The 72089-nt window shown below is 29.8% G+C and overlaps 2 protein-coding genes across 8 annotated transcripts in view; one reads left to right on the plus strand and one right to left on the minus strand.

Moving 5' to 3' along the window:
* LOC118044186 (serine/threonine-protein kinase EDR1) overlaps positions 1–4522 on the plus strand; it is a 20150-nt gene extending 15628 nt beyond the window's left edge. For all 5 annotated transcript variants that reach the window (XM_073407760.1, XM_073407761.1, XM_035052390.2 and 2 more), the window contains 6 exons: positions 813–936; positions 1029–1048; positions 2594–2750; positions 3371–3659; positions 3873–3945; positions 4224–4522. In XM_073407760.1, the coding sequence (XP_073263861.1) occupies positions 813–936; positions 1029–1048; positions 2594–2750; positions 3371–3659; positions 3873–3945; positions 4224–4309 (749 nt within the window). In that variant the 3' untranslated portion in view covers positions 4310–4522. The remainder of the gene's footprint in view (positions 1–812; positions 937–1028; positions 1049–2593; positions 2751–3370; positions 3660–3872; positions 3946–4223) is intronic.
* Positions 4523–8878: 4356 nt separating this feature from the next.
* LOC118044185 (protein LIGHT-DEPENDENT SHORT HYPOCOTYLS 10) lies at positions 8879–19227 on the minus strand. Of its 3 annotated transcripts, none has more exons than XM_035052388.2 (2): positions 18511–19227; positions 8879–9065 (listed from the first exon to the last, which is right to left on the minus strand). In XM_035052388.2, exon 1 carries the CDS (start codon positions 19052–19054, stop codon positions 18542–18544), a length of 513 nt encoding a protein of 170 aa, XP_034908279.1. In that variant the 5' UTR covers positions 19055–19227; the 3' UTR covers positions 8879–9065; positions 18511–18541. The 3 variants fall into 3 exon arrangements, with proteins under 3 accessions (XP_034908279.1, XP_034908278.1, XP_034908276.1); XM_035052387.2 differs by having other exon boundaries at positions 8879–9035; positions 18511–19226; XM_035052385.2 differs by having other exon boundaries at positions 8879–9035; positions 18506–19226.
* Positions 19228–72089: the final 52862 nt, after the last annotated feature.

Below are 72089 nucleotides of genomic sequence, written 5' to 3' on the forward strand. Positions count from 1 at the left end.
TGTTTTCATATAAGAGGAAAGGAACAGGCACACATTTCATGAACTTGAAATTTTAATTTCTCACTTTAAAATACTTCCAAGTATTTTGATGGTTTCACAATCCTTGGGTTGTCTCGTTTTAGTTCTATCATGTAGCCCTTCCTGGGATTTCTTTTTTTCTCGGATAGATTTCTGTGGTTGAACTTGTTTTGCTACCTATGCTAATGACATGAGAATCTTGTATTTTGTACTCGTTTTATTTTTTCGTTGATAAATTGAAATATAATGTTTTGATTGTTGATGTTTTCCCATTATGATGCAATGATCTACAGGTTTTGAGTTTATTGTCTCTCCTTTAAACTGTCATAAATAGATGGCCAGTGACCTTGGTTGCAGTTTCACTGGATGAACCCTCATCAACCACCATTCAGATGACCCCAACCCACACTAAACTCCCTAGATGGCCGGAGAAAATAGTGAGAAAATAAAATAAAAAAGAGCTATCATCTAAATTGATATGAACAACAGATAAGATTTGTTGCTTAGCTGAATAAACTGCTGTGAAGAAAGTTTGAATGTCGCCTATCTTAAAATTTGAACATATCTGATGGAAGGAATGATGCGCAAACCTTAGCTTTCCATCAATGCAGTTCTTAGAGCCTTATCCTTCCCAACTCCCTCTCATCCTCTCCTCTCTTCCTGCACTATAGTCTAAATTGATAATCAAAGCAGCATCTTGTATATGGAAACAAAATTAATATTCTGTTTTTGTGGGGTAAAGTCATTTATATATAAAATGCTTTATTGATTTTAGCTGTCTTGATTGTATATAGGGTTTTTTGGGGAGGTATTTCGTGGCGTATGGAATGGTACCGATGTCGCAATCAAGGTCTTTCTAGAGCAAGATCTAACTGCTGAAAACATGGAGGACTTCTGCAATGAGATATCAATTCTTAGGTCTTTCCTTATTCACATGTGGGTTGCTTTACTTTTATCCTATCAATTTTTCTGACTTTATCCTATGATTTTTTGCATATGATTTCTTCCAGCCGTCTTCGACATCCTAATGGTATTCCTCTTACCTGCTAACTGCTTAAGTTGTATCTTTATATTTCACTTATCTAAGATTTCTGGAAGTGATGTCTGCATGTATAACTTGGAATTGTGAATTTAACAAGATCTACCGCCTCAGAAAAAATAGGAGGGATCTTCTTGTTACTGTTTTCTGGTTATATACTGCCTCAGAAAAAAATAGGATGGATCCTCTTGTTACTGTTTTCTGGTTGACTGGCAAGTTTCTTACCTATTTTTCTGATGGAGAATGAACGGAATATTTTCAAGATACTTGTGATAGGAAACTTAGAGATTACTTAATTGGAAAATCTAGGTATATTGGGCTATTGTAATATTTAGACTTATTTGAGGATTTTATATGGGTAAATTACAAAAATAGCCTTGACAAGTTACCTCCTTCACAATGTTACCCTTACTAATATGGGCAATTAATTTTGTTCTTAGCATTACTTAATGTTTGCAGTCTCACCCTTCCATCCAGTCTTTACTAAAGACACAGATTTTGGATTTTAATTATTTGTTTTCTACTTAGTTTAGAACTTTTAATTTAATTAAGAATTTCTATTTAGGAATCTCAACACGAGATGTATTCTATTAATTAGGTAAGTTTTGATTAGGAATCCTTTTCTATAAAAGATTTTAGTACTACTCGCCCTACCTTGGCTTTTTTTGTGACCTCATAGCTGCTGGTTTTGCCCTTTTTGGATTTTCCATTTTGATGTAGCACTGGTTTGATTGGAAGTTGAATATGGTTTTTGTTCAAACATAGTTGGTCATTTGAAATTCAGTATGTTCATTGCCTTGCTTTTAGTTTGGTGTCTGTGTGAAAAGAAGTGAAATTTCTGTCTAAACCTATTGAGTGAAAATTATGGGAGATTGATATATGACAAAAAAAGAGATGTAACTTTGGTATCAGAGCCTAAGCTCGATCCACACTCGTAACATTAATTTTTTAATCACCAAATCACCCTAAATTCATAACAGGTCCAGGAATTTGACTTTCATAACTCCGTTGAGCTTTTTGGTTGGATTTGAGACCCGGCAAATTAAATGGAACAAACACTCAATGAGCAACTTCAAGCTGTGGAATGCTGAATTGAAGTGATGTTGAGTTTTTCCCGAGAAGAGGAGAATGTTGGAGAATGAATGGAACATATATAAGAATTTTCTTTCTAGTAAAGTAGGAGATTTGTTCTACTTTCTTTGAATGCTCTTTGGTGGATCTAGTTACTTAGGTTAGTATGTTATTTATTTTATATTAAAAAAACGTCATGATAATGTTCAGTATTAGTTATGGATTTTATTTTGTTAAGACTTTACTGCATTTTCTTTTCCATTTTAGGGTTTAACTAGGGTTTAAGTGCCTATATATAATGGAACCATTTTTTGAGGTAGTTGAAGTTTATTGAGAATTGAAACTTCTTTTTTCTCCCTTTTGTATTCTTCTTCCCCACCTTTATTCCTCCTCTCCTAGTTAATTCCTTCCTTCTTATCTTTCTTCTACTTCATTTTATTTCCTGACATCTGATGGTTGTCGCAGTTATCTTATTTCTGGGTGCTTGCACAAGGCCTCCACGCTTATCAATGGTTACTGAATACATGGAGATGGGGTCCTTGTATTATTTGATCCACTTGAGTGGCCAGAAGAAGAAGCTTAGCTGGCGGAGGAAGCTAAAAATGTTGTGTGATATATGCAGGTGTGCTTGTCATGTCCTAATTTAGAAAATGCTTCTGTGGATAAGCATCTTTGCTTGTTTATTTTGAGGAACTAACTTTGAAAATTTGTGGTGGTCTTAGCTAAACAATTTTCTTGAATGCTAACTTCTCTATTCTTTTATCATGGTTTATATGTGACATCATTTCTAAGAATATAATATTATACCTAATACCTCCCATGGAGCTTGATGAGTAGAGATAAAGAACACTGCTCTCTGTATAGAAGAGAAACTTTGATTGTGAAAGGTTGATACACAACATCGCCTATGTGATACAAATAGACAACTGAAGCCAAGAGATGCTTTTAAATGATTTTTTTTTCTTTTTTTTGTGGCTAACTGATAATGAGAGTCTGTATATGTAATTGCCAACTATCCTGGACTCCTATCTGGGCATTTTGACTGCTACTTGTTACCACCATTGAAGCTTGTGTGTGCTGGGTAACTTATTAGTTGTTAAAAAGGGGAGGGTGGGGGGGGGTGTTGCTGTGAGCTGCTAGTTCCTGTAGCATTTGACTAGGCCACATTAGGTAATTAATTACAAGTTGGCATTCAGCTATGTTCTGATTATTTGATATTTTATTCTTTTGCTTGTCATTAAGGGGGTTGATGTGCATGCATCGAATGAAGATAGTTCATCGGGATCTTAAAAGTGCAAATTGCCTTGTGAATAAGCATATGACAGTTAAGATCTGTGATTTTGGACTCTCCAGAGTAATGACAGACACACCAATTAGGGACTCCTCATCTGCTGGAACTCCTGAATGGATGGCACCGGAACTAATTCGTAATGAACCCTTCACTGAAAAATGTGATATTTTCAGCCTAGGGGTGATTATGTGGGAGCTCTGCACACTAAATAGGCCATGGGAAGGTGTTCCACCAGAAAGGGTATGCCGCGCTCATTTCACTTCAGAATTTTATGTTTTTTTTCTCTTTGGGGCAGTTGAGTGATAGAATAATGTGTTCCTTCAGGACTTTTAGTAGATTTATCATGTATGTTTCACTCTTTCTATCAGGACTCCCCTTTTTCATTCCCCAATTCTTTTGTTTCCCATATTTCTGCAATTTGACTTGTAGTTCCTTTTGCTTTATCCTGTGTAGGTAGTTTATGCTGTTGCGAATGAGAGATCCCGTTTGGAGATTCCAGAAGGTCCACTGGGCAAGCTAATATCGGGTAACTCTATCTGTGGTTACAGGCAAACAGAGATCGTTTAAATTTTTTTTATTAACTTTGCATGAGCCCCAAAACGCGTGCTTTGCCTGCGATAATTGGCTTTGAAGAATAATTTCAAAGAGCACGTTGCTCGCTTGCCCCATTCCCAGTTCCTCTATTTGGAATTTCTCGTTTAAATAAATGTTTTTGTTACCCAATCATAATTATTTTCATGGGTCGGATGCTAGAGCTGTCTTAAACCACGTATAATGGGCTTTTTTTTTTTTTTTTTTTTCCAGATTGTTGGGCAGACGCTCATTTGCGGCCAAGCTGTGAAGAGATACTCTCTCGATTGCATGATTGCGAGTACGTGCTTTGCCGATAAGTATGTTTCTGGTGCATGTAAAAACGTGGTAGAGGTGTCGCAATGCTCTCGGCTAAGTTGTGAACTCATAATTTTCCAGATCATTGTGAAAACATAAAATTCTTCAAATTTTCAGGGGCTCAAACTCCGTATCGTTTTTGTGCAATTTTCTAAGAGATAATGAAATAGAAAAAAAAAAAAAAAAAAAAAAAAGAGAGTTTCGATTTCAGTTAATCTAGAAAGTGCATGCGTTATCTGCTCCTTTCAAATCGACGCTTGAAAAAGAAAGAACTGGAATTCTAAAATTCGAATCCTCAACGAGATGCCAAACCCTTAATTTAAGACAGTTAGCAGCAATAGCTAGCAAGGTCTCGTCACCAACGCATCCAATGTAACCTGGATCGAAGTTACAAACAATTAATAAACTTGGTTGGACCAGTGCAAGCTGCAGTGATTGCGTGAATCTCGTCGGACTTGGAACCAGCAGTTAAAAGATCCAAGGATGTGAAGGCCTTGGACACGCTGGGATAGGCTTGCAAAACTGGAGGGATATGCTCAGTCTAGTAATAAAAACAGGGTAGGCCGAGGCTAGTAAGGGCCTGGCAGTGCTCAAAACAGAGGGACTAAATCATTTCCATGACGAAGGGACGAGGAGCGTTGATGCGAAGGCATGAGCTTGACATGGCTCAGTCGCGGCCACGAGGATGTGGAGGATGGAAGGAGATCGTGTTAGTTTAATGCGTCCTGTAGTAAATGTTTTTGCATGATATTATTATATTTATATAAATATATATTTATTATTAATAAATACTTAATTTATCTTTAATATTAATATAATATTAAATCGATAAATTTAGAGTATATATAAAGTTTATGAGATAAAAATGTTTTTCAAAAAAAAATATAAAGTTATTATAATTATAAGATTTTTATTGCATCAAAGCATTGTTTGTAAAATGTTTATAGTCGATACTCTCTTAAATACTGAACATTCATTAGATTGTAAAGACTGATATATATTATGTTATTTTTTTTATGAAAAAAAAAGCAAATGCTCTCATAAGTTGACATATAAAAGATATTTAGAACTAATATGTATGTTCTTATTATACATTGAACTGATTCTCATTAGAATTCCATATATATAGATCATCTATATCTATGGAAAGGCTCATGTGATGGTTATATAAATGATCTTTAGACTTGAGATTACCAAGTCATCTTATATAGAAAATATTGTATTTTGATCCTGTTACATATCTTAATTGAGGTAATGAAAAGATAGACACTGAGTATACCATGAATTACATGAAGGTACTTGAGTGATCAAAAGAGGATTTATCACTCTAGGTGAATTAGGAAAAATGCTCCATCTATTCTCAAATAGTATTGACTAGGAAATTTCTCGGCCAAGGTGGAATGAGATTTAAAAAATATTTCAAATTTTATTCAAATAATCAATAACTATTATGTAGAGAACAAACATGATTTAATATATAATACATACTTCATGCTTTAATGTTAAATCATAACATTTTTTGATGAAAAAATATTAATTATTCTTAGAAAACAATTAGTGAAAGGTTAAGTCAAACCACTAATGATGATTATAATATTTGAGGGATCATGACACGTTGCTAGATGATGCATTTGATCTTCAAATTTAAATAAATCAATTATTAAACTGATAATAAATTAAAAATTTTAATTTATTTAAAATTAAAATTAAAATTTATATTTGAGCCAACATATTAGGAATCTAATAGGTTATACACATTAAGAACCATTAGTAGAATTTCTAGGATGATTTAATCATGTATGACTTGATTAAAATCTATTTTAGAAATGAAGCACTAGAATATGATTAATACAAAGATTATATTTCTAGGCTTAGAAAAATCAAATAAGGACTTGATTGAGTTAATTTATAAAATTTTCATGAATTAATATATGAATATTATTCAAAGGCAAATTGATATTTTGTCAATTTATAAGGTTTTTAGATTTTTTTATAAATAGTAAGTTATGCCTCTTATTTTTTTTGAGTTATTGTCTATTAGACAGAAGAGCTACAAAAACACAGAATTAGAACTAGCACTCTAGGCATAGCAATCTCTCTATTCTAAATAGGAATTTAGAAGAGTTCTTACGGGTTATTTGTATGGATTATCATTGAAGGCCGGATAATTAGACAACTTGTAGTTTATAACAACTCAACATTTTAAAAATCATTCAAAACAAAAAAGATCAAATTTTCAAATAATAATTTCCTAAACAACTCTAAATTTATTTAATAAAATTCTAAAAACTCTCGAATAATTTCATTTTATGATTTTTACTGTGTGAATGATATTAGAAAAACCAAATAGATCAAGAATATTAGAGAAACCAAACAGATCAAGAATAGATGGTGATAGAGGTTGCTAGAGTGAAGACTAAATGAAGGCGGTGGTGGAGGAGGAAAGGGTCCAAGGTGGCGAAGGATAGGAGATCAGAACGACCCCAACGAGAGAGCAGAGAGAGGTTGAGGTGAGTCATCAAATATGAAATAGGTAGGAGTCATGTGGATATCACATGCGTTGCCACAGAATGTGAGGGAGGTGCGGGTGCTTCTCTCTAGAGCTTGGAATTTCCTGTTTACCAGGGAGAGCGGATTTCAGGTTTGAGTATCAGGAAATGATGTAAAATGGTTGAAAAAAATCACATCCGGCAGATCGTTGAGGGTAATAGCCATAGCCCTTGCAAATCCCCTTTGCCTTAACAACCAACTAACGTTCCTCTTTGCTTTTGGTTTGGTGGGTTTTTGTTACAAGTTTTAGGGTTGGCTTGAAAAAGAGAGAGGAGGAGAATGCATGGAGGTGGACACACTGGTTAGGGGTTTTGATTTTGCTGCTGAATCTATTTTTAATTTTTTTATTTGAAAATAATATTAAATTGATTTTTTATATGTTTTTGATAATTTGAATGACTGATATTAAAAACTAAAAAATTATATTATTTTAATATATTTTAATTTTAAAAGTATTTTTATAAACCATATTAAATATTAATTTTTTGATGATTATGCTTTAAGTTTAGTTTCTAAAGAATTTTATACACTATCATGTGATATATGGAAGGCGGGTTTAGTGACATTACATAAATGAGAGGTGGGGTAGCGGTGGCATTGTAGAGCCACGTGATTTTATCTTGACTAAATTGCTCTATTTGTTTTTTCCAAAAACAGTTTTATTTCCTATTTTATATCAAACTCATTTAATTGTGTATTTTCTTTTAAAAGAGCCATAAATAAATATATACAATTCGTGAAGCACAAATATCGACTGCGCCTTACTAAACTATACTATTTTTCAAAAGAAAATTCTGAACTGTGTTATTTCCTTATTTTTCCCTTTACTGTGCTACTTTAAAAAGAAAAACCTGATTATATCTGCTACCCATGCTTTGGATAAACTATGTAATTTTGATATATTTTTTTTTGTATCTATTAATATAAAATATTATTTTTTTTTATGACTATCATATCATATTTTATTTTATATAATAATATTTTAATTTAATAATAATATTTTTCTTCTTTTATCACTGTAGAATTTAATAGTACATCAATAAAATTTCAATAGAATTAAATAACTTTTTTTTCAACCATTTTTTTACATGTTGCATTGGTCATTTTTAAAGGAGACAATAATATAAAAAATAAAAAATAAAACTTTAAGAAATTTGAGAATCACAAACTAACATTCAAATAGAAGTTCAAGCCCAACAAAACTTTATAGATTGTAAAAATACATTATACACCAATAAAATATAGACATCTCATTAAAAGATAAAAAAAACGAGTATCTCATACTTGATGAGCTTACCAATTATATAAACCTATATCTAATATTAATTTTAAAAATTTTTTTTTAAAGCTATCAAAATTTGAGATGGATTTCTTGTACACCAATTAGGTATGGATCTTAATTGATGATCTAAAGGTATAAAATTCCATTGTTCTATAAATAAATCTTCAAACACCCATCACTTTTACTCTTTCAGAATTTGAATATGTTTTTGTTAACTTTTTAATGTGATGTAGCTCCTGTAATATAATATCCAAAATGGTTTGTTTTTTATAAACAAATGTGTTTGTATAAAAAAGGTGTGGAAGAAATTCTCTTCAAGAAGGAAAGGATTGAAATTCTTTTCAAGTGGAAGGTTGTACATTAATGAGATGATCTACAAGGTCAAGCCTCGAAGGCTCTCTTTTATCCATCTGACCATTAATGTCATGATCTATACATGTAAAGAGAACAACTGAAAATTTTTTATCACTTTTCTATTACAAGTGAAATCTTTGTATTTTGTTCACCTTTTATATGCTATATGTTGTTTAAAATATTGAATGACATAAGCATAAAAAAGGTGAACAAAACACAAAGATTTCATAAATGCTATATATATTTCACCTTTTAGAAAATGATGTTTCTTCAATATTGTCATGATGCTATGAATGTTAGACGTGTTGTCTCTGTGTGTGTGATGTGTGTGTGTGTGTGTGTGTGTGTGTTCATAGCTCTACAAAAATCAGGCGCACACTTAGGATTAATAAAGCAAATCGGAATTTTTAAGAACACAGATATCAAATAACAACTGATTAGGAGATTCAGTACCCCGAGATTCCAGAAGATCTAATGAGCTCTAGAAATTCTGTTCTTTAACAGTCCCTTTCTACTAGCTAGTTGCCTTCTTGAAGACGATGCTGCAAGGATACGCTACAATTTCTAAGTAGCTGGTCAGAGAAAAAAGACAAAGAAAAGGAGGAAAATGTCGCGAAGAGATCAACATGCTGTTCAATGTACAATAGAAACCCTGCATTGCTTTAAATTATTTCAAGTAGCATCAATTCTTTCAGAGAGCATATAATGAGCAATAATCCTTCAAGAAAGTGGCAAAGACAGAAGAAGAAAGTGATAGAAAGCGCTGAGAAAAATGTATGCATTATTATTACAGATGAAACTATAAATGCCATGCCATAGAAATACTCTTGTTTCTCTCTCAAACCCTCCTCCATTCACCATCCCCTCAATTTCTGCATATGGAACCGATTAGAAACGTAGAATGTTATTGAATAAATTATTAACTTTCATTTTTTTAAAATAATTGATAGCAAAATGCATGCTAGATTAAACTGGTCAAGATATCATTACTAAATCAGCTAGTATGAGCACTTACGTTGAAAATTCACTTTATTCTTCAGTATGCATGCATATAAAAATTGGTTTTTGAAATGATGATCCACTGAACGGAACACAGTCATTAACCGACTTAACTATGGCCGGCGATTCGCCGGGATTTTTCCAGTTCAGTGCAGGTTATCAACTTAACAGCTAAGGATACTCAGTACCTAAAGATTACAATTCGTACGTGTGACTTTCGTTAGAGATTTCATCTTCCATTCCGGCCAATATCTACATGCTTCCGGGTGCTGCCATTTAACGTTTTCATACAAGTTGCTTTGACCCTCATGCTTGCAATTCAGTATTTAAGGCAAGAACCAGACATAAGGAGGTGGACCATCACTTCGACATAAAACAAGTTGCTCAAGATCTAATGGCATGTTGCTTACTTTTTCACAGAACTTCAACTGGCTTGCATTAAACCCCTATCCAAATACCGTCTTCCTTATCTAACGATCAAGCTTAGCTTCACTTCAAGCGACCCTAAGCTTGGAGCGGCAGTTAGTCAAGTAAATGCATCAGTTATTTCAGCACTTTCAAATTCAAAAACAGGTTATTACATAAGCTCACTACTGTATAAGATAATCTCTGGATTATCTCTTTCGTAACAATATTAGGTTTTCAAATTCAAAGACTGGTTATTGCATAAGCTCACTACTGTATAACATAATCTCTGGATTATCTCTTTCGTAACAATATTAGGTTTTCAAATTCAAAGACTGGTTATTGCATAAGCTCACTACTGTATAACATAATCTCTGGATTATCTCTTTCGTAACAATATTAGGTTTTCAAACATGATACACAGCAAGTTGACTCTCTTTTATAACTTGGCAATAAAGAAAACCAACGAATTTTAATCATTTTAAATGTCAGATGAGACTTGAGATACTTTTAACTTACTCTTACATGCCAAATTCCGATAATGTAAAGAAAGTAATGCATGAAACTTGCTTTAGTTGTCACATCAACATTTGTTTGCTGCTTTTGTGATTGTTTCTTGAGCATTGAAAAACATTATATGAATAAGAAATTGATGTAATCAAATTCTTTTTTAATTTATTAATTTTACAAATTCAATGAGTTGTTAGAAATTAATTGTAATTAATTAATTTTACATTCATTAATTTGAATTTGTTGTGATTTAATATTGATTTTGTAAATTTAATGAATTGTCATATTTTTGATAAGTTTTATTAAATCTTTTCATATTTATTTTTTTATGTAAATTCAATGAATTGTTGGGATGAATTAATTCTACATCTCTAGTTTTCTATATAAATAAGAGTTGATGGATTTCATTTGAAAATGTTGAAGATGGAAAAATTTCCTCTTTCTTTCTTCTCATGTTCTCTCCTTCCTCTAGCTCTTTAGGTTTTGTTGTTCTAGATATAAAATTTGTGTAAGTTTTCTACTTTGTAGGCTTGATTTATAAGTGCATCATTTTGAGGTATTGTTGTTGGAATCCTTGCACTAAGAATATTTGCATCAATTGATGGGCACTTAAGCTTTAAGCATAGATGATACAATCTTAACTACTTTCTTTCTTACTTTGGTTTTTTATTTGAAATTCTACAAGTAAGGACTCTATACATTGTTCTATATTTATACTTATCTTTTGTTTAATGTATTGGTATGTTACTCTTTTGTGCATATATTTATAATCCTGCAAATATATCACTGATTTTGCTAAACAATTTTCTATAATCTTAAGACTTAATCTTTATCTTAATTGTTTATTTCATTTGATAAGTGAATTATTTGATTTTATTTTTTATTGCTCAAAGTAATCAAATTTTTTATTATTTTAATCGAAAAATACAACTCTACTCAAGATTATGCAAAATTGGTAGGAATGATTCCTTTCACTTTTGTTTGTGATACATTGTGAGAAACTTGAGAAGTTTAGTAGTGTGAACTTCAAAAGGTGACAATAAAATATTAGGCTCTTGAATGCTTATGCATTACAAGAAAAAATTGAAAAACCAATTCATTCAAAAAATAAAAGCAATAAGAAGAAACAAAGGTGGAGAATACGAGGCACTTCCTAGTGAATTTTATTCTCAATGATATTATCAATAAAATTATCACTCTATATTCATCTCAACAAAATGACATTGTTGAATGTGAAAACCAAACTTTAAAAGAAAAAAATGAATACCATGTTAATAAGTTCAGCAACATCCTAGATCTTGGGAGGCAATTTAGACAATTAAAGTAACAAAGTACCTCACAAAAAAAATTTAAAAAAGACACCCTATATGTTATGGAAAGGAAGAAGATCTTCCTTCAAATATCTCAAAGTATAGTAATGTCTTATAAATGTGACAATACCTATTTCTTAAAAGGTCAAGACAAGACCTAAAATAATGGATACATATTCATTGTATATGTATACAATATTAGTGTATATCAATTTCTTATATATAAATTAAATATTAATGATATTCATACCAATACAATAGTATAGTCAAGGAATGTTATATCTCTCAAAGAAGATTGTTTTCTTATAAGGGGACATAAGAAATTCATTCGCCTATAAGAATAAATAAAAAAAGCTCAAGTGCTCTTCATCAAACTTTAGATGATGATCTTCAAAAAAGTAAGATGATGAAAATGTCACGAATGCTTGACCTTCATTTTCTAACTTGTTGGAAAATGAGCTTTGAAGCTACTTTAAGGCAATATCATACCCTGAAGTTTCATATTAAAAGGAGGTAGGTAATTGCGAGATTGAGTCCATCATGCAAAATCAAACATGAAAATGAGTGGATCTTCTATCCAAAAGAAAACTATTAGGGCAAAAATGGATTTTTAAATTAAAAATGAAAGCTAATGGAGTCATTCACAAATACAAAGCAAGATTTATTGTCAAAGGTTTTAAAATAATAAGATATGAACTATTTTAATACAATCTCACCTATGTTAATAATAATGTTTATACAGACATTTATAGCCATTGTGGCTATTAATAACCTAGAAATACATTAAATAGATATAAAAACAACTTTTTTAAATTGTGACCTTAACAAAGAGATTTACATGTAACAACCTGAGGAATTTATTGTTAAATAAATAAAAAAAGAGTTTGTAAGCTTTTCAAGTCATTATATGATTTGAAACAAGCTCCTAAATAATATCATAATAAGTTTGATAAGGTTATGTTGTCAAATAAATGTAAAATTAATGAGGTTGATAAATATGTTTATGTAAGAAACATAAATCAATGTTATGTTATTGTATATCTCTATATGGATGACTTGTTAATATTGGACAACAATGAATACATGACCAAATCTATTAAGAAAATATTAACTAATAAATTTCATATGAAAGTATGAGGTGTTGCGTATATTATACCAAGAATTAAAATTTATATGATAGTTGATGATTTAGTATTATTTGAATCTCATTATATTGAGAAAACTATTGATAAACTTTCTAATGGTGACAATAATATTGTCTAAACAACAATAAAAAATAGTGTCTATCCAAAAAATGGGTGAAGGGATACTTTATTGGAATATTCTTTAATTATTAGAAGCTTGATATATATTATGAATTGCACAAGACCAAATATCATATACTCAGTTAACAAGCTAAGTAGATTTATCAATAATCTAGGTTTTAGATCATTGAAAAGAATTAAATAAAACATTCAAATACTTAAAATATACCTTAGACAATAGGTTGCACTACACTACTTGAGAGATATAGTGATGTGAATTAGATATTCAATAATAAGAACTCAAAATCCAAAAGTAGATATGTTTTCACACTTACTGGAGTATAAATGTTTTGGAAGTCTTTTAAGTAAATATGTATCATAAGATTCATGCTTTATACAAAGCTAAGGAGAAAACCAAGCAGCTTTGAAATTTGTTAAAGAATACTTTATGCTGGCCAAAGCTAGTCCCAAGGATTTATGTCCATTGCGATAACTATTCAATAGTTGGAAAGGCACAAAGTAATATGTATAATGATAAGTTTAGACATGTATATCAAAGACATCCAAAATTTATTCTTGAATGAAATTACTTTCTTGAATAAGTTAGGTTAAAGAAAAATATTATGGATCCACTTACTAATAGTTTAACGAGAGATCTTGTGTATAGTTTCATCAAGAGGAATGAGAATGAAGTCTTTAAAGATGAAAAAGTGTCATGATGGTAATCATACCTAGTTGATTGAAGATTCTTAGATCTAAGTTAAAAAACAGAACTAAGTCATATTATACTCTTAATAGTACTAAGAAATAAGAATTTCCTTCTTATTTTTATGGTGAAAAAGAGTGGTAGCTACAACATAACTATAATGAGTTATGTTCTTAATGATTCTCATATTCTGGTTTACTTTAGGAAGTATTTTAGAACACTCTTGATGAGAGATCATCTATATAAGTGAGAAATATAATAAGTTGTATGAACATTTCTAAAACTTGAATTTTCTAAAGCATTCATGAAACTAGTTGTTATTTAGAGAAAACAAATAAACAAAATAGTGAAAACTAAAAAAATTTCTAAGAAAGGAACTATGTGACTACACCTATTAGTTCAAGATATCATATTCAAGCCTTTTCTGAGTGCACTATTTTGTCCTTTGGTCATACAACCCCTCAATGTTCTTAGCTTCACATTCATAGACAACAGCTAAATGCCAATATTGCGCTAAGTAATTTCTCCTCTTTTAACTTTGTGGATTTGTTTTTAGACACTGGTACAAATCAACAAGTTGCACCTGCTCTTGTGACTCTGAATGGGTCTGAACCTTATCTTGGTAATGGTAAAGGCCTTTCTATATCTAATATTAGGCATACTACATTACATACCTCACAATGCACTTTTACCTTATTTAATGTTCTTCATGTACCTCATATTACAAAACATTACTTTTTGTTCAGAAATTTTATCGTGATAATAATGTCTATTTTGAATTTCTCGCATCTATGTTTTATATTAAGTACCACCAAGGTAGTGCTCATTTTCAGTTAGAGTAAATATGGTCTCTATATTTTGTTTAAATCTTTTGCCATGTCAATTCCTCAAGCTTACTAGTCTCCTTGTGATCTGGCATCATCAATTAGGTCATCTTATTTTTTGTGTTTTTAATTTTTTAGTATCAAATAATAAACTTGCTTATACATCTAAACATTCATTTTTACAATGTCAAGCATGTCCACTAGGAAAGTAGTCGCGTCTATATTAGGACCTATGTGTCACAAAACTTCATTTAATTTAATCTTTAGTGATGTTTGGAGCCCTACTCCTATTTTTTCCTCTAATACTTTTTGTTAGTTTTTTATTTATATCGATACGCATACAAAATATATATGGTATTATCTTCTTGTTGCGAAATCTAATGTATTTTTTTTTTATTTTCCATCGTTTTCAAGTTTCTTAGTGAGCATCAATTTTCATGAAAAATAAAATTTATTCAAACTGATTGAGGTAGTGAATAACACAAGTTAAACACTTTTTTTTAGACTATCAGTATTCATCATCATTTAATTTGTCATTGTACTCATGAGTAAAATGACATTGTTGAATGTCATTATCAGCATATTGTTGAAAGTGGTCTTACTCTCCTCGGACAATGTAAAGTCCCATTACAATTTTGAAATTCTGCATTTAAATCATCGGTGTATCTTATCAATTATATGCCTACTCTTGTCCTCTAGAATAAATCATCATTTGAGTGTCTTTTTCATCGTACTCCTAATTATGAGTTTGTATGTATTTTTAGGTGTCTTTGCTTTCCGTTTCTACATTCATATCATGTGCATAAGTTGGATTTTTGTTCTTCTTCATGTGTGTTCTTAGGTTATGACTTCTCTCATTTTAGTTATCGTTGTTTTGACCTCACATCTCAACGTATTTATACCTCGCATCATGTTCGTTTTCATGAAGAAATGTTGCCTTTTGACAAATCTGAAAAGATGGCATAACCCCACAACACCTCTCCACATCATATGCCTCCTACATAATTTTCCAATTTGCTTAATTCACTACCTTTTCCCTCCCTTATATCTATGACCTCTCCACTAACCATACTGCTTACCGTTTCTGCCACCATCAAATAACCCATCAGCCCTGCCCTTATGTCACCATCTATTTGTTTATCTAATTATCATTGTTTAGGCATAGGATCTCCTCCTTCAGAGTTTCCATTTTCCAGGTATCATTTTGTTGGTTCTCTTAGTTTTGATATTAGTTCACATAGGTCTATTGCTGTCAGTCCAACATCTTGGTTTGGATCTCCAACTAGGTTGAATTTGGTTGTTGACCTCTCCTCTTGTCTTCTACAGTAGCATACAAGTTTGGGCTTACTTGCCTCTAGTTTAATAGTTGGTGAACATCATATGGTTCTTCGTTTACAGCTGCTAAAGACAGCAAATCTGACAGCTTTTTGAACTTCGTTTACCAGTCCTCTCTCTTGGGCACTCTCTCCTCCTACTTATGAACCAATTATATTTTTTGATGCTAATAGGTGTGAGACTTGGCATAATGCTATAAAGGATGAAATTTAAGTGTTGTGTTCCAACAACACTTAGTCTTTGGTTCCTTTTCCTCATTTAATGAATATTGTTGGTAGTTGTTGGGTGTATAAGATAAAACATCATGTAGATGACAACATTGAGTGTTATAAGGCTCAATTGGTTGCTAGAGGTTTTACTCAATAAGGTATTTATTATTCTAAGAATGTTAATCCTATCATTAGATAAGTCACTTTTTGATTGGTTTTCTCCATTGTGGTTTCACGTGGTTGAAAGATTAATCAACTCGATATACATAATGTTTTTGTTAATAGGAAACTTGTCGAAGAGATATACATGCAACAACCTCAATATTTTATTGATTCTACTCTATCCTCTCATGTGTTTCGGTTACATAAGTCTTTATATGGCTTAAAATAAGCTCCTCGAGCATGGTACACTCGCTTGAATAATAAGGTGGACACTTCATTATTCATCTTTTCTCTATTAGCTTTCAAGCTTATAAGGTGGACACTTCATTATTCATCTTGTTTATAGGTGCTTATATTTTTTTATCTTCTAGTTTACATTGATGATATTTTGCTTACAATAAGCAATTAAGTCTTGCTTCACCGATTGATATAGTTGCCGAGTTCAAAGTTTAAGCTTTAGGATTCAGGAGTTCATTTTATTAGTGTGGCTCTTATGCTACAACAAGATAAATATATTATTGACATACTTAATCAATAATGTATGTCTTCTTGCAAACCAGTTGATACTTTTATTTCTACCTCAAATGTTACTATGGTGCTCAATTGCTTGTTTTATGATCCTACATGGTTTCATCAAATTGTTGGTGCTCTTCAATATCTCACTTTTATAAGACTAGACATTTGTTTTGTAGTTAACAAGGTCCGTCGGTTTATGCATGCTCCTACATATACACACTGGGCTAACGTTAAACGCATTCTGCATTATCTTCGGGGTACGTTTTCTTTTGGCTTACATATTACTTGTAGCTCATCATTTGCCTTACATGGTTTTACAGATGCTGAATGTGCTGATAGTGTTGATGATCGTAAGTTTACAAGTGGATATCTTGTCTTTTTTGTTAATACACGGGTTTCTTGGAAATCCGACAAACAATGCGTGATTGCTCGTTCTTCTATTAAGGTTGACTATAAAGTCTTAGCCGATGACATTATTGAGGTTATTTGGCTTTAACATTTATTGTTAGATTTGCATATTACTCCTACTTTTGTGCCTATGCTTTGATGTAATAATATAGGTGCTACTTATTAGTTTGTGAATCCTATCTTCCATGCACATAGTAAACACATTGAGGTTGATTATCACTTTGTACATGATAGGGTTACCAGGAAGGACATTCAAATTCACTTTATCTTTTTCAATGATCAGCTTGCCAATGTTCTTACTAAACCACTCCCTACTACTTCTTTTATTGATCTTTGGTTTAAGTTTTGGGTTGATGCTCCATCTTCAGCTTGAGAGGGTGTATTATAAGAAATTACACTATATTGTAATTTTTACATTAATTATTATACACTGCCCTACATATATAAATAGAAAAGGCTGGCTAATTAATTAGCCAAGCCTTCTATTCTTCCTAACTATGGTAAAGGCTGATTATACACATACATATGAATAGAATGTTTATGATAATGAATTAAGTCAGACATATATTGGAGTTGGAAGAACACAATGAATATGTAAACCTAGCTTTGAAGCAGTGTCATTTGAATTTATTGAAGAGCGACTTCAACACATGACATTGATAAAATATCAAGTAGTGTTAAAAAAACTGTCAAATCCAAAAACTTATTTGATAAGAATTAAAAGAAATGGTTTGATATTAAAGAAATTCACCTCCTCCTTGAGTAAGCGCTGTTTGAACTTTGTTGAGATTTACATAATGATTTTATATTAACTCGTCGTGCAATAAGTACAATTGTAAAATGCGAAAACTGTATATGATGTTTTGTTTTGGAGCATATACTCACTTCTAATCTTCCAACAAGGGTTCACTTCCACGCAAATGAAATGAACAAATAAAAGCATATACTGACATGCAAATGTCCCACAAAATCTGAAATCGCACAACATGCAGATCTATGAAGATACAAAGGGCAGGATACTAATGTTCAAATTACCCTGTAAAGATCTGCTGCAAGGGTAATTTTTGGAGAGAAAAAGCAGTGGAGAGAGAGAGACGATGCAAATAAGAAGGGAGAGTGATATGTTCCTTGAGTTTGAAAAATATTATATATCGAAGTAATAGCATTATTTTACAAGGTTTAAAATTTTAATTTGAATGGAAATATCAAGAATAATTTTTTTAAAAAATGGTGGGGCAGGGCTTGAAGTTCGTGTTAATAAATTAAAAAAACCATGACACCTGATCATTCATGAGGGCAGGCAATCTATCATTGTCTATTTAAAGCAGGCAATCTATCATTAAAAAAGAGAGTAAAAAAATAAATGTGGCAAGGGATTGATTACCATACGTGCACAGATGCTGGAAAGCCAATTGGGATTTTAAGGAAACTGCATCTCAGAGCTTGATTCATCATTTCCTTTGCTTGAAATCTGCTTCTTCCTTTTCTTCTTGTGTGGGATCCCCCTTGCCTTAGCTTGATAGTCCTTCACTTCTCTAAGGTAAACCCGAATAGAAGCATTAGCAAAAGGGTTTGTCTCTAGCGTGCCTCCGTTCTCCTCGTAGGCTGCTCGAAGCCTCCCAATAAGAGCATCAAGGCTGCCCCAAGCTTGTCTAAGAGGGCAAGTACAAGGAGCTGGGGGCTCAGGCTGCCCATAAAACATGCAACCTTGTAGATGAACCTTAGTCTTGCCAAACTGGTCAAGATATCGAAGGAAATCTAGGACATGGTTGCTATTGCACTGAGAAAGCGGAACTGGAGGCCTCTGGTTCTTCAAGTACTGCCCAAAAGTGTTCCAGTCCCTTCTCTTCTGCGACTCATAACGACTAGGCGTTGCTGGTTGTTGATTCTCAGTGGATCCTTCAGCTATGTCCTTTCCTCTTTCTCTGGACATCTTTTCCGTGGATGAAGATTAATGTTAATGATCGATATTTTTACTAAATATGGTAATTAAGAAATAAGAGAACCGGCGAGGGGGTAAAGCAATAGCGGATGGGAGTGGGGAGGAAGATGGAGTTCACATCATAGAGGCTGGTGAGTAGACATACCATGGGCCAATGCCGTTGCTTTCTTGTTTTCTCTTTTATTTGTTTTCATTTTCATTTTCATTTTTTTTTATTGGTGCCCATTAGTATTAACTCTACGTTTAGTGTAGGTATTAATATTTATATTGATAAATAAAACATAGAATTATTGTATGTCCTTTCTAAGTGATTAAACCTCTATCATTTGATCCACACTAGGCACGATTGCTAGGTTTGAGACTCGCTATGAGACGCAAGGGTTGATGCCAAGCCTTCATTTTTCACAGTAGCATCCCGTTATATAATAATATGTTTGTCATTCTTTTATCAAATTATTAAATTGAAAATTTTGAGCAGCCGGGTAAGATTTAATACATGAGAATTTTGATGTTTGGATACCCAAAACTTTTGACTTTTAAATGATTCCAAATTATGATAATTTTATTCCTTCTAGCTTGCTGAGTAAAGAAGTTCACCTTCTTTTTTTTTTTTTTTTTCCTCTATTTGTTTTAACTTCTTGAATTCAAACTTTAAAACCATTACCAAGGAGAACTCTTTTTCATGAATGCATCAAACTAGTGTAAATAATGATTTCTTAAAATTGTCCGAAACGTGAATTTAAACTCAACTTACATGTGGAAATTCTTTTTGTGTCAGAAAAAATTTATGATAATTATTCAACATGTGTGCTCTTTATTACAATGAGGTATATTTGGAATCCAAATAAATAGTACAAGAATGAAGGAAAATAGCGACGGAATCTATTTTGTTGCTAATTATCAATGGATTTAGGTAGAATTATTCTGCGTCAAAATTCCTTCTGTAACTTTTTTTTTTTTTTCATTTTTTTGACTAGAGATGGATCAATACCAGCAAAATTATCTGATGATCATGGCGACAGAAGATCTTAACTTGTCGAAGTCATTAGCGGTGAAATATGTTTTGTTAGTAATTATCAATTGAATTACTAATAAAATAAAAATAATTAAAAATTAATAAATATTTTGTTAATAATTCTATCGGTAACATGACACATCATTATTTGCTGATGAAATTATCATGGAAAATATTCCATCACCAGTTTCTTTCAAAAATTATATCAACAAATTTGAAAGTGTTATAACAAAAAACAACCCTATCTCTCATTTCTTCTTCTTCTTCCTCCTTGTTTTCTATCATTGTAGATGATGCAATCCTAGATTCAACACCAAAAGATCTATTAGAAGTTTCACTAGGTCCAGTGACAAAACTTGGATCAAAGAGGTTTTAGGAGGTTATTAATGGACTTCTTCAAAATATATGAGCTAAGATGAACTTCAAGAGAATTTAAAAAATAAAGAGCAAGCCTTGATTAATTTAATTCATGTTCAAGAAGGGCTTTTAGAGGAGCATTCATACATACAAGCAAATTGGAATAAGAAGATTTAAATTTGTTAATTTTGATCTTTAGCTACTGTTTTGGCCATAACTAAAGCTAAATAATGCATTTTGATGTGATTTTTGTTTCATTGGAAAGAAGACATCCATAATCTTTTAGTGATATATGGTAGACATTCTAATTCATCAATAAGAGAGAGAATCATACATTTAAAGTTGAGCTTCGATTCTACCACTAAATAAAAAAATTCAACTTAGTCTTGTTTTAATTACTTGGACTATTATTTATTTATCTTTTAGATTATTTTAGGGCCTATGGAATTTGAGGGTTCATTTAGGTAAGGTTTTATATTATTATTTTAGTTATTTTAGAATTTTAATGTGTTAAGGTCTATTTATCAAGTTTGGGTCCATTAAGTCAAATTAAGGTTAGTTTTCCACTATATATAAACCAATTGTTAACATTATTTTTCAGTTTATGAAATCTTCTCAAAATTTTCCTAATATTGTGTTATTTTTTTTTCCTCTGTATGATTGAATGATTTTCATGTTAAGTTATTGATTGAAATTGCAAACTTTTTAAAGGATTGATCAACTTCATTGTAATTTATACTTGTCATTCACATCTCATTATAGGCATAGGGTGGGGGTGACTAATTGCATAAAATTTTGGTTCTCCAATGCAAGGTTCTTGTTGGGTAAAGTTACAAACTTTTTTTCAAACCTTAAATTAACAATCTAAGTGACAATTTCACATTAGTTTGGTATAAAGCATAACTAATTTTAGGTTATAACTCTTTAATTTTTATTATTACAAGTAATTCTAGGGTTTTCTTTAGATTTTTCCGTATCTAAGGGATTTTTTAGATCATGTCATGTATAAGGTTTGTTTTCTTGTTTTTCTTATTTTCTTTCTCTCTAGGGTTTCAACTAAAACACAAAAAGGAAGAAAATATTGATTCTTGATTAATCTTGATTGTATGTTTGGTTTACAAAAAAAAGGAGGAAGGAAATTTGTTGTGATAGGGAAAATTCTTGCGGTTGCCGAAAAATTACATATAAAACAAGAAATTGTGTTTATCTTTGTAACTTGATAAATCCAGCGCACGCGTGCACACACACACATATATATAAAGAATAAAAGAAAGAAGAATCAAAATCACAACCAAAACTTGTCTTGGAAATTCTTAGTGATCTTGATTGGTTTTTTGCAAATTTGGGTAAAATAGAATTATCATGGGTCAATTCCTTTAGTTTCTTGATTTCTTGCATTGTTTTCTTTATTTTTTTGAATTTTGTAGCTTTTGTTGTTTCTTAATAATAATTCTTGCTTTTAATTAGTGTCTTCATTTTCATCATTATATTTGCATAAATTTATATTGCTACTTGTAAGCTTGTCCTCAAGTTTTGTTTTGAGAAGTTTGAATAATTGTTGATTCTTGAGTCTTTAATCAGTAAATAAATTATTACATAGTTTGGTTAATTATTTGATAAGTTGCCAAGTTACTTTTAAGAACCAAAGTGGAATAGAGTGATAAAAGGCATAGCAAGACTAGTAGAGTGAAAAGCCTAATAAATTATGTGAAACACGAGAGGAGTGAATTTTATTGTAAGAGTAAACACGCGAGGTTTATGTGAGAAATTTTTTTCTTTACTACTAACCTTTATTTTTAGATTAAATAATGTCCTCAAAAAGCATTGAGCAAAAATAAAGGCAAGAATTGTGGATTAAAGGAATGATAAAATGGAAGCTATGATGAAGGTGTTAATAAGTAAGTTTGAAATGCCTACCATTAGGGCTACAATAACTTATGAGAGTGTAGGGAATAATACTGAAGAAGAAGATGAGGAAGACAATGTAGGATTATGGTAGAAAATGTTGAATGCAGCAAAGTCATGTGTATGAGTCACAACCTAAAAGAAGAATAGGAGGTAGGTCACAGACAACTAATATATTCAGCTAGGGTAGAACTTCTGAGGAGCATAATGGTTTAAATCATAATTTGGGTGGTATTGAACTCAAAATTCTAGGGTTTTAAGAAAAGAGTGATATGAAGGCTTACTTGGATTGGGAAAATAAAATAGAGTTTGTGTTTGATTGCCAAAGGTGTTTAGAAGAAAAAAAAAGGTTAAATTGGTTGTGGTTGAATTCACTAATTATGCAATTAGTTTGTGGGATCAGCTTGTTATAAGTAGAAGGCGTAATGAATAAAAGCTAATAGAAACTTAGGAGGCAATGATGATAACGATGAGAAAAAGGCTTGTACCTACTCACTATTATAAGGATATCTATAATAAATTTGAAACCTTATCTTAGGGTTCTAAGAGTGTGGATAAGTACTTTAAGGAGATGAAAGTAGCTATGATTAAAGCTAATATATTTGAGGATAAAGAAGCTAAAATGACTATGTTTTTTAATGGATTAAATAAAAATATTCCAAATGTTATGGAATTACAGCATTATATAAAGATTGAGGATATGGTACACATGGTTGTAAAAATGGACAAACGGTTAACGAGAAAGGGTAGTGCAAAACCTAGTGGATATTTGGGTTCCCTTTTAGGTTGGAAGTTGAATTTTAGGAGAAGGGGTAATGCAGAGGTGAAACCAATGACTACACCTAAAGAAGTCGCACCTTTCTTTGTTAAGAAGCAAGTTATGGCTTTGGAGGAAAAAGAAAAAAAATATTATTTAGCCAAAGCATAAGCAAGATATTAGATGTTTTCGATGTTAAAGGCTTGAGCATTATGCACTTGAATGTCCAAATAAGAAAATTGTGTTTATAATGGATGATGGTGATATGAAATATGCTAATGAGGATTATTTTGGAGGGGATGTTGAAGCTTAATGATTGTAGTGACAAGTATGTTGTGCAATGAGAATCCTTAGTTATAAGAAGATCTTTGAGTGTTCAGGTTTGTGAAGAGGATGTAGAGCAACAAAATGAGAATATCTTTCATACTAGGTGCTATATTGATAATAAGGTATGTAATATGATAACTGATAATGGTAATTATACTAATGTTGTTAGTTTAACTTTGGTTAGAAGTTGTACCTAAATACATCTAAGTATGCTAAACCATATAAGCTTCAATGGTTGAATGAATGGAGAAATTAGGGTGACGAAACAGGTTTTGGTTTCATTCATAGTAGGAAAGTTTATGGATGAGGTTATATGTGATATTATTCCTAAGTATGCTACACATTTATTGTTAGGGAGATCTTGGTAATTTTATAGGAAGGTAAAGGAGGATGAGTTTAAAAATAAGAATACTATGGAGAAAGATTGAAATATTTACACACTTGTTCCATTATCACCAAGGCAAGTGTATAAGGATTAATTGAAGCTTAAGAAAACCAAAGAAGCTGAACAAGAATTTAAGGAAAAAAAAATGATGGGGATGTGAGGTTGAGTAAAAATAAGGTGAGCTATTAGTGTGAAACAATTAGGGGAAAAGTTTGGGCCATTAGAAATAGTTTTGAAGATTTCAGCAAAAAAAAAAAAAAAACATGGAGAAGGTCGAGAATGGAGAGTTAATGAGTAGAGAGAAGAAAAATTAGGGTAACACCTTAATTTTTATGTAAAACAAAGTGACCTTACTCATGATTATCATTCCAATATACTAATCATTTTACTCTTGTATAAGGAGGCATGTTTTAATTTTGTTGATTTGAATTCTTGTGTTCCTAGTATTGCTAAAGTTCATTTGTAGAAATTTTAGCATATCTTTCCTAAAGAGATCCCTAGTGGTTTGCCACTAATTTGAGAAATTGAGCATCAAATTGATTTTGTGCCAAAAGCATCAATTCCAAATTGGCTAGATTATATAAGTAATCCTGAGAAGACTAGGGAGTTTTAAAGACAAGTAGAAGAGTTGATGTCGAAAGGGTACATTCAAGAAAGTATAAGTCCTTATGTAGTTTGAATGTTACCTGTGCTTACAAAGGATCATACTTGGCATATGTGCATTGATTGTAGAACCATTAACAACATTACGGTAAAGCATAGATATTCTATCCCTAGATTAGATGATATGCTTGATGTTCACAATGTCACGATCACACAATTAATTACCCTAGCTTAAAACACAACACACAAGATAGTATATAGCAAGCAACGGGTCGATCCTACAAGGAAGGTTCAGGTCAGTTTTTTATGCTAGATGATATGCAATTTAAGGGGTTTGTACATTATCTAGACTAAAGTAAAAGAAAACAGAAACTATCAAGCAAAATTAAATAAAATCAGAAAATTATCAAGAGAACAAACCTTGGTCACAAGTAAACGTCCACCTACAGAAATCAGAACTGATCATGGAAATGAGACATCAATTTATATTATGAATATTTATCTTTTTTTAACATTGGTTAGTCAATGGATTTGCCGTATAACTAACCCTAACCATTAAACAATCACAGTGTCTGCACTAATAATTTAATTCAATGGTAACCTTAAGAACTAGATAAATTGATTAATCAAGAAAACATAACTGTCTGCAGTCTTTATTGGATTTGATTGAATGTTCTCCCTAAGATTAATAATGTAGATCCGTCACAATTATTAAACTTAGTTGCTTCACAAGTTCATATACCACAACTTCAGTTTTGATAGAAAACTTATCAATAGATTGCCTACAATAATAGCTTAAAGTTCGCTTTAACTATTAAAATAAATAGTCATAGAAAAAATAAGCATAGGAGAACAAATATATTCATCATATAAACTAAAAAGAAAAGGTAAAATAGATCTCACAGTTCTTAAAGTCCAAAGGTTTCCGTGTCCTTACAACCAAGAAAAAGAGTTTAACTTTACATGTTTGTTGAACAACTAATAAAAAAGAATGAGGAATGCATGATTTCGGGTTTCTTGAAGGAAATGGGCGTTTTTATCTTCTTTACTGGCCTTTCTCTTCTCTCATTCTTTTTATAACTTAGGAAATCATTTTATCTATTTTACAAAATAGTCCTCCTTTAAGTAGACAATTTACATTTAAGTACTTCAATAATGATTTTCCTAAAAAAAAAGAAAAATAGCCTTGCTGACATCTGTTTGCTGGCATAATTTAGTTGTCATCTTTGAAAAATCATATCTCCCTCATATGACATCATTTTCGTCTATAAATTTGATCTATGATGGTTCTTTGAGTTAGGAATCCAAAAAATTAAGTTTGCATCAAATGGACTTCTATAGCTCTAGATATTCAAGTTGGAATGGCCGTAGGTCAACACTGGTAGATTGCAAGATTTGACTTTGAAGGATATGATTTTCATGCTCTTCTTTATTTTATTTTCTTGCCTTAGAATTTCAGAAAGGTATGGATGTTAACTTTTTAATGCCATTTGAATCACTTTATTTCGACCTCTAGAGTTCACGCTCTGCACAAAACATCGACTGAAGGTCTAATTTGCCAATTACCTCCAATTTACTTCTTTTTGCATCTTGCATCCAAAAGTGCCTTCAAAACATAAAACAAAGAATATCAAGGCATTATATATATAAAAAATATACAAAACACTAGTTAAATATGGGTGAAACTATCGAATAATATGGTTGCATAACTTGATGAGTTGCATAATTCTTCAGTATTTCTAAAATTGATTTGAAAAGTGGTTATCATCAAATTAGAATGAAAGAAGAAGATGAATGGAAGACAACTTCAAAACTAAATATGAATTGTATGAATGGTTAGTGATGCCCTTAGTACATTCATGAGGTTAATGAATGTTAAGATCTTTCATTGGAAAATTTGTTATTGTCTATTTTGATGATATCTTAATTTATAGAAAATGATTAGATGAGCATATTAATCATTTAAGACAAGTTCTTGAAATACTTAGAAAAGAAAAATTAGATGTTAATATAAAGAATTGTGATATTTACATAATATGAATGGTGTTATGAGGTTATGTTGTTAGTGCAAAAGGGATTAAGATAAATGAGGCAAAGATCAAGGATATTCAAGAATAGGCTACACCTAAGATGGTAAGTAAGGCAATAAGTTTTCATGATTTAGCTAGTTTTTAGAAAAAATTTGTCAAAGATTTTAGTACTCTAGTTGAACCATTGACTGAAATTATAAAGAAAACAATAAGATTTAAATGGGATGATGATCACAAAAAGGCTTTGAACTTGTTAAATTAAAGGTTGATTTCAGGCATATTACTTGCTTTACCTGATTTTACAAAAAAACTTTTGAGATTGAGTGTGACGCTTTAAGTATAGTTATTGGAACAATTTTAATGCTTGAAAATGGATCGTACGTAGCATATTTCAATGAGAACCTTAATGGAACAACTCTTAATTAACCAATATATGATAAAAAGTTGTATGCATGTTAAGACCTTAGAGACTTGGAAACATTATCTTTAGCCTAAGGAGTTTGTGATACATACATACCATTAATTTTAAAACACTTAAAAAGCCAAGGTAAATTGAATATGTTACATTCCAAGTAGATTGAATTCATTGAGACATTTCCATATGTCATCAAGGTCAGGAAGGTAAGGAAAACATCATTGTGGATGCATTGTCTTGAAGGTATGTTCTTCTTAATAGCTTGAATACTAGACTTTTAGAATTTGAACATGTGAAATAATTATATATGGATGATGATGAATTATGTCAAGTGTATGGAAAATGACACGACCAAAAGCTTGATGTCTTCTCCCAAGTGCAGGAGTGTCGAAGTAATAAATAACCCTGCAAGACCGGGGTCGAACCACAGAGAGGTTAGTTGTATAAATTATAAATAACAACACAACAACAATAACAACAACAACAACAACAACAACAACATAATAATAATAATAATAATAATAATAATAATACTCAGTACGTGGCGTTGTTATACCTGAGAATGATCTAAAAGATCGGGTCACAGGTTTCCAGCCTATATACTGAGTTTATAAAAAGATCAAAGAGATCTATTATATAATATAAACAGAATGCAAATAATAATAATAATAATAATAATAATAATAATAATAATAATAATAATAAAAGAAGAAGAAGAAGATGAAGAAATTAATGAGAACTTTGAGATGAAAGATTAATGTAAGGATTAAACAACGATAAAAACAAATGTCAAGGTTAGAGGATCCACTAATGGTACTTCAAACAAGTATAATATAAACTCTTATTACTTAATTGGAAACCACACATAAAGGAGGTTCCAATCAGATTATAAATTGTTAACATGATTACATTAGTTATCTTATTCGAATAAAACTAATACTTGTAAATGTTGGCAGGCATTCATGATTATAACTTATGTTAACAACAAATCAAGTTCCTTTCATAGCTCAGGTGTTGGTTATACCATACAGTATGAGCTATGAAAGTGCTAAGTATTTGTTGTACCAAGTGTTATACAACATAAATCTAGATTAACCATTTAACAAGCAAAGTATTAAAAGTGAACAAGATAACAAATATAAAACATGTTAGTATCCAACGTTAAGGTCCATGTTAAGTTTATATTATACTTATTCTTACACCATTAGTGTACCTTTTTCACCTTGACATAATTAACTTAGCTAAACATAATGAAAGAAAGAAACATAAATGAAGAAGATAAGAACATAAATGAGAAAGAAGTTAACTAAGTAAAGGAAAGGAAATGAAGTACATAAACTTGATATTAATGAAAGCAAAACATAAGCAATACAAAGAGAGAAAGCAAGAGCATGATCTTGATCTGGAAACCAAGATGCCTCAATACATGGTAAGTGCCTCCTTTTATAAGCCAAAATTTGGAACTATTGATTTGTTGACTAATTGATGAGTGGGTGGCCACATCTTGACTTTGGTGACAATCCTTATCTTCTTGTCTGAACAAGATATCATTGCTGACATCATAATTTGCATAGAATCCTCAGGAATGTTCTAGGAAATTGTCTTAGCTTTTGAACAAAAAAAAGATGAGGTCATTTGGACTTCTAGAACTCAAGATATGGGTTGAACACTAAACAGTGTCTGGGCTGCAGGACAGCTTCGGACTTCTTCGTTGTTCCTTCAATTTGGACTTCAAAACGGCCTTTTCAAATCTTGGGCTTCTCATGAAAGTTGTAGGCCTTTGTCTTACCTTTCCATCCATATAAAATGAACCTAAATCCGAGATTTAGAGCTCTAGATATGATCCAATTACCAAGCAATGTTCCAGTTTGGACTGCACCAGCATCTCTTTTCTAAGTTTGGACTGCACCAGCATCTCTTTTCTAAGTTTGGCCATCTCTTTGTCCTTTCACTTTTAATACTTAAACTCATCATTCAATCTTTTTATTTATGTGATAGGCCTACATTTAAGATGAACATTTACCATAAATTAAGGTATCTTATCGTATCAAACTTGTTATTATAAAACATGCTTTAGCTAAGGAGTTATTGATACTTCAAGTGCAAAATAATGATATAAAATCTTGATAAACATGCACTTTTAAGTACTAATCAGACAATGTGATCATTCAGCCTTTGATAAGTATTTTAGGCATGATGGATAGATTATGTGTGCCTAAATGTTCATTATGTGATTTGCTTGTGAAGGAAGCTCATGGGGTGGTTTCAAAAGACATTTTGGGGTAACTAATACTTTCCATATGTTACATGAGTAGTTTTTGTGGCCTAACATAAAAAAAAAAAGATGTTCAAAGAATATGTGATAGATGTATATCATGTAAATAAGTCAAGTCTGAAGTCATGCATAACATGGACATCTTTATCGGTACCTAAGGAACCTTGGATTGATATATTCAAGGTTCTTGTTTTAGGGTTACCTAGGTCTAAAAAGGGTAGAGATTCAACAAATATAACATATCTTTTCTTTAGAAAAATAGTTTGGTTACATGGTGTTCCAATGAGCACTGTGTATGACAAATATGTTTTATTTTTAAGCTACTTTTGGAAAGTTTTATGGGGAGAGTTAGGAACTAAATAGTTATTTTCTATTACTTATCATCTACATATAGATGACCAAACAAATGTGGTAGATAAAACTTTAACTCAATTGTTTAGAACTACAATTCAGAAAAATTTTAAAAATTAGAAAGATTGTTAGTCATTCATTACGTTTGCATATTGAATTGTGTATTCTACAACAAAGTTTTCTCCTTTTAAATAATGACCTAGCTTTTTCAAAGACCAAATCAGTGGAATTGTTTTTATTTATTTATTTAGGTTCTCGATACTTCTCACAATGGCATTCCATAAATTAGTAATTAGGTTCCTTTCCTTAGCATGACATCATACTGATATAGTTTTCATAAATCAACATTCTCATAAAACAGATACTTAATACACATGCCCATAATATTATATTTTCATATTCATACATTTATATTATATCATATTGACATACTCATGAGTTTGCATTCTTATTCTAGTTTCGTTATCAACACAAGTGTTGAGCAATAATTTTACACGACTAGTACTTTTTTTGATACGATCCTCATGTGATTTCACAATACGACATCCTCATAAAAGAGAATACCACATAAATATATTTATAACATCGTATCTACATGCTCGCACATCCACATCCGTGTTCCATTACAGTTTTCATTACAAGTCCTTACAAAAGTGTCAAATGACAAATATTCAACATGACACCTAAGACATACTATTACACAACACATTTCAAAATATATAAACCCGTGGAACGGGCTTCCTCACGCACCTTGATTGTGTGATATCCCTATTGCAAAAACAACATGCATATAAGAATTGTAAATAATCTAACATAATAATAAACAACAAGAAGCATGTTATCATTACTTTACGTTATTAACTTAGAATGGGTAGACTTCTTCGTTTACTTCTTATATGCATTATACATCTCTTATTATTTCGTTAAGTGTACTTTTTTCACTCACACACCCCAACCTCTCCATAGGAGTTGAGGGGCCGAAGTTTAACATCAATCAGGGTTAATTACTTCACCTTAACCCGATCATTCACCTTGGATACTTTTAGCCATAGCTTATTGCAACATTTTAACTCAGGCATTTGTCTTAGATGCCATTAACCAAAACTAATCATGAAATCAAACCCGTCATTTCTATGTATACCATTAACCAAAACCAATCATCATAATCAACTCGGTCATCCATCTCGGATGCCATTAGCTGAAACTAATCATCAAACACAACCCGATCATCCATCTTAGATGTTATTAGCCGAAGCTAATCATCATTTTCAACTAGGCCATCCATCTCGGATGCCATTAGTTGAAGCTATTCATTAAACACAACCCAATCATCCATCTTAGATGTCATTAGCAGAAGCCAATCATCAAAATTAAGTTAGTCATCCATCTCAGATCCCATTAGCTGAAGCTAATCATCAATCATAACCCGGTCATCCATATCGGATGCCATTAGCCGAAGTTAATCATCAAACACAACCTAGTCATCCATCTTGGATGACATTAGCCGAAGCTAATCATCATTATCAACTTGACCATCCATATTGGATGTCATTAGCCGAAGTTAATCATCAATCACAACCCGGTCATTCATCTCGAATGCCATTAGCCCAAGCTAATCATCAATCATAACCTGGTCATCCATTTTGGATGACATTAGCCAAAGCCAATCATTATTATCAATTCGGCCATCCATATCGGATATTATTAGCCAAAGCTAATCATCAAACACAACCCGATCATCTATCTTGGATGCCATTAGTCGATGATTCACAACTCGGTCATCCATCTCGGATGCCATTAGCCCAAGCTAATCATCAATCATAACCCGGTCATCCATTTTGGATGCTATTAGTCAAAGCTAATCATTGAACCCAACTCGGTCACCCATCTTAGATGCTATTAGCTGGAGCTAATCATCAATCATAACACAATCATCCATCCCATATGCCATTAGTAGAAGTTAATCAATAACTCAATCAACATTTCATAATTGATTTAACATTCATCAACAACCCAATCAACATTTCATAATTGGTTTGATATTCGTCAAAAACTCAATTTCATCAATAACTCAATCAACATTTCATAGTCAGTTTAACATTCATCACAATGTAATAATATATCATCCTCAAACAAGTTTTTTAAGAACATTAATGTTATACAAGAAAAAGGTGGAAACCACCTACTTATTCCTCCTGTGAGGTGTCCTTGCCCGATTGAAGGTCCAATCCTGATTGCACCACCTAACACATCAATTGTCACAAATCAATATATTTGCATTTTGAAATCACATGAATCATCACCATACATTCAAGAATCCACATGTTCGCATTCAAGTGTTCCACATATTACACAATCACATAATATAATCATTTCAATCACTGGACCAATTCAGATATGTAAATTTGCTATAGAAATTAGTTAGTGAAAACTAATTCATTAATGACGCAAATTCACAAGCGAACAAATTCACTAAAACATAGAATTGTCAGTAAAACTAGTTCGCTAGTGATGAAGATTTATCTACAAACTAATTCGCTAGAACATAGAATCATCATTGAAAATCGATTTGCTATTGACACCACAATTCAGTAACAAAAACTGATTCGTTGTTAACACCATAATTCAATAATGAAAACTAGTTCGCTACCGACATTGCAATTTAACAGTGAAAACCAACACCACTATTCTGCAGTGAACACTGATTCGCTACTAACACCAAATTTATTGATGAAAACTGAGTCATTGTCAACTCAGAAATCATTAACGCAACCCCTATCACTATCGATTTTTGAATTGGTAGCGGCAATGGAATCATTTCTAGTTTCATTTCTTCCTTTTGGCCTAGTGTAAGGCTTACACTAGGCTTCCCTCTACCAATGTTTCTCACTCAAGTTGGATATAGAACTCACTGAATCACACTTCATTTATCATTCATCATCAAACAACACAAACATACACAAGTGATAATAATTCTATAGCATATAACGATTGTATTTTATTTTTATCACACAAATAATCATAAAATCATGTTGCAACCTATTTTCCATCTCAAAATTAAAGCAAGGACATCAACATCATTTTGTTTTCAGCACACATTTTGCTTTTAGTATTTAGCATAATCATACAATTTTAAGCATGAACATCTACATGCATTTTGGTTCCAACATACAATTTGTTCTTAGAATTCAACATAATCATTCAATTTCAAGGATGAATATCTACAAGAACACAAGACCCATACCTTACGAATATAAGTAGATTTAGGGAAAGTTTGATAGTATATCTTTTCTTCTTCTCTCGATTTTCCCTTCTTTATTCATCTCTTAGTTTCTCCTTCTTCTGTTGGTTTCTCCCCACTGGTTCTAAACCTCAACTCCATCCATATTTGCAGCTATTCAACCTCCTCTCAAGCTCTCCCTTCTCTCTCTTATGCCTAAGGAAGGCACATGCAACAGGGGTTTGTTTAGCTCTCTTTGGGAAAGAGGAAAGGGGGTAAGAGCATGCAACTTGACATATATAGCAACTGCAACTAGTCTTGGAAAGAGGAAGAGTCACCCTCTCTCCCTCTCTCCCTCTCCCTCTCCCTCTCCCTCTCCTTGTATTTATACCCCTTTTTAAATGAGGTAGAGTATTTGGGTGCTAGAGGAGGGTTGTTGACACGACTAAAAGATTGATGTCTTATCCTAAGTTTAGGAGTGTCGAAGTAATAAATAACACGACAAGACTAGGGTTGAACCACATAGAGGTTAACTATATAAATTACAAATAATAATAATAATAATAATAATAATAATAATAATAATAAGTTAAAGAGGACTTTGAGATGTAAGATTAATGTGAGGATTAATCAAAGATAAAAGCAATTGTCAAGGTTAAAGGATCCACTAAAAGTATTAGAAATAAATATAATATAAAATCTTTTTATTAATCAACTAGAAACCACACACAAAGGAGGTTACAATCGAATGATTTATCCTTAATAGTTTATTATAAATTTTTAACATGATCATATTAATTATCTTATTTTAGTAACACCATACTATTAAATATTGTTAGGAATTCATGATGTTAACTTATGTTAACAACAAATCAAGTTCCTTTCACAGCACAAGTGTAGGTTATACCATATGGTTGGTTATGAAAGTATCAAGCATTTGTTGTACCAAGTGTTATACAATAAAAATCTAGATTAATCATTTAACAAGCAAGGTATTATGAATTAATAAGATAAAAAGATAAGACATGTTAATAACAAACTTTCTTAGATATAAACATTGAAGTCCATGTTGAGTTTATATTATACCTATTCTAACACCATTAGTGAAACATTTTCACCTTGATATAATAAACTTACCTAAATATAATGAAGAAGAGAAACATAAATAAACAACATAAAAACTTAAGTATAGTAAAGGAAATGAAAATCATAAATAAGAGATTAAGGAAAATATAACATAAAAATAAAACTTAAACATTACAAAAATTTAAAGAAAGAAATAAAGAGCATGATCTTGATATGAAAATCAAGATGCCTAAATGCATGATAAATGCCTCCTTTTATAGGCCAAAATTTGAAACTATTGATTTAATGACTAATTGTTGAATGGGTGGCCACATCTTGACTTGATGACAATCTTTATCTTCTTGTCTAAACAAAACATCATTGATAACGTCAGAATTTTAACAGATTTATGTCATGAAAGTTCTGGAAAATTGTCTCAGCATTCCAACAAAAAATGAATCGATGCATTTGGACTTCTAAAACTTGGGATATGCGATGAACACCGAACAATGTCTAGGCTTGCAGGACAGATTCAGACTTCTTCATTGTTGCTATAATTTGAACTTGAAAACAACCTTTTTGAAACATACACTCCTCATGAAATTTTAGGCCTATGTCTTAGCTTTCCATCCATATAGAGCAGACCTAAATCCAAGTTTTACAACTCCAATTATGATCGAATAATTGAGTGGTGTTCTAGTTCGGACTGAACCAGGATCTCTTTTCTAAGCTTAGCCCTCTCTTTGTTTTCTCAATTTTAGTAGTTAAACTCATCAATCAATCTTTTGATTAATGTGATAGCCTACATTTAAGATGAATATTTACCATAAATTAAAGGTATCTTATGGTATCAAACTTATTATTATAAAACATGCTTTAATTAAGGAGTTATAGATACTTTAAGTGAAAAATGATGATATAAAACCTTGATAAAAATGCACTTTTAAGTACTAATTACACCCCAACCAATTTATTAATAGTCCCTAGTAATCAAAGCTTTAAAATAGAAAAATAATTTGCAAGTTCCACAAAACAAGATATTCATCATTCAACTTCCATTAATCTATTCAAATAAACAAACTCTCATTAAATTTATATATCTGCTTCATACTATTGAAACAAGATATTAATAAACCTACTTTTTATGTGCTTAAAGTATGAAAACATAAATGATGGGGCTTTTATTAGAAGAAAACAATATTATGTTCTCATGTTTTTCTAAGGTTAAACTTTCTTGGGTTGGGATTATTATCTTTTTTAAAAAATATATATACATATAACTTAAAACACAATGCATCTTTAACCCATGTAACGAGATTTTTGCTAATGACTTTCAAACTAGTTGGTCTTAGGGCATTAGGTGTTGAGACACTCCTACGAGCTTAGTAACTTGGGTTACAGATATTGATATGTAGATAGTGCAATGTTTGATTCCCTTAAGCTTTTCTCTTTAACCCATGTAACAAGTATTGGGCCAATAGCTCCCAAGTTAGTTGACTTTAGGGTATAAGGTGTTAAAACACCCCTTCGGGATTAATTTCTTAGGTTATGGAGGCTATGAAACCAAACTTATCTATGTTTTGATTTATTTAATTAATTACATTTATTAATATTTGTTTCTTTTTTCTTTTTGGCAAATCATATACTATCCCTTTCCCTTAGTTGTTACCTTTAACAAAAGAGCATAAATAATGTAATAATCCAATATACAACCCACAATCATATGTTAAAGTGTGTGGGCTGAACACTGAACAATGTCTAGTGATTAGTACTTAAAAGTGCATATTTATCAAGGTTTTATATCATCATTTTGCACTTGAAGTATCAATAACTCCTTAACTAAAGCATGTTTTATAATAACAAGTTTAATACTTTAAAATGCCTTAATATATGGTAAATGTTCATCTTAAATACATGCCTATCACATAAATCAAAGGATTGATTGATGTGTTCAAGTATGGAAATTGAAAGGACAAAGAGAGGGCCAAACTTAGAAAAGAGATGTTGGTGCAGTCCAAACTGGAATACTATTCGGTAATCGGTTCATTTCTTGAGTTCTAGATGTCCAAATGATCTCAAATTTTTATACAGATTTAGTAAGACATAGGCTTACAACTTTCATGTGGAGGCCAAGATCTAAGAAGGCCGTTTGCAAGTCCAAATTATAGCAATAATGGAGAAGTCTGAATCTGTCCTACAGCCTAGACACTGTTCAGTGTTTGACCCATATTTGGAGTTCTAGAAGTCCAAATGACCTCCTTTTTTGTTTTTAGAAAGCTGAGACAATTTTCTACAACTTTCATGTTTTCAAGTGGTCCTAGTTCTGATGCTCGAAATTTCTTTTTATTCAGACAAGAAGATAAGGATTTTCACCAAGTCAAGAGTTGGCCACCCACTCAACAATTAGTCATCAAATCAATAATTCTGAATTTTGGCCTATAAAAGGAGGCATTTGCCATGCATTTGGGGACTTGGTTATTCAGATCAAGATCATGCTCTTTATTTCTCTCTTTATATTTTTTTTTTTGTAATTCTTAAGTTTTGCTTTCAATAATATCTTGTTTATGCTTTTCATTTCGTTTCCTTTCCTTAGTTAACTTGTATCTTATTTATGTTCTTGTTTTGTTTATTTATGTTTCTCTTCTTCATTATGTTTAGCTAAGTTTATTATATAAAGGTGAAAAGGTTACACTAATGGTGTAAGAATAAATATAGTGTAAACTCAACATGGACCTTAATGTTTAATATTAACATGTCTTATCTTTTTATCTTACTAATTCTTAATACCTTGCTTGTTAAATGGTTAATCTAGATTTATTTTGTATAACACTTGGTACAACAAATGCTTGGTACTCTCATAGCCCAACTGTATGGTATTACCTACACCTGTGCTATGAAAGGAACTTGATTTGTTATTAACATAAGTTAGCATCATGAATTCCTGACAATATTTAAAAGTTTGGTGTTACATAAATAAGATAATTAATATGATCATGTTAACAATTTATAATGAGCTATTAATGATAAATCATCCGATTGGAACCTTCTTCGTGTGTGGTTTCAAAATTAAGTAATAAGAGTTTATACTATATTTGTTTGAAATACCATTAGTGGATCCTCTAACCTTGACATTTGTTTTTATCATTGTTTATTCCTTACAGTAATCTTCCATCTCAAAGTTCTCATTAATTTCTTCCTCTTTTCTCCTTTTTTACTACTTACTACTACTACTACTACTACTACTATTATTTACATTCTTGTCATATTTTATGTACGTTAAATATGCTCTGTGTTTGATCAAGGATCCTGACATTGTTGGTTTTGCCTTGTTCATTCGCATCAGAAATTTTTTTATATTATATAATATATCTCTTTGATCTTTTCACAAACTAAGTATATAGGCTGGAAACCTGTGACCCGATCTTTTAGATCATTCTCAGGTATAACAATGCCACGTACTGAATATTATTATTATTATTACTATTACTATTATTGTTGTTGTTGTTGTTGTTGTTGTTGTTGTTGTTGTTATTGTTGTTGTTGTATTGTTATTTATAATTTATACAATTAACCTCTCTGTGGTTCGACCTCGGTCTTGCCGTGTTATTTATTACTTCGACACTCCTGCACTTGGGAAAAGACATCAATCTTTTGGTCGTGTCATCTAGGCTACAAGACAGATTCAGACTTCTCTGTTATTGCTACAATTTGAACTTGAAAACGACCTTTCTCAATCTTGCACTCCGTATGAAAGTTTTAGGCCTGTGTCTTAGCTTTCCATCCATATAGAGCAGACCTAAATCCAAGTTATATAACTCCAGTTATGATATAATAACCACGTGGTGTTCCAGTTTGGATTGAACCAAGATCTCTTTTCTAAGCTTAGCCCTTTCTTTGTTTTCTCAATTTCAGAAGTTAAACTCATCAATAAATCCTTTCATTATGTGATAGGCCTACATTTAAGATGAACATTTACCATAAATTAAAGGTATCTTATATTATTATATATGTTATTATAAAACATGCTCTAGCTAAGGAGTTATTGATACTTCAAGTGCAAAATGATGATATAAAACCTTGATAAAAATACACTTTTAAGTACTAATCAGTTGTACATTATCCCTCTTTTGGGTTATCTTTGATTGATTTCTATTCCAATTCTCCATTAGGATAGACCGGTCCAACACTAATTTTTGTTAGGTTTTACAGTGTCACTACTGATTCAGAAATCAGCAATGATGGTGGAGTCATTTCTGGATTTACTTTTTTTTTCATTGGGTGTTTACACTTGTGTATGGTTTTAATCCTTTAACTTCATTGGATTTATTTTCTTCACCTGTTGATGAAAGAGTTAGTTTTGATGGGAATAGAAAAGCACATGTTGTCAAAGATTTGCAAAGATGAATGAGTAATATGCATTTAAAGCCAATAAGAAAAGGAAAACAGTGGTATTTGAACCAAAAGATTGAGTTTGGGTGCATATAAGAAAAAAGATATTTCTTGCTCAAGGGAGATCTAAATTGATGATAAGAGGAGATGGACTATTTCAAATCATTGAGAATATCAACAATAACGCCTATAAAATAGAATTACCAATTAAATATGGTGTTGGTATTATATTTATTATACTTGACCTTTCTTTGTTTGATATAGGTGATGATTTGAAAGTGAATCTTTTCAAAGAGAGAGGGAATAATGTGATCCTAGCTTTAACACCAAGAGATCCATTAGTGGTTTCATTGGATCCAATCATAAGACTTAGAGAAAAAAAGATATAATGAGGCAATTAATGGACTTCTTCAAAAAACATGAGTTGAGGTAGACTTTCTTCAAGATATATGGACTAAGGTGAACTTCGAGAGGATATCAAAGGATGAAAAACAAGCCTTGATTAATTTGATTCATGTTCAAGAAGATCTTATAGGGGAGCATCCAGACATTACAAAAATATTGGAATAAGAAGATTCAAAATATGTCAATTAGACCTTTAACTATTATTTTGTCCATAATTAGAGCTACATAATGAATTTTGATGCGATTCTAGTTGTATTGAAAAGGAGACATCCACAACTTTATAATGATATATTGTAGTCCTTTCAATTCATCAATAAAAAGGATAATAGATTATGAAATTCAACTTTGATCTTGTTTCAACAACTCGGGCTATTATTTATTTATCTTTTAGTTTATTTTAGGCTCTATAGCATTTAAGGGTTTATTTGGGTTAGGTTTTATTTTATTATTTAAGTTATTTTGGACTTGTAATATGTTAAGGCTTATTTATTAAGTTTGGGTCTATCAAGTCAAATTAGGGTTACCTTTCTACTATATAAACCAATAGTTAACATTATTTTTTAGTTTTTTTAAAAAAATTCTATGAAGTTGGCATATTTATATGCTTTATTTCTCTTTGTATGGTTAAGTGATTCTCATATTAAGTTCTTGATTAAATTTGCAAACTCTTTAAAAGATTGATCAACTTTATTGTAGTTTATACTTCTTGTTCGCATCTGATTATACGTGTAGGGTGAGGGCGACCAATTACCAATTACAAGGTTCTTGTTGGGTCAAGTTGCAAACTTTTCTTCAAACCACAAATTACCAATCTAAGGGACAATTCTGCATCGATAGAAAACAATAGTCCTCCTTATTTTACCTCAAGTCTAGGCCCTATCCTCATAAATTTGGCCACCAAAACTTAGTGACATCACTATCTTGGTTCATTTTTTTTACTAAATATTTCCTACACCAAGTAAGTAAATTGTTGCGATATCATTGTCACATAAATTAATTACCCTAACTTAAACAAATAAGATAGTATAGAGCAATCAATAGGTTAATCCCATGATGAAGATCTAGTTTAGGTCTTTATGCTAAATGATTCAAAGTTAGGGGGGTTTAAGATTATCTAAACTATGTTAGGGTAAACGAAATAAAGTAATCAAACTAAATTAAATCAACTGAAACTTATTAAAAGAAAAACCTTGGTCTCAACTAAACATCCATTAACATAAATCAAAATTGATCATTGAAATGATATGTTAATTTATTTTTCCTTCATATTAGTCAGTTGACCAATCCGTAGTATAACTAACACAAACCATTAAACAACCATAACATCTGCTCTAATAATTTAATTCAATTGCAGCCTTAAGAACAAGATATGTTGATAAATCTAGATAACATAATTGTTTGCAATCTATGTTTGATTTAATTGAATATTTTCCCTAAGATTAACAATATAGATCTACCATATTTATTAAATTTAGTCTCTTCACAAGTTCAGTATCACAACTCTAGTTTTAATAGAAAACTTAGCAATAAATTAATTAGAATAATAACTTAGAGTTCGCTTTAATAATCAAACAAAACAATCATAGGAAATAAGGGTAAGAAAACATTCATACTCATCATATAAACTAAAAAGAAAAGATAAATAAATCTTATAGTTTTTGAAATTTGAAGACTTTTGTATCCTTTCAACCAAGAAAAATAACTTAGTCTTGCATTACTATCGAAAAACTAAGGAAGAGAAAAGATGAAAATATAATTTTGGGTGTAAGAAAAAAGGTGAGTTTTTTTCTTCTTTCTAGTCACCACCATCTTTTTCTCTCTCTCTTTCTTTTTATATGATGGAAAACCCTACTCTCCACATTCCTACTAGTCTATTTGTATCCTTAAAAAAATATAGGAGTCCTTTCTAAAGTAGACAATCTATATTTAAGTAGTACAATAACTCTTTCCTATAAAGAAGGAAAAATAGTCTTGTATAAAATCTGCAAGCTTTAACTTTGGACTTAGTGAAGTTAATTTGCCCAAATAATGACCTTTTTCCATATGAAGAAATAATTGACATGTTGGTTTGGATGTTTGAGAAGTTGGATTTGTTTCTTCAAAAAACTTGTTTGCGAGTAGAATTTATGGGTTGTCTTAGAAAAATCATATCTCTCTTATATGAGCTCCTTTTCTATTGACATTTAGTAGGTTGATAAGTCTTTGATTCAAGAATCTAAAAAAATTGAGTTTGCATCAAATAACCTTTATGGGTTGTCTTAGAAAAATCATATCTCTCTCATATGAGCTTTTTATTCTGCTGACATTTGGTAGGTTGATAGGTCTTTGAGTGAAAAATCCAAAAAAAATTGAGTTTGCATCAAATGAACTTCTCTAACTCAAGATATTCAAGTTGGAATGCCCGAAGGTTAAAATTAGCAAAATATGAGACTTGTCTTTGAGGGCTGCGATTTCCATGCTCTTGATTTTTTTTTCTTGCCATACATGTATAGAAAGGTATAGATGCTAGCTTTCTAATGCCACTGGAATCATACTATTTTGACCTCTACAGCTCAAGTTCTACATAAAACATTTATTGAATGTCAAATATGAAAATATTCGACACAAGTTGGAACATGGTCTAAATGTTATCTTTAAATTACTCCTTTTAAAATCTTACATCCAAAAATACCTTCAAAACATAAAATAAAGAATATCAATGCATTTTATATATAAAACATGAGCAAAATACTAGATAAATATAGGTAAGATTATCGAATAATATGGTTGCATCATAAACCTATCTATTTATGTTTTAGGTTAATTTATTGATATTTTGTATAGTATTTTTAGTTTAGTTGTATATTTAAGTATTTTATAGCCTTTTCATAGAGAATTTTGTTGTATTACAATATAATTCATATGTTAGGGTTTATTTGGGTTTTGTGAAAAAATAAATTTCTATGTAATTTGATGAAATTGATTTTAATTTTGTAATTTAGGTGTGTTATACTAGAAGAAATGATGAGTTATTTAATGGGTACCAATCATTTTTTTTTTTTCAATTTTATTGTTGAGTTAGAGATGTTGAGAAAATTGAATTTTTATGAAATTGATAACAATTAAATGGTATTAATTTAGATTGAATAATTTTGAATAAACAAATGATAAATAGTTAGTTGGGCACTAATTACTTGTTGCTAATTTGATTTATTTAGTTCATATTTTGATGTAACATTGAATTTTGCATAAGCAATAATAGGCTAGTGGATTATGAATTCATTTTTAATTGATGGTTACATTATTAATAAACATTATCATCAATATTCTAGATAAGTTTCCTAAGTAATGGATAATCGTTCTTGGATGTATAAAGATTTGCCATGAGGGTTTGAGGATTTTATTAATTTTTCACTTTTAAATCTGAAGAATATTAGTGGAAATAGAATTAGATGTTCGAGTGTGAAGTATAAAAATAAAAAGTACCACCAATCAGAAGTTGTGATGATGTTTTTTCTAAAAAAAAGGTTCGTAGAAAAATACTTATTTTGATTTGCAATCGAAGAACCCTATGTTTCTTATGAAACCATGTTAGAAAGGATCATTCGCTCAACATCTAGTTATAGAAATATAAATGAAATTGTAGATGATAATAGTAATTTTTATAGGATTATGATGATGAATGCAATGAGAACGAATCATAGTTATTTAGGTGATGATTCACATGTAAATGAAAAAAACAAATGAAAATGCCAATGAACCATTATGGGATGAGTGCAAAATCATAGTAAATTATCAGTCATTATCCAAGCATTTACCATCAAATCATATCATGGGTTAAGTGATGCTAGTTTTGAGCATTATCAAATGGGTGAAAAGCATGATGAAAATAGTTTGAAAGAGAACTTATATGCTATAAAATCCATGATGAAACCCCTTGGCCTAGGAAACTAAAAAATTTGATATGTGCCCAAACATTTGGGATGTTGTACTATAATGAAGAACTTGTATGCTATAAAATCCATGATGAAACCCCTTGGCCTGGGATACTAAAAGATTTGATATGTGCCCAAACATTTGGGATGTTGTACTATAATGAAGAACTTGTATGCTATAAAATCCATGATGAAACCCCTTGGCCTGGGATACTAAAAAATTTGATATGTGCCCAAACATTTGGGATGTTGTACTATAATGAAGATACAAATTTTATTGAGTGCAAAACATGTGTGCATGCTCATTATAAACTCAATAATGCTAAAGGACACTTGTTGCATATAAAAAACTTTGATACTTGTCAATCACTCTTAGGCTTCAAATGTTATTTATGTCTTTAAAAATTAATGAACACATGACATGGCATCATTCACATGATGCGATGGATAATGTCATGTGCACCCTTTCAATGATAAAGCTTGGAAGCAGTTTAATTTTTAATAGGTAATTCCTTAATTTTCAATAGAACCACACAATGTACATCTTGGTTTATATAAAAATAGGTTTAATCTACTTGGGTCTTTTTTTGCACCTTATTCTTGTTGGCTAGTCATACCAAAAAATTTACAACTTGCCCTCGGGGATGTATATATGGCCGGAATTCATGTTGTCTGCATTCATACCCAATCCTTACAGTCTAGGTAGGAATATAGATGTTTATCTTTAACCGTTAATTTATAAATTGAATCAATTATGATTATTCAGGGATTTGACGTATGATGTCACAAAGAAATAAAATTTTCATATGAAGACAACTTTGATATGGAATATAAATGATTTTCCAGTATATGGGATGGTTTCAGGATTAGAACATATAAAAATTATTTTGTACATATTATATGGAAAATAATAAGGCAGAGACCTTAATGAATGATGGTGAAACTTATTTTTTTGATTGCCACCAAAGTTCTTGTCCAGCCATCATCAATACAAAAACAATAGAAAGAACTACTTGAAAGATAAAGTTGAAAAAAGATGTTGCATCGCTGGTACTATTGGTTGAAGAATTGTAAGATATAGTCTTGTACGAGAACATTGTATTTAATTTTCAATTTGGTAACCAAAATTTCTTGGTTTTGGTGTAGTATTTTCTTAGAGCTTTTTTATTGGAAGATCAATGTCATACACCATAATTTCAATGTCATGCATATAAAGAATAATATGTTTGAAAATACTTTTAACACAGTTATAGACGTCAAAGGGAAAACAAAAGACAATATAAAAGCTAGAATGAATATAGCTTTGTTTTATGACCATCAGAATATTGATTTATTTAATGATGGATATATGTCACAAAGTCGAAAACTATTTTTACCTTAAAAAAAAAAAAAACACAGTTTATTGTTTACAAATGGCTTAAAAGTTTGTGATTTCTTATGGATACGCTTTGAACATAGCTATAGTAGTGAATTTGGAGGAAAATAAATTGTATAAAATAAAGAGTCATGACTGCAATGTGTTTATATAAATATTCATTCTAATTTCATATAGGGATTTATTACCAAAGAGATATAGGATGCACTTATGAAGATTAGTCACTTTTTCAAGATCTTTGCTTAAATAAGTTGAAATTAACATCATTATAATAATCTATAAAATTGAGATGATCTTTTCTCCCTCTTTCTTCGACTCAATAGAGCTTTACCCATACATTTAGCATATAAGACAAAAGTTGAAGGAAATGTGCAATACAAATAGATGTATGAATTTGAGAGGTTAGGGATTACATGCATCCTAAGTATCTTTTATATTTTTTAAGACATTTGATCATTAAATCTCTTTACTTTTCATGCAGGTACTTGTTTAACCTTAAGAAAAAACTTTAAAACAAGGCTCGTGTTAAGGCTTTGATACGCTAGGTTTATATCATTGAAGAGATTTCAACATTTATCTAGTATTCTTTTGAGTCTCACATGAGAACAATAATCAACCATGTTCTAAGACATAATGGTGGTGGTGAAGTTCTTTCAAGTAGGATTTTTTCAATATTTTCTCATTTTGGATGACTATTGTTGAAGAATACAATCTTGAGAAGATATTTGACAGATATTAAATTCAAACAAGCACATAATTATGTGTGTATTTAATTGAGATGAATTGAGACTTTTTGTTTAGTAAGTCTATTTTACAATTTTATAGTCTTAAATCATTTTATCTTGTATTCTCATATAGTCTAAATTTTCAATAACTTTTTTATAGGCAACATCATCAAATTTTGCTATCTCAAAATTCATATCTTATTGAAGCATAAATTTTTCAATTACAAGATGAATAATTTGCACGTGATTTAAAACACAAGTATGTGATAATTTATAAATCTATTAAGAATACATTTACTTAGCTTTTTTAATTGATAATTAATGAATGTTATGTTTAACTAAGTATACAATATGGGAGGCAATGCTAATAGTTTGAAATTACTATCTTTGTGTTTTAAGAGAACATTCTAGTTTTTAATGGGTATTTCATTAATAGATATGTCTTTCATATTAAAAATTACATAAGAATTGTGTTGAAGTTGTTAAAGTTTGTAACAATAAAGTAACTAGAGGAGAAAATGTATTTTGAATTGATGAGCTTTTAAATTATATCAAGTAGCTCTATCTACTAAGTCAGAAAAAAAATTTAAATTTTCATGACACCAAGAATACTTATGGTCATGATGATGATGACAAGTTAAATGATATATTGAGTACCAGTAAAAATACAAAAGTTCATGAAGCTAAAGAGATCAACCAACTTCAATTCAACAATGAAGAAGATGTTAGACATGAAGATGATAAAAATCAAGATGAAGAGGATTCAAATTAAAAAGGATTTGAATTGATTTTAGAAGTAAAACATTATTGTGTAATTAAGGTATTTGTTTTTGTTTTATAATGCATTGTATTTTTTACATTTATCATCTAGTATTTTTGTGGTTGTGGTTTTAATGAGTTGTTGTTAAATATGATTGTTGTTGATGTTGTTGTTGTATAATTAGGTTGGATAGCGTATTATAACAAATATATATAAAAAAAGAAAAATTTTAAAACACAAATTAAATTATTGATGGAATATAAAAATAATTAAAAATTATAAAATATTTATTGGCGATTCCATCAATGATTTAAAATTATAGTAATCATCGATGAACTCAATGATGGATGACACGATCAAAGAGTTGATGTCTTATCCCAAGTGCAGGAGTGTCAAAGTAATAAATAACTCGATAGACCGGGGTCGAACCACATGGAGGTGAACTATATAAATTATAAATAACAACAACAACAACAACAACAACAACAATAATGATGATGGTGGTGGTGGTGTTGATCATGAGTTAAAGAGGACTTTGAGATGTAAGATAAATGTGAAGATTAAACAATGATAAAAACAAATGTCAAGGTTAGAGAATCCACTAATAGTATTAGAGATAAGTAACGTATAAACTCTTTATAAATTATCAATATGATCATATTAATCATCTTATTTACGTAACACCATACTTATAAATTTTATCAGGTATTCATGATGCTAACTTATGTTGACAACAAATCAAGTTCCTCTCATAACAACAATGTTGGCCAAAGACTATGAAGGATCAAGTATTTGATGTACCAAATATTATACAACACAAATCTAGATTAACCATTTAACAAGCAAGGTATTAAGAATTAATAAGATAAAAATGATAAGACATGTTAATAGCAAGTTGTTTAGGATATAAGTATTAAAGTTCATATTGAGTTTATATTATACTTATCTTAACACCATTAGTAAAATCTTTTCACCTTGACATAATTAACTTAGCTAGACATTATAAAGAAGAAAAACATAAATAAACAATATAAGAATATAAACATGATATAAGTAAACTAAGTACAATAAAGGAAATGAAAAGCATGAACAAGAGATTAATGAAAGCAAAACTTAAGCATTACAAAAATATAAAGAGAGAGAGCAAGAACATGATCTTGATCTGAAAAATAAGATGCCTAAATGAATGGCAAATGCCTCCTTTTATAGGCTAAAATTCAAAACTATTCATTTGGTAATTGATTATTGATGTAGTGGCCAACTATTGATTTAGTGGACTTTGGTGGATAGCAACACTCAAACATTTTAACTAGATGAAATGACATTGATCCAATCAACATTTGGCAAAGTGTTCTTCATGAAAGTTGTTGGAAATTATCTTTTCCTTCTACCCACCAAATTTCAGATCATTTGGATCACTACAACTCGAGATATGTCTAACATACTAAGTAGTGCTGCTGGTGGACATGGTGGATAGCCCTTAAGCTCTTGTCTAGATGAAATGTCATTGCTAGCATCAGAATTTGAGCATGTCTTCTAAATAAACGTTGTTTGAAATTGTCTTTTCCTTCCACCCACCAAATTACACGTCATATGTCCTTCTAGAACTCCAGATATGGGTAAAATTCTGAGCAGTGTTTGGGTTGGATTACATGACAGATTCTGACTTCTCTTTTGTGGCCAAACTTTGAATTTGAAAATGGCAGATTTGGGTCTTTCCCTATTCATGAAAGTTGTAGACCTATTTCTTATCTTTCCATCCATATAAATCAAATTGAAATCCATGATCTATAGCTCCAGATATAACCCAATGACTGAACAATGTTCGAATTTAAATTGAATCAACATCTCCTTCCTAAGCTTAGCCTTTTCTTTATCCTTTCACTTTTAATAGTTAATCACAACAATCAATCCTTTGAATTGTGAGATATTCTTGCATTTAAAATGAGCATTTACCTTACATTAAAGGTATCTTATATTATCAAACTTGTTATTATAAAACATGCTCTAATTAAGGAGTTATTGATACTTCAAGTGCAAAATGATAATATAAAACCTTGATAAAAATATACTTTTAATTACTAATCAATGGACATTAAAATGATCTTAGAATTACAAAGAGTTGAGGAAGAAATTTATGAAATTGGAATTGGCCGACAAAATTGCCAATGGATGAAAGTTCATTAGTGATTTTAAAGGGTTTTCAAAAAGTTTTAGAAATTCTTGAAATTATAGATGGACTTATCGATGGAATTAAAAACATTTTATTGGTAAGTCCATTGACAATTTAATGACATTTTAAATCATCAATGAATTTCATAATGAAAGATTTTATTGTTGAATTAAAATCCAAATATATTAGGCAATCCCTAATTTTCCCCCCATCTTCCCTAATTTTTGCATTTCCTCCCCACTCTCTCGTCTGTCTAGAAATAGTGGTCGGCAACGTTCTCTCTTTCCATTCCAATGGTGGTAGTTTCTCTCTCTCTCTCTCTCCACCATTTAAGGTTTGATCTTGATGGTTTGATGGTTTTTTCCCTATATTTGTCTAATTCAGAATGCATTTTTTCAAGTACTATCCATGTTTGTTTGCAATTAATTTTATTATTCTACTTAAGTTTTGGTGGAAAAATAAAAATCCCTAAATTTTGGGTTTGTTAGGGTTTGTAATTCGAATATGGATAGCTTAGATTTAATTGTTTTTCCATGTTTGTTTAACTTAAAATATATGTTTTAAGTACAATATTATGTTTATTTGCAATTAATTTCATTATTTTATTTAAGTTTTGGTGGGGAAATGAAAGTTTTTTGATTTTAGGTTTGTAATTTGAATATGAAAAATATTGGTTTGAATAATCCTTAATGATTTTGTGTAGAAATAACATAATTAAGAATTAAATTGAAGAAATTAAGGCCACCCATTGGGTTTAGACCATGGACAACTAGTTTTTATGTTGTTATTATGTTTATTTATGTTTTTATTTAAGAAATTGAAGTGGGTTGAGTTTATAGAAATAATGAAACTCATGTTTGTGGATGAAGATTCGGTTTGAGAATATGGTTTTTAGAATTTTAAAAAAATAAAATTGAGTAGGTCTCGTATAGGTGAGGTCCTATTAATGTTTTGTTTAAAAATAGATAGATACATTAATTAACATAAAAAAACATAAATCATAAATGGATATTTGAATTGAATATGCTTCATTATTTATTTTCTTGTTTTTATGCATAAGATAAAGTGGCTTGAAAATGATAAGGAGAGAGAAAATCATTGATTTGTTACTTTTCCATGATGAAACTCAGTATTCTTGATGTTAACGGGTTCCATTTAGTAAGAAAAGTTTGGCGGCGGTGGTATTTTTCTCAAAACATCCATGAAAAAAGAGCTTAGGTTTAGTTTAGCATTTTTCATTTGCTTAATTTTTGTTTTTTTAAAATACTTTGTGGTTATTAAGTGATTTATAATGGGTTTTATGGTGTTTAAAGGTAAAAATGTCTTGAAAATGGATTGTTTTGCCGAAAAAAGCTCCTCATTCAATTTTTTAGCAATTCTAGGTTTCGGCAGATAATGTGCCAAATGTTTTTTTTTCAAAAAAAATATTTTTCTACCCCTTTAAAATAGAAAATTATAAAAACATGTCATGGGACATTGACCTAGTTCAGGTCTGCATGCCTAGGATTTTTTTCAAATGCATAGGGATGATAGGTAACTTAGGCCTATATGTCAAGGCTTTTTTTTTCCCTTTGGTGTTTTTTTTATATATCTTTTGATTTTTTTTTCTTTCAATTATATCCTTCAATATATGGTTTTTATTGATTTTTTTTATTGTTTCTTTTTAAATTTTATCCTTTTATATTTAAATTTATTTTAAATTGACCTTTATATTTTTTATTATATCATCAAATAAAATAAAAAATATTATTGAATTCAGTGTAGTCCATGACTTGACTCATGGGTTTGACTAGTTAACACAGATTAATCCAATATATTGTCATCTCAATGTTTTTAAAAAATATCATCTTGAATGTTTTTTAATTAAATTATGTTTTTACCAGTTGTGTAAGTTGCCTTTAAACTCTTGTGCTTGGGTTATTTTTTTGTCGATTATTTGGTTTTTGTCTCCTATGAATTTTTTTTTTCCTTTGACTCTGTCAAGTTAATTAGATCTAGTTACGTCAACTCCTATAAGATTTAATTTATCACGAGTTTTTAATTTTAACCCATTGGATCTAATTTAATAACAATGTTAAAAAAAAAAATTCACAACCATAAAACCCAATGGATTCTCACTTTTCTATGTTTGGTAAACTTATGGAAAATTAGTCAAAGAAAAATGAATTCTTGTCAAAGGAAAAGTTAAACCTTTATACCAAGAAAGTATTTTTCTTTTCTTATCCTTGGAAAATAATTTCCTTTATGTACAAAAAACATCTCAAAAAACTTATTGTGTATTTACCAGAGCAAATTTTATTTCTCTCTCTCTCTCTCTCTCAAATCTCTTTACTGGAAATCTCTCCATAAGACATGGTCATGTGATTGTTGTAAATCTCTCTCTCTCTCTCTCTCTCTCTCTCTCTCAAATCTTTTTATTGGAACTAAATCATCATAATTTTCTTTTTTTATCTGTTATCTGTAACAATCTCCCTTGAAGCTTATTGAATCCTCTTATTTCAAGTAACATTTTTCCTTAAATGTCTCTCTATTATCTGCTTTCTGTTTTCCTCTTCTTTATTTGGATTTGTAGTTGTAATTGTGGCATAAATCTTATAATCTTGTTAATTTGTTGTGTTTTTCATGTTTTGTTTAGTTTCTAGAAAAAAAACAAAGCAATCCCATGCTTTGTTTTGTTTAGGATCTCAGGATCTTGCTTGTTAATTTGCTTATTGATTCAATCCTATATGCTTATAAGAAATTGAATGGCCTCTACTTTAAAAGATCTTAGATGCTATTGTTTGGAATTATTTATGTTATGGACTCTTCCCTTCTTGTCCCTCTAATTTAATAGTAAATTAAAGTTATACTTCCATATTCTGATTCTTATTATTTTATATATCATAATAGCATCCTTATTATTTTATATATCATAATAGCATAATAGTTCTCTTAATACTAGCGAACTTCAATAAGGATCTTTGTATGCATGATCATGGTAAGCAATTGTGTTTTCCTTTATTATTACTTCTTCTTGGTCAATTCCCTAATAACATTAGCACCTTCTGTGATGGGTGCATATTATCATATGTCAAAGCATCAAAGTACATAAAAGAAAAACATATATGCTAGTTTCTTAGCATTTGATTTGGCTAACTACATCATGTAACCTAGGAATTTAAATTTGACTTTGGGTGCATGTTTAGGGAAGGGACGAAAAAAGATTTCAACCCAAGCTTTAATTTGGTGGGATAAAGGCTAATATGATTGGTTATGAGAGTTGGTTTCATTTTTTCAAACCATTTTCAATTCCAGTTGAGGCTGCTCCTAATTAGAAAGGTCAAGGGTCATTATGTGATTTTACAAATTACTGGAAATTTTAGTATTATGATTAAACTTTTATTTTCCTGTTTCATTTGTTTTCTTTTAGTCTTTATAAAGTGGACTTGTTTATGTTTCTTATATGAATCTTATGTTTTCCTACATAGAAATCCAGATTAGTAGTAACTCAAGGCTAAATATTTATCTATTTGTTGTCTGTCAATTGGATTATGACATATCTATTATGAATAAATTGAAGCCCTTTGCTTTGAAAGTGTGATGCTTTCACTCAAGAGTGATTCGTATTTGGTAGCAGCAGTCCATGTTCCCCTTCTTTTTTTTTTCAAATTTTCTTTTAGATCTGCTTTTAATTCCACCTTAAAAATACTAAATTTGAAACCCTTACTAATAGTTGCTTGCAGTTTGACTTTAACTGAATCTTGATTAAAAAAAAAATGAAATGGTTTGGTAGAAAAACTGTAAAGAGATTGAGTGAATTTTGCAATAAAATTATACCCTTAAACCATGAACACAATTACTTACTCCCTAATATAATCTTTTAACACATTTTGAGTTGATCATAATAGGTCACGACTTGTGAGAACATCACACAAATTATAGAATCCTAAAATTATATTTTTATTAGGGAGCAAGTAATTGTGTTCTTATAAATTATAAGCCGAAACCAAAGATTTCATTTTATTTGTGAGATATACTATAGGTCTGTTGAAACTATCCATCATTACTTTAGAATTGTATTAAAAGTAGTTCTTAAGTTATACAAGAACATTATTAAAGACCTAGGGGATACAATGCCAGCAAAGATAATGAATAATCGTAGATTCTATCCTAATTTTAAGGTATGAGAACAATACCAATATTTTTATACATTAATTAATTACATCTAGAAGAAAATGTTATAAATTATTTTTCATGTTTATATAAGATTGCATGGGGGCAATTGATGGTAACCATATCTCTGCAAATGTTCCTATTGAAATTCAAGGAAATTTTTAAGGTCGAAAAGAGGGCAACACAAAATGTTTTAGCAGCTATAACTTTTTATTTAAAGTTTATAAATTTTTTTGCTGGTTAGGTAGGAAGTGCACACGATTCACGGGTTTTAGGAGATGCATTATTAAGACCTAGTGGTCTAAAAATTCCAAAATGTATAAAATAAAATATTTATTATATGCAATAAACATATAAAATGTCTAATTAGATAAAGATAGTAATAGGTTTTATTTTTTATTTGAAGGGAAATATTATCTTGATGATGCTAGTTATGATATTCAAAAAGGAATCATTTCTCATTTTCATGGAATTCGATATCACATAAATGAGTTTATAGAACATTCACTAGAAAATAAAAAAGAGCTATTTAATCTTTGACACTCCTTATTGAGATCCGCTATTAAGCGATGGTTTGGAATTTTAAAAAGTCATTTTAGATCAATTGATTGAAAACCTTGTTGGTCTTATGAAACATAAGTGAATGTTGTGCTTGCATGTTGTATTATTCATAATCACATAATAAGAGTTGATTCTTATGACTTTTTTATGGAAGAAATATGTTTGAAAAGTGAACTAATTAGATGAATAATCAACTTAAGCCAACAGGAAGAGAGGGAAAAGAATAGGAAGTGGATAACAAAAGGAGAAATGATTGCATCAACCATGTGGAATGATTATAACATCCAAAGAAACTAGTAATTGAGAGTTAATTATATGTGTTTGTTTTTAGTATGTCTTTCTTGAGTTTGTATTATCTTTGTTATGTATTTAGATTATTTATTAACTTTATTAAAATTTCTTATGTATTTTATGTATTCTCTTTTAAATATTAATTGTATATTTTTTATATGAAATTAATTAAACCTAAATATTCTATGATTTTATTTTGTATAAATTTGTAAAAAAAAAATTTGTAGAAATGAGTTCCATAAAGAATAAAAAATGCAAGGGTAAGTACTTTATATGGTCTAAGCCTATGTCTCACATGCTACTTGAAATATTAGCCAAGGGGACACTTAAAGGAAACAAGTCTTCTTCCACCTTTAAAGCATAATCTTTTGTAAATGTGGCTACAAAAATTAGTCAAGAGTTCAACATGTAATGCAAGCCTAAGCATGTGAACAATCATTTCAAAACTATGAAAGAAGAGGGGGAATAATAACCAAACTTAAAAATAAAAATTGATTTGATTGGGATGATTGTTTAAAGATGATTATAATTTTAAAAGATGTATATGATGAAGAAGTAAAGGTATGATAAATAATATACTCTTTGTAGTTTTACATTTACTTTTGTTTCCAAAACTTTATACAAGGAACTAAAAATGTTCATATTTTAAACTTTATTAACAGACACATTCCAATCATGACAAATATCTCAAACAAAAAAAAAAACTTGACATGTATGAAGTAATAACAATTGTTGTTGGAAAAGACATGACAACCAGAAATCATGCAAAATCATATGTTGATATCAACCTGAAAGAAAACATTGAAGTGCAACCTATTTCAATTGAAAATGAAGGGGAATATGAATAAACTTCAAAAAAAAAGGAGACATCTTCCTTTAGTGCACAAAAAAGACAATATAGGAACAAACATCGTATGCATGAAGATAATAGTGTTGAAAAGTTGCCTAAAAAGATTGGAGATGTAGCGTTTGCAATTTAAAGTACAAGCAAAAATCAACTTGATGTTAATGAGCTATATACATAAGTGATGAAAATTAAAGGCTTTATGAGACCGCTCTTGGTGTTACTTTTGATCACTTGGTCCAAAATGAAATGTTGGCAAAAGCATTTATGGCAAAAAATGTTAATTTAAGGAATATTTGGGTTTAATTAATTTTATATAAAAAATATACAATTAATATTTAAAAGAGAATACATAAAAAATTTAAGCATTTTTTATCACTTGCTAATTTTATTAACCAACACTACTACAAATATGATTGCTAAAATGATTTTACTATAATAAAAAAATATATGTTTGTTATTTGACAAGTATGTTTACATATTTTATTTGGTCTAGTATGTTTATGTTTATTAATTTGAACTAATATGTATGAGTATAACATCAAAACTTAATATTTATGCTTGACTATTCTTGATGTAAGATGTTTATATTTATTTCCTGATGCTTAATTGATATATATTAAAGGGATAATTGTCCATACCCTTAAAAAAAAAAAATCTTTATCCAAAAAACCCATCAAAATATTTTTGTATCTATTTATATCTAAAAACATATTCATACCAAAAACCCCCAAATATCTAACTCTTACATGATACCATTAACTAATTTGGCTTTCTTAATATTAAAATATATATATATTATTTTGAGCTTTTAAAAATGAAAAAAAAAATTAATAGGTTTTACTTAAGTATTTCACAAGGTTATACATCTATAATATTATATTTAAAATATTTATATTGCATATATAGTTATATTTTATAAAATAAGGTATATATAAATATAAGATATAATAAAAAAAAATCATCAATATACTTTTTAGATCTCATTATTTTATTCTAAGTGATTAAATATTTATCTTTAATATTCTATATATGTTAGACAAACTTAAAAAAAATAAAATATTAAAACATTAATAAATTATTTTTCAATTCATTTTCTATGATATACCCAAATACTGAAACATGTTTTCTAACTTTGTTTTTCATAATAATGTTAAATATAAAAAAAAATCTATTTTCTAAAAAATTATTTTAAAAAAAACTTATTTCCAGTAAACAAATTGTGACTTAAGCTTCTTTTGAATTTTAAACTTTTTAGGTAGTATTCATGATTTGGTTTTGCTGTAAGTTTACTTCTTTAATTTGGTTCCACTATAACGGTTTTTATTTCAATAGTATTCATGATTTCGCTCTTGCAGTACAGAACCATTAAGCATAATTACATTAAGTAATAAGCCAAAAGGTGTGGGGAATTCATTATTCACCCACACCCAACATAGTGTGGATTACAATTGTAATCCACGGTACATTCCTTCTTGTTTTTTTTTTTACTTTTTTTGTTTTTTTGCACTTTTTGTTTTTTTCCTTTTTTTTTTTGTTTTTTGTCTTTTTTTCTTATTTTTGTCTTACTTTTTTTCACATTTTCTTTTTTCCCCTTTTTTCTTTTTTTTTTTATTTTTTTTCTAAAATCATATTTGTCAATTTTATTTTTTTAATATTGAACTGGTTAAAAATTTTACTTTATAATTTTTTTCCTTTAAAATATTATGGATTACTAATGAATTTTCCCAAATGGTTTTTTTATTTTCCAAAATTATATTTGTCAATTTTATTTTTTTAATATTGAGCTGATTAAAAATTTAGTTTTTTAATTTTTTTTCTTTAAAACATTGTTGATTGTTACAGTAATTCTCCTTATGTTTTTTTTTATATGATTTTCTCCAAAATTATCTTTTTCAATTTTATTTTTTAATATTGAGCTAGTTAAAAATTACAGTTACAATATATTAAGGAAGTACTGTAGCTTTCCTCGCAAATTACTATGGATTGCTACCATGTTTTTTCACACATAGTTTTTTTTTTGTTTTTTATGTTTTTTTTCTAAAATTATCTTTGTCAATTTTTTAAAAAAATGTTAAGCTGGTTAAAAATTACAATTACAAGTAAGGCTAAATCATGTGAAGAAAACATTGTAACTTTCCTCACAAAACAATATGGATTGATACAATTTTTCCTCACATGATTTTTCTTTCTAGTTTCTTTTGTGTTTTTTTTTTTTAATATTTATTTCCAATATTATCTTTGTTCGATGTTATTTTGTTAATATTGAGCTGATTATAATTTAACTTTGTAATAAAGCTTAATCATGCATGGAAAGCGATATAGCTTTCCTTACAAAACCTTGTGGATTGCTACAGTGTCTCTCCGCATGGTTTTTTTCTTATAATTTTTTTTAAAATTTTCTTTTTCAATTTTTTTTAATATTAAGCTAATTGAAAATTACAATTATAAGTCATTACAAATAAGGCTAAATCATGTGCGAAAGCATTGTAACTTTCATCACAAAATACTATGAATTGCTATAGTGTTTCCAATATAGTTTTTTTGTCCCTGATTTTTTTTTTAAATTGTATTTATTGATTTTATCTTTTTAATATTAAGCTGATTGAGAATTTTACTCCATAGCAACTCATGGCTCTAATTATAAACTAGTCTCTGTTTAACAACTAGTTGAATGGGAAAAATCATCTTATTTCACCTTTATTGCAACTTGCATGGAAAAGCTTTGTTGATCATAACTTTGATTTTTTTTTTTTTACTTGAAATTCAGTACATATATTCTTTCAATTAAAAAATAAGAATATAAATTCATATTTTTTTTTTGGTCATGTGAAAAAATATTTAAATTTCAGTTCCTTCCTTGTAGGTAATGCATGATGAAAGAATATATGTATTGAATTCAAATTGAGATGGAATTCAAACGATTAAAAGAAAGTAAATTCAATGAAAAATAACTAAAAATATTGTAGATTGCTACAGTATTTTTCTAAATGGTTTTTTTTATGATTATTTCTAAAATTGTCTTTATCGATTGTATTGGGGGAAAACACTATAGTTTTCCTCACAAAACATTGTTAATTGCTAAAACGTTTTTCCTCATGGGTTTTTTTCCTTCCAAAATTATCTTTGTCGATTTTTTTAATATTAAGTTGGTAGAGAATTTAGCTTTATATTTTTTTTTCTTTTTATTAAAAGAAAAGCTACATCATGTGGTGAAAGCACTGTATCTTTCCTCACAAAACACTGTGGATTGCTACAAATTATTTTTTAGTCTCTTAGTTTTTGATCACCAACACAATTTTTTTTTCCGTCATGAAATATTGGCTCTATCATACCTTTAGTTTCTATTACTTATCTAGCTCTAGTTTACAATTATAACACTATCAGGTACATTTATTTTATAAGCCCGCAGCAGTGCGCATACATGTCATCTTGTGAAATTGATAACCTATGAAAGTCACTACAAATGAGAGCTATTAGCATTAACTAGTTTTTTTTACTCATGTCATGCCAAGACTTGTATCATTTTTTTTTAATCTAAAAAACATATAAAGATATCAGAAGATATAAAATGTAATACATTTCGGCTTAAATATTTATAAAATACTTAAATAGTAATATATTGGATGATATATTTATTGTTAAAAAATATTAAAAATGCAACATGTTGAATAAACCCAAGTCATTTATAGTTAATCTGTGAAACTCGTGATATGAAATATGAAGTCATTGTAAAACCCTGGAATCAAAACAAATTAGGAACCTCATTTATAATGAACTAAATATTTAAGGTCAAAAGTAGACAATTTTTTTAAAAAAAAGAACCTAAAAAATATGACTCAAGTAAACCTATATGAGTTGTCAGCGCAACACTATTAGTTTGGCCAATTGTTTCTAAACATAAGAAAAAAAGTTCGAGCGACGATAGGAATCTTAAAGAAGTGAAAATAATCCTGGACTTGGATCATTAAGTCGATTGGGCTTAATATGTTCAATAAATTTAATAATATAAAAAAGATAACTCTAATTTAATAATATGAAAAACTAAGTAAACTTGGACAAATCTCCGAAACATTGTTTAATCTTTCAAAATCACAATATGTGAAATCTCAAACATCATTCAATCGTTTTACTATTTTTTAAAAAAGTGAAATGACAAAAATAATCTTGGTCAAAAGTTCTAATTTTTTTCACCTACAAGGTAAAGTAGTCATTTTAATAATTAGTGAGTCATTAAAAAAAAATTATCTCCAAACCTAACATATCTAATTTTCTCAACTAAGGGAAAACAAAACATAATTTTATCGTTGAAGTGATTAATATTATATGAATATATGTAATGTTAAAAAAATAAATAACAAGTAAGAACATCCATGTTCATAATAAAACTTAAAAGAGAAGTTCATATATTTTCTTGTATATTTTTCTCCATAATTAGAGTACAAGACAAATAGTTTATTTATAGGAGAAGAAAATGAGAACATTAAGGATACTATGAAACTCAAGTGCCATGAAAAAACAAGAGATTAAACTTAAGAATCATAAAGTCTTAGAGATTTTAATGGACATTCAATACATATAATTATAGATTTTATAACACTTCCCATTGAATGACCATGTACTAAAAATGTGTCTCTCTTAAAACCTTGCAAAAGAAAATCTAATGGGAAAAAAAAACTCTAAACGAAGGAAAAAGAGTACAACATTATTGTGTGATTTTTGAATACTTCAGAATTCAATAAAAGATTTTACACACACACACACTTCAAGATCCATATTTGAATACTTTTAGATTTACAAAAATACCAAATTACCTCATTAAAATCTTGCAAAGGAAAACCCAATGGAAAAAAACCTAAGCGAAGGAAAAAAAAGTACAATTTGCATTGATTTTACATCAAAAGTACATGTCTTATGATAAATCTTTAAAATAAAAAATTCTAATACTATGGACAAGATTCTTGAAAGTTGGGGATGATAAAAACTTTGTCAATAAGTCTGTTAATTTATCACTTAACCTGATTTGCTTGATACCAATTTTTTTCCTATCATTGAAGCTCGTGAATATAAAAGAAATTTGGTGAGATATGCTTTGTTTTGTCTCTTTTATTGTAGGTTCCTTTAAGTTAAGTGATGCAAATAATATTATCTTCAAACAATACTGTGGGACTTTCTTCAATGGTTAACAATCCACATTTTTCTTTATGTGCTGGATAATTGACCTTAGACATATATATTCTCAACTTGCTTCATGGATTGCAATAATTTTTTAATAATTTGATGAAGTAGTCACTAATGTTTATTTGATAGATCTCCAAGAAATTACAATACCTCAATATGTAAACAAATAACCTGTTTGTGAGCTCCCTTTGTGAGGATCAAAGAGGTAACTTGCATTTGCATATCCAATCAATTGTGAATTTAATCCACTATAAAATAACCTTATTTTAGTTGTTCTGTAGAAATAATGAAGTATATGTTTGACCCTATTCCATTATCTTTTTGTGGGAGTGGAACCATATCTTGCCAATAAATTAACTGTAAAACTATATTTGATCTTGTATAATTTGCAAGATATATGAGAGCTCCAATAGCACCAAGATATTGTACTTCTAGACCAACAATTTCTTCATCCTTTTCTAGTGGTAGAAAATGGTATTTCTTCACATTAAGTGATCGAACAACCATAGATATATCAAAGGATGAACATTGTCTATGTAAAACTATTTCCCAACCTTTTTTTTATACGTTGATTAATGGACAAATTTTCCATTTAAAAGATGTTCAATCCATAAACCAAAATAAAATTTTGTCTTTTTGAGATCTTTCATATCAAATTCATCTTTCAAAGAGGTTGTAGTTTTTATGATCTCTTTAGGAGTACCAACAAGATTTAAATCTTCAACATATACTGCAACAACAAATCCAAAGGTAGTTTTCTTAATAAAAATACATGGGCAAATCTCATTATTCTAAAACCCTTTTTCTAAGAGGTATTCATTAAAATGATTATATCACATTCGACTAGATTGCTTCAACCCATATAAAGATTTTTGTTGTTTAATAGAATAAACACTCTTGGGTTTATCATAAAACTTCAGGCATTTTGAATCATTAAAGGATTTCTATATGGATATCCTTATCTATTGATCCATATAAATATATTGTAACTATATCAATTAAACATGATTAGTACTTAGAAGTGCATTTTTATTAAGGTGTTATATTATCATTTTGCACTTGAAGTATCAATAACTCCTTAACTAAAGCATGTTTTATAATAACAAGTTTAATACCATAAGATATCTTTAATTTATGGTAAATGTTCATCTTAAATGTAGACCTATCACATAAATGAAAGACAAAGAGAGGGTCAAACTTAGAAAAGAGATGCTGGTTCAATCCAAACTAGAACACTGTTTGGTCATTGGATCATATCTGGAACTGTAGATCTTGGATTTAGGTTTTCTTTATATGGATAGAAAGCTAAGACATTGGCCTAAAACTTTCATGCGGACTCCAAGATTTAAAAAGGTCGTTTTGAAGTCCAAATTATAGCAACAACAGAGAAGTTCGAATTTGTCTTGTAGCCCAGACATTGTTCAGTGTTCAGCTCATATCTCAAGTTCTAGAAGTCCAAATGACATTAATTTTTTTTTCTTAGAAAGCTGAGAAAATTTCTTAGGACTTTCATGAGTTAAGTATGTTCAAATTCTGACATTATCAATGATGTTTTGTTTTTGGCCTATAAAAAGAGGCATTTTCCATGTATTTAGGCATCTTGGTTGTTCAGATCAAGATCATGCTCTTTATTTCTTTCTTTATATTTTGTAATGTTAAAGTTTTATTTCATGTTATATTTTTCTTAATCTCTTGTTTATGCTTTTCATTTCCTTTACTATACTTATGTTCTTATGTTGTCTATTTATATTTCTCTTCTTTATTATGTTTAGCTAAGTTTATTATGTCAATGTGAAAAGGTTTCATTAATGGTGTTAGAATAGGTATAATATAAACTTAACATGGACTTCAAAGTTTATATCCAAGAAAGTTTGTTATTAACATGTCTTATCTTTTTATCTTATTAATTCTTAATACCTTACTTGCTAAATAGTTAATCTAGATTTGTGTTGTATAACACTTGGTACAACAAATACTTGGCTAGCCAACCGTATGACATAACCTATACTTGTGCTATAAAATGAACTTAATTTGTTGTTAACATCATGAATTCCTAACAATATTTAAAAGTATGGTGTTACTCAAATAAGATAATTAATATCATTATGTTAAAAATTTATAATGAACTATTAAAAATAAATCATCCAATTGGAACCTTCTTTGTGTGTGATTTTCAGTTGATTAATAAAAAGAGTCTGTACTATACTTATTTCTAATACTATTAGTGGATCCTCCAATCTTGACAATTATTTTTATCATTATTTAATCCTTACATCAATATCCCAAAAAGTTCTCATAAACTCTTTATTTTATTAAATACATATATTGTTTATAATTTATATAGTTCACCTCCCAGTGCTTCAACTATGATCTTGCCGGGTTATTTATTACTTCAACACTCTTGTACTTGGAACAAGACATCAATCTTTAGGTTGTGTCAAGTTTTTTATGTCATTGCCGGGGAGGTAAATTTCTGTATAAATTATAAATTTTGTTATATTTTTCTCTTTTCACTTTTCTTTTTTCTAACTTTTGTTTCTTGTGTTTTGTCTTTTTTTTCCTTTTCTTTTTCTTTTCTTCCTTTTATTCTCTTCTTACACGTGCATGAAAGTTTGGTCATGTACATTAAATGATACACTTTATAGGGTATCCTCATCTTCTTTAAAAAAACATGGCTGAAGAGGATAATCAATCGCTTTATAGTGAGAATAAGAAGAATAATCGGGTTAGAACACTCAAAGACTACATGAATCCAACAAGAACAAGTGCACGATCATGTATAATTTTTCCTTTTGATGCATCTCATTTTAATTTTAAGCCAGACATTATTCAACTTTTACCTTCTTTTCATAGCTTAGATATAGAAAATCCATACTTGTATTTGAGAGAATTTGAGGAAGTCTATAACACCTATAATGACATAAATTGTAGCATGAACACCATCAGATTAAAGCTTTCTTCTTTGTCATTAAAAGATAAAGCTAAAAAATGGATACAAAATCTTAAGTCAGGATCCATTCATGCTTGGGATGAAATGCAAGAACAATTTTTAAAGAAGTTTTTTCCATCTCACAGAACAAACTCTTTTAAAAGATAAATCACCACTTTCACTCAAAAACTAGGAGAAAATTTTTACCAATGTTGGGATAAGTATCGAGACTTGCTTAATACTTGCCCTCATCATGGTTTTGAAACATGGAGACTGGTTTCATATTTTTATGAAGGGTTAACACCTAAAGATAGATAAATGGTGGAATTGATCTGCAATGGAACTTTTAAAGATAAAGACCATAATAAAGCAATGGAGTAACTAGACTTGCTAGCTGAAAATGTTCAAAATTAGGACACTATAGGCACTTATGAGGCACCAAGTAAAACTCAACCTCATACATCTAGTGGATGAATGTATAACCTTAGGGAAGATCATGACCACCAAGCCAAGTTTGCATCTTTAGCTAGAAAAGTCGAGGCACTAGAATTAAAAAAGAATGGTCAATTAAAACCTGTTCAAGACATTGTGTATCAAATCTGTGAAACTAATAAACATTCAATCAATGATTGTCTAAATTTGCCTTCTTTCAAGGAATGTCTCCATGAACAAACAAGAGCTTTAAACAGTTTCCAATGGCCAAATCATGATCCATACTCGCAAACATACAACCCTAGTTGGAGAAATCACCCAAATTTCAGTTGGAATAGTGATAACAATAATGCACAAACTTCACAGCCATTATTTCAAGCACACCATAATTTCAAAAATTCGCATGGATATGCACCTCTTTATGCTCCACCTCCTAGAAAAAATCTTGAGGAAACATTGCATGCATTCATTGAAAAGCAAGAGACAATCAACACTCAACTTGCTCAAAGCATAACATATTTTAAAGATGTTCTTTAAAAATTCACATATGCTCTCAATTTTTAAGAGAAAGGTAAGTTTTCATCTCAACCACAACAAAATCCAAAGGGGCAATACAATACAAATGCAAATAGTTCCAGAAGCCAACACATGGATCAAGTCAAATCAGTCATCACTCTTTGCCATGGTAAGGTTATTGAAAAACCCACTCTTGAACCTTGTGAGAAAGATGATGAGTCAATCTCTGAGGGTAAAGAAGAGGTTGAATCTGAACATTGCAAAGAAAAGACTGATTCCCCACCAGCACTTCTATTTCCTTATACCATGACCAAACAAGAAGAAATCGAGGATAAAAAAGGCGCCGAAAATGTTGTCGCGAATTAATTGTCAAAAATGACAATAGATTCGACATCCGACATTACACCAATCGATGATTACTTTCCTGATGAATCTTTACTTTCTCTTAGTTCAATGCATTGGTTTGCTAAAAATATCAATTTTCTTGCTTTAAGATTTTTGCTAGCTCATTTGGATAACCAAGACAAAAGAAAGTTTTTGCCAACTAAAAGTAGATTCATTTGCTACTGTGTTGATTGGTTTTTTCTTTTATGGATTTCAATTATAAATGGAGCATTTATAGCTAGAATATGAGATTTAACAACTTTTTTACTATTAGTGAAAACTAGGTGTGAGCATGTTCGGTTTAGTCTGGTTTTCATCTAAAAAAAACCAAACTAAATTTTTTTAAAATCAATACCAAAACTAGTTCAAACCAACCAGTTTCAGTTCAGTTAATTGAAGGGAAAAACTGGAAAAAAAAAAAAAAAAAAAAAAAAAAACTAGTTTAGTTTTTTTTGGGTTTTTTTGTGACTTTTGATGGGGTCATTTAAAAGGCTTGTAATTGATATAAACATATATTCATTGTTTAACTTTCCTTTACTAAAATTCATCTCAAATGACAAGAGAAATATCTTTTAATTAGCACGCAACAACTCTAATCAAAATAATAAAAAAAAAATTATACAGTAAATAACATGGAAAATGATTAAGACCTTAAAAACAATGGACTTAACCAAGAAAACAATGCCTCTAATAAAACTAAAATAATACAATCTGCAGGAGTCTCTTGAAATTGAAATAAAACGCTACTGTCTTAATACTAGTACCCAAAAAAACAAAACAAAAGGAAAAATGTTGATATTTTACTATTATTATTAACTAAACCATATGCCTTTAACATTTTATTGCTTATGTTTTCTCAAAAACCAAGTGAAGAAATTGTAGAGAAAAAACCAACTATTGAGGCGCGCAAGCATGGACATTAAAACTGTATATGGTTTTCTTGAATAGTTCACCTGAAAAGTTTAACAAAATAGGTTAATATAAACTAATAAAAACTAAAAAGAAGAAAAAAGAAAGAAAAAACAATTTAGAATAGAGATAGGCAATATCAAATTTCTCATCCAACTTGGAGAGACAAAGAACTCAAAAATAAAAAAGTAGATCTGTAGATGAGAGAGATGAAGATTTGATTGAGAAATTGAACAAGCAGGAGGGGGCAGCGACTAGGTTTGCTAGGGTTGGAAGAAGAAACTAAAAAGTAGATATGTAAATGTAAGAAAAGAAGATTTGATCAACAGATTGAATAAGAGAGATGGGGGTGGCAGCTGGGTTTGCTAGGGTTAGAATAAGAATCAAGAAACTACAAAGTAGATCTGTAGATAGGAGAGAATAGAGGGAGTGAGGGGGGGTTGAGTTTGCTAAGTTAGAAGAAAAGAATAAAAAGTTGAACTATAGATAGGTTTGGAAGCTATTTATAGTACCAGTTTTCTAATTTCTATTTGAACCAGTTCGGTTTAGTTTATTCGGTTCTAGTCTTTTAAAACCAAACCGAACCTGATTGTTTTTTAATTTTTCTAATCGGTTTTTTTTTCATGGTTTGGTTTTTTCGGTTATTTGTTTTTTGGTTATCTTGGTTTAATTGATATTATGGTTTTTTAGTTTTTTTGCTTACCCCTAGTGAAAACATTTGGTAATTGATTTCAAATATTTTGTAAATAAATTATCTTTCAAACTTTAAGTTCACATTGATTTGTCCTTGGATCAAAATGAGATAACTTCGAGTTATTCTAGGTAATTTCTTATCATGCTTGAGGCACTAACTTTTCTTTCCCTATTGATGGAAAAATATTATGATAAAAATGACAGTTTTCAAAACGTGCCTTAAAAACATCACTAGTTAAAGGTTCAAGAAATCTAATAATAGATGGAGAATTAAAACCAACATTAAACAAAACTCTAAAATGCATAGTGAATTCATTATAGCAATAGACACAAATTATTATGGATTGCTATAGTGAATTTACCTTTATGCCCCTCGATGGAAAAGTTGGAAGGGTATTGGAGTATTTTAGTCTTTTTAAGCTGACTTATTGGTAAATAAAAAATAGAACATATGTATTATTAATTTTTCAAAATATTTTGTACACTAAAAATTAATAGTGACAAATCTGATTATAGTATATTTAGGATAGTAATTTTTGGATTTTTATTATTTTCTTCTTAGTATTTGGGTTATTATTACTCATTTAGGTCAATTGTAAGTGGGCCTTATATAAGTCCACCCGAGGGAGGGTTCATTAAGGTTTATTTAAGTCTAGAGTTAGTATAAATAAAGGCATAACAAGACATGTAAGTTAGACAATTCAGATTAATAAAACTTCTTATTTGCCACACTTTGTATGTGTGTGTTGGTGAGATAGTCTCCCTTCCATCATTCTCTAAAGAACTGACAACAACTTACCAAATAACAACTAGCTTCGTGACATCATCCTTATACTTCTCATTCACAAATCAATATTCGTTGGGTAGGGGTTTTTTGTTTCCAATAGTGTTGGTGCCTAGATACAAGTTATCTTTGTGTCACACTCCTATCAAACCTGATTTACTTGGCTTTTTAGATATTGATGTCTTTACATGTAGGTTGTGTGACCACGTGATCATGAGGTTCGCATCATTTTCTATCAGAGTTTGGCTCCATTAATCAGGTTATATCCTTCTAAAGTTTTTGTTTCTTGTTGTTTCCGTCCTTAGTGTCCATTTCTTCTCCTTGATTTTGTAGCTTATAAAAATATATATATCTAATTTTGTTATTTCATTATGTTACTATCCAAAGTATATCAGTAGCATAAAAAAGAGAAAAGAAAAAAAAATCATTAAAAAAAGACGTTTATTGGTTTTTATCGTAGAAAACTAAATAAGGAAAAATTGGATCAAATCAACTTAGAATTAGCTCAAAATTGATACTATGATTACTAGGGTCCTAATCGCACCACATATTAATTTTGAGGTCAATTGGATATCGTTTGCTTTGTTTTTCAAATTTGAGTCTAATTAGATTTGTTTCATAATGTTTTTGCGTCGGTACATCAAACCTTATCATAGAATGCTCAAACTTTATATTATGTATATTTGGGTTGATATCGCATTATATCTAAAATTTTAGCTCAATTGGACAACATTTACTTTATGTCCCAAATTCAATAACTCGTCGTAAACAAGTCTATTCTGCGTCAACTTTTGAAATTTGCTTTCTTTCTGTTGTTTTTGTTCCTTGCAGTATATTTTCAACATATCCAACATATTGGGTGTTTTTTCATCATTTTTCATTTCTCTTTTTATTCAAGTCTTTAGTTTCGTTCATATTTCGGATAGATTCCTTATTACTCGCGAGACTATCATCACCATTTTGTTTTTGCTTGTTTTCTAGTTTTTCTTGCTTCTTGAGTCATATATATATATATATATATATATATATATATATATATATATATATATATTTGGATTGCACTAATAAGTTGCTTCTATTTGGTGTTGGTTTTAGTTCCGCAAGAACTGCAAGAAGGTGAGACAAGAGTTGTAAGCATGTGAGGATATTAAGAGTGTTTGAACGAAATACGAGTGATGTGAGGATTTGTTTTACCACCAGCTAATTTTTGCAGGTACTATCATGTCAGAACAAAACAACACACCACCCCCTCCCGATGTAGAACTTAAATCTCAAATGCAAGCCATGGCGAAGATGATGGAAAGAATGAATTTCATGTTGGGGAATGTCTGTGACAAACTTGAAAAGGTGGGAAAACATGGTAACGTGGCTGGAACATGTACCCAATATATGAGAAAGGTTGAGGCTGAACCGAAATCAAACAATGATAGTAGGGCTAAAAGGCCAAGGACGTTGATGATATTAGTGATGGTGGTTGTAATGATGAGACCATAGGCCATCGAGAAGGTTTTCGGCAGCATATAAATAGAAGGGATTTCATGTATTTTGATAAGGTGTTATGGAAAAAGAAAAGGAGGATTCAAAAAGAGAAATGGTATCAAATTGAGAGAAATAAAGAGATTAGTGTTAAAAAGAAAAAGATTCCAAAAGTCTATCCCGTATTCTAAGTGAGATGAAACAAGAAGTTGATGTGTTAACGGCAGCAGTCAATGCCTAACAAGCTTCAGAAAGAGAAGAGAAAAAATGTTGCAATGATGATAAACGAAATAGAATGGCTGCTACTTTCATCCAAAGTTGTTGGTGATGATTGTTGGCAAGAAAAGAACTCCAAAGGCTAAAAGAGGCTAAGGAATTGTCCATTAAACTTGGTTGTTATTCGAGGATGAATCATCTTGAAGAGAGAGGGAATGATATGATCCAGGTAAGGTTAAAATGGACTTTGATGTAAAATGTGCAATTATACAGTTTTACGAAAACAATCATAATTCTTAATCTGACTATTGGATCAAGCTGAAATTTTATGTGGAGTCTCTTGACATAATTATTCTACCTTGGGTTAAACTTTTAGGTCAATCGAAGTTCGGAAAAGCACCACAATACTGGTCAACATAGGCTATATGAATTTTGTTATTTACTTCTTTTTGACTTATGGACTTTCTATTTGGCTAGGATTCTTTTCCTAAACGGATGTGGTAGCTTGTTTTGGCAATCTCCTAGTTCTACAAAGATCTTTAATGGGCTGCAACATAGTTTTCAAGTGTGGTAAGGATTTATAAATGTTTCAAAATCATTTTCTTACAAGAATTCCTTATTCATCATAGTTACAACAAGGAAAGAAGACTTCAGAATTAATCTTACCTTCAGATTAGATTTCCTAGTCTATTTGGGACTTCTTAATGGTGACAAATATGATTCTAGCACATTTAGGATAGTAATTTTTGGATTTTTATTATTTTCTTCTTAGTATTTGGATTATTATTACTTATTTGGGTCAATTGTAAGTGGGTCTCATATAAGTCCACCTAAGGAGGGTTCATTAAGGTTTATTTAAGTCTAGAGTTAGTATAAATAAAGGCATAACTAGACATGTAAGTTAGACATCTTTTTCTTTGGAGAAAAGATGATGATTCTATAACAACCTTTGATGGTGATAGTTTGGTAACTAATTTATTTTGAGAACATTCAGCACATGAACTTTCGCTTGGTAAACGAATCTTCATGTAAATGTTCCTATGTTTAGAACTAGCGCGTGGGTTTTCTTTTCTCCTTTTCCATTTATTTATTCCATATCTATACCCGTGGTTCTTTCTTGTTTTTTGGACAAAGGTTCCATTCATTTCAAGGAATGGTTTAGAACCAGTGGGATGGGATTGTTGATTTTTCATCAAAATCTCATTATTTTGTTCAACCACAAGAAGACATTTCTGAATACCTTTTGAAATTTTGTTCTTTATATTGTTGCTACAAGACAATATTTGGGGCATGAAAAGTAGAGAATGTTTTCTCTAACATTTGATCTTCTGTGATAATTGCACCACATAATTTCAACCATGAGGTAATTTTAAAAATAATAGAATTATATTCACTAACCAATTTAAAAATCTTGCAACTTTAGGTGCAACCAATCATAACAAGCTTGAGGGAGCATGGTAAACCTTTGGTGATCATATATTTCCTTTAGATTTTACCACAAAACAAGAGGATTTTTTATTGTGAGATATTCAACTTTTAATCCTCTATAGAGATAGTGGCAAAAGAAAATCATTGCTTTTGCATAATCCTGCAAGGAAGCGTTATTTTCTTTTTTGATGGTCTCTCCAAGATTCATAGTTTCTAGATGAATCTCAGCGTCAAGGATCCATGACAAAAAGATTATTTCTAGATATATCATGAACGGTAAAATCAAGTTTTGTCAGATTTGACATTATCTATATAAGAAAAGAAACAACTTATTAAATAAAATCATGAATATAAAAGAAAACAATCAATCTTTTAAGACTGCTATTCAGTTCTTCAGAAATATTAGTTCTTCAAGAATTGTATTTAATTTATTTAATTCTTCAGAAACTTACAATACTAGTTCTTCAAGAACTTTAAATCTTGATGAATAAAAAAAAATTATCAAAATAAATTACAGAGTTAAATATATTCTACAAAGTATGAACAATAATGAAAAGAGAAAAAAAATATTGAAATTGATACAAGCTATAATATAGGAGTTCATATGTGCCAAAATTTTAATATAAATTAAGTAGAGTAATCGTGATAATAATATGTTAAGAAAATAAAAAACAAATAAGAACATATATTTTCAAAATAAAACTTAAAAATAGAAATTTATACCTTTTCTTGTATATTTTTTCAATGCTTAGAATATAATATAATAATTTATTTATAAAAAAGAAAATAAAAAACATTAAAGGATACTAGGAGTCATGAAAAACTAAAAGACTAAACTCGAGGGATCTAAAAAATTCTAATAAATATTTAATATATATAATAAAATATATATATATAATAACCTAGAAGAGTGTTCTAGAAGAAGGGATGAAACCCCTTTATGTCTGGTTTTTGGTAGCACAATAACATGCCTTCCAAATTAACACATGGCCCCACCTAATCATTCTCTTTTCCACCATCTTTGGGTGCATGCATGTATAACACCATCCACAAACGTGGATCAAACCGAACTAATCAAGAAGCTATTGAAACTTTGTCTAACTAATTATGTGTTTGGGACTAGTTGGAAAATTGGTGGATCCTATTTGTTACTGTCTTTAATGGAAACGAAGATAAAGTCGGCAAGCCGATCATTTTTTTGGCATTTAGCCTAATGTGGTTGATTGAGAGGGAGAAAACCCAGGTGCACGTCAATTCGATGCAATGACATCTAGCCAATATAATTGGATCTATTTATAGAATTTTAAAAATTATTTTTAATATTAATACATTAAATTTATTAAAAATATATATATATATATAAATTTAATTTTTTAAAAAATACAATTTTTATTATATTTTCAAACACATGCTAAAAGATACCCCATCCTTAATTTCTAACCGTTTATTTTAATTGATCTCTCAAGAAATTTTCAGATATCATTATTTAAACGATCGCCCCGCACCAGTCAATTTCATCAGCTCACCATCTCTATCACCTACATGGTTGCTTTTTCTGCTTCTTCTATCTCATGTTCTCTCCCTTTTCAATTCACTTGTTTACTTATTAGGAGTTTTGAGAATTTGTAAAGCTACGAAGTTTAGACTTTTTATTTGATTTTCTTTTTTTTTTCCCTACAAATTAATAATGATGATAATGCTTAGTATACACTAGCTATTTTACTCGTTCTGCCACACCTCAGATTTGTTTTTCCTAATAAAGAAATTTCAATACATAGGCTTTTTCAATGTTTGTTTTACATAAATGAAAAAAAAAACCCATAAATATAACTCAAAAAACTTATGTACACATCTAATTCATTAAATCAATATTCATGTGTAAATAAATGAAAAAAAAATATTAATGATAACTAAAAATAAAACAGAAAAAATCAAGAGATAAATTTAGATCAAGATATTTGATTTTGCAATACGGGTTATTTATATGGTTGTGTTTAATAAGTTTGTGTATTAAAATATTTTTTTCATTAAATCAAATGATAATAGAAATAGACACATATATAAAATTGATTCAATAAAATAAAACAAATTAAAATAGTAAGGAAAAAAAAACTAATGTCGAATGATGAATTTTTTAATTTTTTTTTATAACTAATGTTAAATGATTAAATCAGAAAATAAAATAAGAAAAAAAAATGTTAACCAGCATTAACCTTTCAAACATATGACCCGGGTCATTAGACTGGAAGCATCTATAAATGAAAAACAATGAAGCTTGATCTCCAACAAATCAAACGTTGAAGAATGAACAAGAGAAAAGAAAATCAATTACACAAAATGGATTTGAAATAAAAAAAAAATGCTAATAAAAGAATAAGGGTGAAAATTGAAATAAAAAATAAATTAAAGGGAAACTATAAATTCTTGATTAGAGGGTTTAATTAAAAACACAAATAACATTAACAAAAGGAAAAAAGAATTAAAAAAAATGACGATTAATTTGGAAAAAAGTATACACCATAAACTTGAATTGAAGGATGAAATTGAAGACCAATAAAACTTTCAAAAAAGCTAATATAAACCAAAAGAATAAGGATCAAATAAGAAAAAAAAAATTGACAAATTAAAATTGAATGACTAAATTAATATTAATTAAAATTTTACAAAAGGGCCAAGAAACAAATTAGAAATAAAAAAAAATAAGGATTAAAGTTGAAATATCAATAACAAAAAGGACCAACTTTTAATTTTCAATGTAGGAAAGGAGAAGAAAGGTCAACCATTGACAAACCAGCCAACCAACACAGGCACGCGCCATGTCAAAAAGAAGAGAACGTGACTACACATCCAACAACATGGTGGAAGGGAAGTTTTAACAGTCGAGAGGCGTTGAATGTGCAATTAATAAAAAAAACCTGTGTGGAAAGACTAAAACATCCCTGGAGTAATGGCTTATTTTTTCTTGATGACAAGGATAATAATGTTTTTTAATGCATTCAGGAAAATAAAAGGAATTAAATACCCTTGGTCAACAATGTTTTTTTTTTTTACTTTGAGGCTAAAAAGGTCATCTGTACAATAATATATTGTAGGACTAAAAAAAGTAAAATGTCACATATGCCCCGGGTCAAAATTGTAATGACTAATGAGTAATGAAAGAAGATCAAACAGCCCCCAACTCAAAAAAGGTAAAAAATTAATTATATTGTAGCAATGAATAGTAAATATGTTCAGATATGCAATGTTTTTACCACATGGTTTAAAATTTTTGTTAATTATTTTTATTCTAGGATTTATTTTTTAAGCAAATTCAAAGATATTGTACAACAATATTAAAAGATTTATGGTGTTTGAACATTGATTGTTATTGTTCAAACATTGTTTCTTCATAAATAAAGCATTGTGGAGTAATTTTTTCGCTTGTTTTTAGATATAAAAATATAGTTTTGTTTTTGTATTTTTATATTTTATATTTGATGCTTATAGTTTTATAAGTTTGCATTTCAAACTTAAAAGTTTATTTTTCTTACATTTCAGCTTGTTTATAAAAATAAAAATAAAAAGTCATAAAAAAGAAAAGAAAAAAGATTTCGAATGGCCAATTTCCAATCATAATAAAATCAACCTAGATTTCAATAGGTTTGTTTTTTGAGAGAGGATTTCTATAGATTTGGTTTTTGCTCTATAACCATGCCTGAAAAAATAGATCATTGCCTAAAATGTTGTTTTTATTTGTTTAACTAGCATTTTTTTTTATATTGATTAAAGGGTGTTTTGGAGGTAA

The sequence above is a fragment of the Populus alba genome, chromosome 2 (genome assembly GCF_005239225.2).
Source record: "Populus alba chromosome 2, ASM523922v2, whole genome shotgun sequence".
NCBI lineage: Eukaryota > Viridiplantae > Streptophyta > Magnoliopsida > Malpighiales > Salicaceae > Populus > Populus alba.

Coding starts and splice junctions, on each gene's coding strand:
- LOC118044185 (XM_035052388.2), bottom strand. CDS start 19,054: ATGTCCAGAGAAAGAGGAAAGGACATAGCTGAAGGATCCACTGAGAAT.